This window comes from Erigeron canadensis, chromosome 6 (assembly GCF_010389155.1).
Source record: "Erigeron canadensis isolate Cc75 chromosome 6, C_canadensis_v1, whole genome shotgun sequence".
NCBI lineage: Eukaryota > Viridiplantae > Streptophyta > Magnoliopsida > Asterales > Asteraceae > Erigeron > Erigeron canadensis.
Window position 1 is genome coordinate 11,074,225 of NC_057766.1, and position 72,089 is coordinate 11,146,313.

General features: G+C 34.5%; 5 protein-coding genes across 9 annotated transcripts; 3 read left to right on the top strand and 2 right to left on the bottom strand.

Annotated features, from left to right (window-relative positions):
- The first annotated feature begins 3,060 nt into the window (after nt 1-3,060).
- Nucleotides 3,061-5,236, top strand: LOC122604299. Its single transcript, XM_043777186.1, has 2 exons — nt 3,061-3,250; nt 4,392-5,236. Exons 1-2 carry the CDS (start codon nt 3,061-3,063, stop codon nt 5,234-5,236), a joined length of 1,035 nt encoding a protein of 344 aa, XP_043633121.1.
- Nucleotides 5,237-18,942: 13,706 nt separating this feature from the next.
- LOC122605051 (gamma-secretase subunit APH1-like) lies at nt 18,943-23,495 on the top strand. Its single transcript, XM_043777924.1, has 6 exons — nt 18,943-19,160; nt 20,100-20,255; nt 21,480-21,565; nt 21,689-21,814; nt 22,128-22,255; nt 23,140-23,495. Exons 1-6 carry the CDS (start codon nt 19,048-19,050, stop codon nt 23,284-23,286), a joined length of 756 nt encoding a protein of 251 aa, XP_043633859.1. The 5' UTR covers nt 18,943-19,047; the 3' UTR covers nt 23,287-23,495.
- Nucleotides 23,496-24,576: 1,081 nt separating this feature from the next.
- LOC122605365 (protein SEMI-ROLLED LEAF 2-like) lies at nt 24,577-33,729 on the top strand. 5 transcript variants are annotated; one of them, XM_043778293.1, is made up of 21 exons: nt 24,577-24,657; nt 25,240-25,399; nt 25,600-25,674; nt 25,815-25,930; nt 26,184-26,298; nt 26,488-26,616; nt 26,818-26,865; nt 27,003-27,166; nt 27,247-27,443; nt 27,537-27,829; nt 28,568-28,717; nt 28,823-29,152; nt 29,281-29,430; nt 30,258-30,333; nt 30,536-30,663; nt 30,858-31,055; nt 31,410-31,538; nt 31,726-31,851; nt 32,650-32,856; nt 33,004-33,164; nt 33,289-33,729. In XM_043778293.1, the coding sequence occupies exons 2-21, from the start codon at nt 25,265-25,267 to the stop codon at nt 33,329-33,331; spliced, it is 2,970 nt and encodes a 989-aa protein (XP_043634228.1). In that variant the 5' UTR covers nt 24,577-24,657; nt 25,240-25,264; the 3' UTR covers nt 33,332-33,729. The 5 variants fall into 5 exon arrangements, with proteins under 5 accessions (XP_043634228.1, XP_043634231.1, XP_043634229.1 ...); XM_043778296.1 differs by having other exon boundaries at nt 33,295-33,729; XM_043778294.1 differs by having other exon boundaries at nt 33,004-33,160.
- A 207-nt stretch (nt 33,730-33,936) lies between these two features.
- On the bottom strand, nt 33,937-39,231 carry LOC122605150 (leucine-rich repeat-containing protein 40). Its single transcript, XM_043778034.1, has 10 exons — nt 39,040-39,231; nt 38,669-38,740; nt 37,829-37,921; nt 36,455-36,536; nt 36,301-36,357; nt 35,778-35,842; nt 35,581-35,676; nt 35,037-35,123; nt 34,872-34,949; nt 33,937-34,744 (listed from the first exon to the last, which is right to left on the bottom strand). Exons 1-10 carry the CDS (start codon nt 39,142-39,144, stop codon nt 34,199-34,201), a joined length of 1,281 nt encoding a protein of 426 aa, XP_043633969.1. The 5' UTR covers nt 39,145-39,231; the 3' UTR covers nt 33,937-34,198.
- An 819-nt stretch (nt 39,232-40,050) lies between these two features.
- Nucleotides 40,051-40,659, bottom strand: LOC122604300. The gene has a single exon (XM_043777187.1). The coding sequence runs from the start codon at nt 40,657-40,659 to the stop codon at nt 40,051-40,053; it is 609 nt and encodes a 202-aa protein (XP_043633122.1).
- Between the last annotated feature and the right edge of the window lie 31,430 nt (nt 40,660-72,089).

The window sequence follows — 72,089 nt, forward strand, 5'->3', positions numbered from 1 at the left end:
CCAAATATCAACAAACAAAATAAATGACCCGAAGCCCAAGTGTCAAAATCTATCGGTTTCTCCCACACTCGGAAGATATGCAAATCCATATCCTCCTGAGTTTCTTAGAGGGTGTTTGGGAATGCGTTTTGAAGTGAGTATCTTATTATTACGTTCGTAAAACGCAAATAATTTAAAAAAGTGTTTGTATGAAAAAGTGATTATCTGCTATGAAAACGCAGTTTTGAAGAAGCATGTACCTACCTGTTTGAAAACGCATAATATATTTTGAAAACGCAAAATCTATTTTGTAATCACAATAACAAATACCTCCTTAGTGTTACAACAAAAGTACTGCTATCATCTATCCAATTATACAATGAACCTTATGCTGAAAAATTGGGATGTAGTTAAATAGTTAAATTATTAAATAAAAAATGGTAGAGATTTAGTCAAATGTTGACCGAGTATTATGGGGTCAACGTTTGGGTTGCTAAAAATGAGGAACGCTTCTTGTTCTATCTTTGTTTATTTTAAAACTTGTAAACCCACGTTTGAATTATCCCATTAACAACAACCCCGTTTAAATTGGAGTATTAACACGGCTGAGATTAAAAGACAATTCAATTGAAGGGTCCAGATTAAACTATAATAACACTAACCGGCAGCAATATACATATATAATATTATCAAAATTACATATTTTTAAACACCACTTATAAAATTTTTTTACAAAGCATTTAAATGGATACTCGGAGCTTGATTCAAAAGAGAGATTACCATGGTCTAGTCTCTCCAAAGGATCTCATTTCCAAACTTCCAAAACCGTTCCTTTAATTCATCATAGTGATAGTTCCCTACTTATCTCACCGCCTACAAAAATGTTAACAAGTAAAACGTAAGCTTACCGAAACATAACCTTTCTATGTGCTCGCTGCACTTTATGTGCCCCCGGCACTTTATGTACCCTTGGTACTTTATGTGCTCCCAACACTTTAGGCGACTTAATGTACTAGTACTTCAATTTCATGTGCCCCCGGCACTTATCACTTTTATGTGCTCCCGGCACTTATCATCTTTATGTGTCCCCGGCACTTTTACATATTCTTGTGCCCCGACACTTATAATTATACTTATAAAATAGAACTCACTAAGCACTAAGCTTACGTTTTAGTTGTTAACATTTTTGTAGGCGGTGAGATAAGTAGGAAACTATCCCTATGATGAATTGAAGGAAAGATTTTGGAAGTATGGAAATGAAATCCATTGAAGAGACTAGACCATGGTAATCTCTCTTTTGAATCAAGATCTGGGTACCCATTTAAACGCTTTGTAATAAAATTTATAAGTGGTGTTTAAAAATATGTAATTTTGATAATATTTTGTAATGCTCAGAATAATATTGTAGTTAACTTTTATTAAAAAAAAAAAAAAAGTTATGGTCAAAATCGATAAAGTTTTATTAAGAATAAAAGAAAAGGGTATGGGTGTTACAAAGTACTAGTTTAGTACAAGGTTGTATAAGCCAAGATTTGTCCAAAAATAACTAAAGCTAGTGAACAAATACATGTATAAATGAACCTGGTGTCTTCATGTTCAATTTCACTAAAGCTTCACTTCAGTCAAAAGTCAAAGGCTAAATTAGCAAGATAGAATACCCGTATAATGGGAAACATAAGCAATAACTTTATTCAGTTGCATCAAACTTATAATTTGAGAGAGGGTGATATGCTTTATATTATATTACAAATAAAAAACAAGATCCACTTGGTCACATATCAAGTGATATGCGTTATATCATATATATATATATATATATGTGTGTGTAGGTTAACTTAAAAATGATTTTCCGGTGGCCTCCGTCGCCGGAAAATCATGGTGGTGGTCGGAGATGATCATGGTGGTGTGTAAGTTACAAAAAAACACATGTCTTAATTGATCCAAAAATAAGGAGTGGTCCTAAAATAACTTTCACCTATATATATATATATATAGGTTTTAGGTAAAATAAAACAAGTATTAAAGTAAAACAAATAAAACAATAGGTTTCACTTCACGGAAAATCACCGTACATCATGAAAATCATTGTACACCAATAGCTTTGTGAATCTTCGTGCATCATTTTAACCATAATCTAAGGGTCAAGATCTTGTCTATTCGTTTTACTTTAATACTTGTTTTACAATACCCAACCCCTATATATATATATATATATGAGGATGGTAATATAAGGTTGTCGGGTATCTAATCTTAGGTGTGGAACACTCACATACTAATTTTTAAACCATAAATATTATGGGGGCCCAAACATTTATTCATTAAACAGGAAATGATATAATATTGGTATGTGAGGGGTTTCACACCTAAGCTTAGGTGTCGGACAACCTTATATTCCCTTTTCATATATATATATATATATATATAGGGGATGAGAATATAAGTTTGTCGGGTATCTAAGCTTAGGTGTGGAACACTCACATATTGTTTTTTTCTTAATCCATAAAAATTATGGGGGCCCATGCATTTATTCATTAAACAAGAAATAATAAAATATTAGCATGTGAGGGGTTCCATACCTAAGCTTAGGTGCCGGACAACCTTATATTAGAGCCATTTGCTTTTTAAAAAGGGGGAGATATGGAAAATAATCCCGTTTTAATAAACGATTCTGAAGAATCTAAAGAAAAAATGACTGAAATTTTAAATTTCAGTGAAAATGAAAAAGGCTTTGTATCAGATTACATGATAAATTCTGGTCAACTTACAAAAATTAATAAGCTTAAATTCAAGCTTGATACAAGACATGTTTTTAATCAGTCTGGATATTTACAAAGTCTAGTTTCAAAAGCTTTTACTCGAAAAAATAAAATCTTTTACTGTTTTAATACTGAAGAACTTTCAGTAGATATAAAAGATACATTTGGAGAAGTTTATTTGCCACTTCTAACTAAAGGAGAAATAGCAAAAAGACTTTTAAAAATTAGACCAGAATTAAGAAAATCTCTTAATATGGTTCATATAGGAGCAATAAAAATTCTCATAAAAGCACAATTTAGAGATGGAATTAACTTTGTAATAAAAATGGCACTTGTTGACAATAGAATTGTTAACAGACAAGATGCTCTATTAGGAGTTGTACAAGGAAATTTAGCATATGGTAAATTTATGTTCACCGTCTATCCTAAATTTGCTTTACATAGAGAGTCTAGAGATTTTGATAAATCTTTAAGCTTTATACACCAATGTGAAAGAAATGAGCTTATGGAACCAGGTAATAAAGTATTTACGGTTAATTATTTAATCGCATATGCTATTACAAATAGTACTCATTCTATCGAGTATAAAGAAAAAGAGAATATCACAATGGAAGATATATTCTCAGAAATAGGAACTATTGAAGGCACTAAATTTACTGAACCATCACAGTTACAAGAAAATTGGACAATTAATATTGCGCGAGATAAACAGGTTTTACACTAAAGGCCTAGATATAGTCTTTCTAATTCATTAAGATTAAGTGAACCACGTTCATCTAAAATCTCTATTGATTTAATGAGATCAATGTCTGAAAGAATAGATAAATATGGAGAAATCCTCAAAGAGGTAGTAGGAATTTAAAATGTCCTTACAACCAATTATTGAAGTTTTGTCTATGTTAGACGAAGAAATTAATCAAGAAGAACCTAGGATATTAACTTATCTTGCTAGAATAAACCAGCTTAAAAGCAACTTTATGCTGAATGTAAAAAATAAATCTTTTGCCATAAACAATTAGAAGAAGAATTTTATCTTCTAAAGAAAAAATTATTGATTTAAAGAAAAGAAGAACTATTATTTCTACAATATGAGTTCTCTAGCTAAAATAGAAGAATTAATCAAAGAATTAATTAAAAAAAGTAGATAAGTAATCTACAAACGAAAATTTAGAAGCAATTGCTGCTAAAATCATCAAAGACTTATCAGAAAGAATTGATAAAATAAAAAAAACACAAATTCTAGTTGAAACTCAAAAACTAGAAGAAACACAAAAACTAGATATAATGGAAGAATCTAGTCAAAATAATCTTTCGAAAAGAAGATGTCAAAAATATAAATTTCCTAACTTTAATGTTGGAAATTTTTCATTAGGAAACTCTACGAGTTCTAATGCATTAACATGGCCTTTTCAGTCAACTTCAAATAATAAGGATATCATCAAAGATAACCAACAATAATGAGTTCTAGTACTAGAAAGATAGAACAAATAAATACCATATTTAAATGGGGGGATGATGAGGAAACTCACTCTTACAGAAATCTCCGAAAATAATTAGTTTATTCAAATATAACTAATCCAAATTCCATTTACGTAAAAGGAAAAATCTTTTTAAAAGGTTTTAAACACATTACATTACACTGTTATGTGGATACAGGAGCAAGTCTCTGTTTGGCAAGCAAACACGTTATACCTGAAAGTCTATGGGAAAATACTCCTAAAGATATCAAAGTAACAATTGCAAACCAAGAATCTATCAAAATAGACAAAGTTTGTAGAAATCTCGTTGTCTATTTATCAGGAGAACCATTTCCTATTCCTACAAATTATCAACAGGAATCTGGTATGGATTTACTCTTAGGAAACAATTTCTGTCAACTATATGGTCCATTTACCCAATGGCTTGATAGAATATCTTTTCATCTTAATCAAGAAATGATTTTAATCAAAAAAGTAACAAAAGCTCTTCAAGTAGGAAAACCAGAATTTCTTGAGTCTATGAAGAAGAATACGAAAGTCAAAGAAATACCTGGAACTAATATAGCCCAGGAAATCATAAAAATTGATGAAAAATGTTTTTTATTAGACATACAAAAATATCACATGATTGAAAATCTACTTGAAAAAGTATGTTCTGAAAATCCAATAGATCCAGAAAAATCAAAAAATTGGATGAAGGCTTCTATTAAACTAATATATCCTAAAACTATCATTAGGGTAAAACCTATGAAATATAGTCCTCGGGATAGAGAAGAACTTAGTAAACAAATCAAAGAATTTGTTGATTTGAAACTAATTAAACCAAGTAAATCTCCTCATATGTCTCCTGCATTATTAGTCGAAAATGAAGCAGAAAAAAGAAGAGGTAAAACACGAATGGTTGTTAACTATAAGTCAGTTAATAATGTCACCATTGGAGATAGTCATAATCTTCCTTGTATGCAAGAATTACTAACCCTTTTAAGAGGAAAAGCTATATTTTCTACTTTTGATTGCTGTTAGAAATCCAAAAATAATGATAAATTGTAATTTAAGTTAGTGGACTTACTTGTTGTTAAGTCATAGATTAATAATCACTAAGGTTGAGAGACTAGATGTGATAAGTTGCATATGTATAGGGATAGACAATAAATACCCTCATATCTTAGAGATTATTAAGTCTTGAACAACAATCATTCATTCCTGTAACCATTTTTCACACACACTTAATTCCAATCATTTCACTCTCTCTCTCTCTCTAAAACACACACTAAAACACCAAGAACACACACACATCCAATCCGCCATTGAATCTGTGAATTCGGTGCTAAAATCGTGTTATCACATGTGGTATTAGAGAAAAACATCATTCTGATATCGATCCATTACTGAATTCGATTACAGATTCATCAAAAATTTCAAAATCAAAACCGTTTTTCTTCACGTTATTTTTTTCTTCATTTTTTCGCATATCAAATCTCATAAAATCATAGTTTTTTGTTCACCAATAGATTCGTGATAGTTTAAAACATAATCCTGTCAAGTTTCAAGTTCCAATTCAATCTAAATCTCGAGTTTGAATTTTGGCATTTTGGTGCGATTTTTGGGTTTCGAATATGTTGTGTTTTGTGTTGAATTTTGTTCGTAGATTTGTAGCTGAGGTGAAAACAAACAGTTTACAAGTGATTTCAAGTCCTAACTCCAAGTAATTCGAAAGTTATTGAAGTTTTTCTGAGTCATTAATGGAGTTTTCGATATTAACTGCTATTGAGATGAAGAAGATGATACTAAAACGATCTTCACTAGGACGATCTTCCCAGGATCGTCTTAGTGTCTGAGACTTCATATTTTTGTTCTTGTGTTTTGTGGCTTGTTGGACGATCCTCACAAGATCGTTCTGACAAGTGTTGTGTGTTGAGGAGTGTTTGTTGTGGCTAACTAATCCTTACGGATTGGTTTGGTCAATTCAAAGTGTTTTAACTTTGAAAATATTAAGACAAAAAGCTAGGACAATCTTGACAAGATCGTCTCAGCTCACTGACCCTAGGATGATCTTGAACAAGATCATCTCAGTGTCCCTTTGAAAGTTGGTGTGTTTTGGTTGATCATTTGAAGTTGTTGTGATTGGGAATCACACACTTCTTGGGTAACTGATCTTCTAGATTGGTTTTGCTCAATCTCATTCCTTCCAATACATACTAACACTCTGTCCATTTTTCTTCAAAATACATAGAATTTTTCTTCAAAATCTCAAGAACCTAGGACTATCTTCCTCCAAGACCGTCTCATTTCCAAAGATTCAAAACGATCCTCTACAAGATCGTTTCATTTCCAAAATCTCATTTCTCAGAATTCCAAAACAATTTTCATTAATTCATTTCAATTTCCATTTCTGAAAAATCCAATATCATACCTCAATTTCAATTTCATTTCATACTTAGCCAAATTTCACTAAATCTTCCAAGACGATCATCTTCAAAATCGTCTTAATTGTTCTTACATTCTAGAACGATCTTGCCCAAGACGATCTTCATCAAGATCGTTTCATTTCCTGTTTTATTCAACTCCTAATTCAATTCAAGTTTCCAATCAAATCTCTTTCAAATGGCTTCTCGTGAACCATTGGCATTGGGTTCAGATACAAGACCTCCAGTTCTCTACCGTGGTTCCTATGGACTATGGAAGAAAAGATTTATGGACTATGTGGAATGTCAACCAAATGGTCACCTGCTTAAAGATTCCATCCTTAATAGACTTGCAGTTCATCGCCATCCCACTACCGGTGCAATACTCACTCTTGATCTTTTGAATGTTGAACAAAAAGATCGAACAACTGCAGATAATAGAGCTAGATCATGCTTATACAAAGCACTACCAGATGAAATCTATGGCTCTGTTGATTCTTATGATACAGCCAAGAAGATATGGGATGAGGTGGCAAGACAAATGGAAGGATCTGATGTGACTTCAACAATAAGATTGACAAATGTGTTGATTGAGTTTAACAACTTCAGCAAATTGCCAAATGAATCTCTAGAGGCTGTCTACTGTAGGTTCTGCAATGTCATAAATGAACTTAGGAAGAACAATGTCAAGAAATCAGAGATTGAGTTAAACATCAAATTCATCAAAGCTCTTGGTCCAGAATGGGAAGATTTTGGAACATAGATTAAGCAACATCAAAATCTGACCAAGTTCACCATTCACAATCTTCATGAATCTTTCAAACTCAATGAACACCAAGTTCTAAACAAAGCTTCATCAAGCAAAATGCCAGAAGTTGTATCTGCTGATCCTTTGGCTTTGATTGTTGAAAAGAAAGTTTCTGAAGCTCTTAAGAGGCAAATGGTAGTTGTTTCTTCATCTGACGAGGAGGGAGATGATTTGATGGCTACAAGAGATGGTGTTTCAGATGAACTATATCAAGCTCTTGCCGCGGTAACAAAGCATTTCAAGAAGAAATTTTACAAAGCAAGGCCATCAAACAACAATCTCCGCACTTCTTCTACAAGTGCATTTCCCAAGAAAGATCACTATCATCCTAAGAGTTATGGGCAAGGTGAAACAAGTGGATCAAAGCATAGTGAGAAGAAGGAAGCTAATGAGAAACAAGTTGTTGAGAAGGGTAAAGCATCAGACAAAAAGTGCTACAATTGTGGAATACCAAGTCATTTTGCTATTGATTGCAAGCAACCTCGAAAGCGGAACTATGAGTACTACAAGCAGAAGATATTGTTAGCCAATCAAGTTGAAGCTAGTCATGCATTGCTTGCTGAAGATGACAAATGGCTATTGCTCTCCGATGATGAAGATGAAGATCTCTCTGCTAATGTTTGCTTTATGGCGAGGTTGGCCAAGGACAAGGTTTTTGAAGCAGAATGCACTGATGATGAGTACCCGGATGATGAGGTAAATCATGACTCTACTTTTTCATTGATTAAAGATAAGGAGTTGTGTAGATTAGCTTTGTCAAACTTGACAACTCATATTAAGTCTTTAGCCAACAAAAACAAAAAGTTGAAAAATAGTATTTCATTTTCTAAAAGTGAATTTTCAAAACTTCTTGAAGAACATTCAAAATTACTTTTTGAACATGATGCTATTAAACATGACTTTCAATCATATAAAGACAAAGTGTTGGTTAAAGAATGTGAGTTGAATGTCTCTCCTGATTCTAACTTATTGAACAAATGTCATAATCTTGAAAAGACCATTCATGATCTTGAAAAAGCCAATCAAGATCTTGAAACTCAAAAGACCAATGAATGGCTTCGGGAAAATGCTAGACAAATGGATGTTGATATTCTTAATAAAAAGCTCCAAGAAGCTAAACCAAACAATGTTGAACTCGAAAGAAAGATTTCCAACTTAAATCATACTTGTTTTCTAAAAGGCATTGAGATTGAGAATCTTGAAAAACAAGTTGAGGAATTTAAAAATAATATACTTTTCTATCAAGAAAAGTTATATAAAGTTGAACAAAACTCTCTCTTGGATTTCACTGCCTATTTCAACAAGTCAAAAATTGACAAAACAGATCTTCTTCTCGGGTTGGGATTTGAGAATATCACTCCATTACAAAAAGCCAAAGAGGAAATTGAACCTTTGTATGATGAAAAATTTCTTCGACTTGGTATGGTACAACAATTTATTCGTCCATTGGATGACGAATTTGAGACTGATGAAGTTGAGAGAATACCTAAAGATGAATTTTTGGTTAATTATGATGCTTTAAATGCTTCGTACAAATCTAAAGAGTCTTCAATTTTTAATTTGGAAGAAATAGCATCAAATTTTCAAAACCAAGAATCTATCGGTAATTCACCTAAACCAACTAAAATGTATGTTCCAACCACAGTTTTGGAAAAACAAATATAAGGTTTACAACAAAGGGTGGAATCTCAACAAAAAGTTATTAATCACCTAAAGTCTCAAAGTCCAAATCCAGAGGATAAATTTGTTGTTGTTTATACTAAGAAAGTTTGTGTAAATGTTACTACTCAAACTGATCTAAGTTCTTTAGTAGACCATTCTACCCAAACTACTTGTGATTCATCTACAAATTCCTCCACTCAAACCTTGACCGATTCTCTTGAGTGTACTAGTCAAAATGCTGCTACATTTATAGCTGATGATTATGTGCAATCTGATTTATCTTATGAAGAACTTGCGCATAGTTTAGTATTGATATGGTACTTCTATAGGTTTTTCACATGTGATACTATTGATGAGTTAGTTGTTCACCCTAAACTTAGTGCTAGTATAGGTGTTGATACTTCTACTCAAAATTCTTGTGAGACCAAAGATGTGTCAGTTCAAATTGACCTAATTCCTGAGACTACCCATAATGTGAAGTTGGACACCAAGATTCCTAATTTTTCAAAAGAAGAATTTAAAACTAATCAACCTTCATTGAATCTTTCACTAAAGCTGATTTTGATTAATTCATGGAAGGAGAATATGTTTTTGATTCAGAAACTGAGAAAAAGATTGAATCTACCAAAATCAAAGTTGAAACAAAAGAGGAATCTCAAAATCTTTTGTCCAAAGCTCCAACTTCATATTATTCAAAGAAACGAGTTAAGACCAAACTCGTCAAGACTGAACCAAAGACAGTTAAGATAGAGACAAAGACTCCTACCCCGGTAAAACATGTCAAAAAGGAACAAGCTGAGACCACTCCCAGAACAAAGTACACCAAAGTGAAACTTCCGAAAGACAATCCTAATGTTTCTTCATCTAACACTCAATCTAGTTCTTTACCTAAGGTAGCTAAGTCTAGCTAAGTTTTGCAAACTAGGGATATATCTAATGGTGCAACTAGATATAGGGATAGATATGGATGGTTTTCTCATGATAAACCAAAGAAACAAGAAGTTTCCTCACCTCCAAAAGACTCTAAAAAGATGAAAGTGTTCAAAACTCCTTGTTCTAATCTTCTTAGTGTCAATTCAACAGGTGGAAAGAGCATAATTAGTGATACTAAATGGGTAGCTAAGTCATTAGTACCTAAGTTCACTAATGTTGAGAAAAAGAAGAAAAGGCGAAGGAGAAAGGCTGGTAGTAAGAAGAAGAATGTTTCTGTTAATTCAAATAATTCATTTTTTAAGTCATCCTTGTTAGACAATGTTAATGGTGCCAAGGCAAGGCCTTGTGTGTTTGTATACAATGTTAATTCCTGTTCTCGTGTGATTGGTTTGAATGCTTGTAGACATGTTACTTTTAATTCATGTGTGAATGTTCGTACTTTTTATCCAAATGTGCTTATTGATGATGTGCTTGTTAATGCTTATGTTGATTCTAAAGCATGTTTGAATGCAATTCCTAAGTTATATACCCTGCCTGTGTTAACTAACCACAAAGGACCCGTTTTCAAGTGGGTACCTAAAGTCGGTTAAATTTCTTTGATTGCAGGAAATAACCATCTGTGTTTGGATACTCGATTCCGGGTGTTCAAAACACATGACTGGAAATAAAGAATTGCTCAAGAACTTTATCAAACGATTCATGGGAACGGTTCGATTTGGAAACAACAATTTCGCTCCTATCTTAGGTTATCGAGACATTGAACGCAATGGAATTGTCATCAAGAAAGTTCACTATATTGAAGGGTTAAGTCATAACTTGTTCAGTGTTGGACAATTCTGTGACAACAATCTTCAAGTTCTTTTTCAACAATCTCTTTGCAAAGTTCAAACTCTAGATGGAGTTGACATTCTTTGTGGTGACCGGGATGATAATCTTTTTACCGTCAATCTTGATGATAACCAACCAACTGATAATATTTGTCTCATTTCAAAGGCTACATCAAAGAATTCTTGGTTATGGCATATAAGGCTTTCTCATCTGAATTTCCAAACAATCAAGACTTTGGTTAACAAGCATCTTGTTGAAGGCTTGCCGGACTATAAGTATGAAAGTGAGCATGTTTGTCCTTCTTGTGCTGTTGGGAAGATTAAGCGAGCTTCTCATAAACCGAAGAAATCTCCAAATTCTTTAGCACCTCTTCATTTGCTTCACATGGATCTTTTTGGGCCGATGAAAGTACAAAGCCGAAATGGGAAAAGATACATCTTGGTTATTGTTGATGATTATTCAAGAGATACTTGGGTCAAGTTTCTTGCATCCAAAGATGAAACAACTCAGATTTTGATTGATTTCATCACTTCTACTCAAGTAAATCTTCAACTTCCAGTTCGTTACATTCGTTCGGATAACGGAACTGAATTCATTTTTCTAAATATAAATTGTTTTTAAAAAAACAAAATTAATATGAGGTTCTACTTTTACAAATTTATCATTACATAGTTATACATTAATATCTTCATACAGTTTTTTATTTTTTTTTATGTTTAAGATTATCCATATAAGCTTTATATACAAACAAAATAATAATTTTGGATACAACACATTTAATATATGAAGAAATGTAACTGATGCTTACTGTAATTTGGACGTTGGAATATCGGAAGTGTAGAGGTTTAAAATCATATAATAACTTTTCTCATTTTCATTCCTTTTCTTATTAGCAAAATTATATATTTATAATGATCTAGTAATACACGAGCCTAAATCTACTTGATGTCTTAAAAAAAAAATTAACCATTTATTATTCATAATACAGTAAGGATTAAAGCGCATGTTTGTATATCTTCTAATAACTATAAAATAGCCCTCTAAATTTCTTTTTAAAAAATCACAACCATTAGATAAAAAACAAGACTAAATTGTACCCTTTGGATTGATTGCATGACTTCATATTCCTTTTATAGATTTTACTACATTAAATAAATTTTATATCTATTTAGTTAATTAAAATAAACCATTCCTTAAATAAACTAATTAATTTATTCCAATTTAACACCTAATGACAAACATTCACGGTTCTTTCTCTTTGCTTTTATTGTCAAAACTTATTATTATTATATTTTAAATTTGAAACAAATTGTATTCGTCTTGATTGATTTTTAAATTTTATTTTTTGTTTTTTTTTCTTTGTTGTGTTTTCAAATTTTAATTGATTTAAACTTTCTTTTTTTTTTAAAATGAGTATTCTCTTCTGAGTTGGTTAATTTTTATTTAATTTTTTCATATTAGTTTAAACAATCTATGTATTATTTTTATTTATAGTTTGTTATATGTCAAAAAAATTTTAATTTACAATTCATATTTTATATTTGTCAAAAATAGGAATTTTGGTTTATAAGTATTTAATTTCAAATATATCTTGGGTCTTAAATTAACAAGTGTGTGAATTTAAGTTTACAATTTTTACATACATGAATTTCAAATTCAATTTTTTTTTTATAAACCATGGTCACAAGTTCGATCTTCCCCCCGCATATACTCCCGCAATATATTATGATGGATATATTATGTCATAAAAAAAATTGTTGATATTGGTTGAGAAATACGTAGTGATATGTGATACTATGATGATTAGAATTTTCTTTCTTTATTAGTTTTAAGATTGATATTGTGCTAAAAGCCTTTTTCTTTTATACTTTAGAACGACAAGACGTTATTGAATTTCAAATATATCTCGGGTCTTAAATTGATAAGTGTATAAATATAAGTTTATATTTTTTATCAGCATGAATTTCAAATATAACTATTTTTTTTTACCAACTCCTCCAAAGAAGAGTTGGTGAACACGTTGTCTACAAAAAACATGGTCACAAGTTCGAATCTTCTTACTGCATGAGAAAGTTATAATTATTAAAACTAACATAATACCCACACAATGTATTAAGATAATATGGGTATATTATGTCATAAAAAATCATTAGTATTGGTTAAGAAGTACATAATGTTGCGGGCCAATGGTGGTGGACAGGTAGTGGCGGCGACGATGATTGGTGGTGGCGAAGGTGAAAAGTAGGTAATTGATGTAAAAGGAGAAGTGTAGTTATCTTAGGAGTTAAAGTGGAGATATTATAAATTAATGTCATTGTGATAATTATAGGGTTTTGAAGTAAATATTAAAAGTACTTCAAATGGAAATATTTAAAATAGTGAAAAAAAAGGAGTATTTTGGGGTTATCAATTACCTAGTAGAAAAACCACTAGGTCTTAGATCAAGTGGTCACCTGATGCCCTCTTTGAGGATTCTGGGGGAGAGGATGTTGGCAAGGAGACCAGGGATCGAATCTCAATTCCCCCTGGTTTCGGACATTTACTTCTTCAGACGTGTGCGGGCTATGTTATCGCACCCTTGGTCTCCAGTGGTGCCTTCGAGTTCCAACCGCTAGCATACTATCCGCTTGGATGTCACTGCTAGGTTTCAAACCATTAACCAACTAACACGTCGTTCTAAAAAAAACTACTTAGACGAAATAAAGAGAAAAAAATGCTTTATAATATATTTTGATACATACATTTATATTATTAATGATTTTATCTTTGATTCAAAATATAATAGTCCTTGGAGAAAAAATAATTTGCAAATTAACCATTCTAATCTAATAATAATTAACTCTGACATTATGAGTATAAAAATATACTTGGACAAAGTGTGGTGGTGGATAAGTCTTAAAAATTTTAAATCAGGAATCTCCGGATCTATGCTTATTTTCAACTCCCCTAAGCATTTCGTCGCTTACTACGCCCTTCTTCGTCTCTGGGTGCCTAGGTATCCACCGTAAGCCTTTCCTCGTTTGAACCTCGCCCTTATTGGGGTAAATCAAATTCAAGAGTAAAATTTGTAAACTATAATTAAAACATGAAGCAAATGGTGTGAGCGGTTATAGTTACGCCGACCGTTGACTTAGGATTATCTAACGTAGCAGAATATAAAATTTTTGATATTTTGGCAAATTTTAAAAACGAAATAATTAGGCTACATAAAAATATTTAAAAGTTTAAATCTTTATAAATTTATTTTTTAATGTAGTGTATATAACGTCTATTATGAAGAAAGTTTAACGTCATAATTAAAAAAAAGTTCAATTTCAATATTTGACTTTTAGTTAAGATAACATCAATTTATTTTGATATTAAAATTTTTTAGCTTTCATAATTATTTTAGTTTTCTAAAGATTAATCAATATAATTAAATTAATTACACAGATAATTAAGACAATGTATGTCCGTGATATTCAAGATCAATTCACATGTTTTTTAAAAAAACATAAATCTATGTAACTGAACAAATATAATACATACATTTAGTTTTGTTACAAATTAAAAATAAAAAACTTTATTACTAAATTTATGATTTTGTATAAATTGTTTATAATATCACATAATAAATATTTGTCATATGTATTTTGTTTTATACCGTTAATATGTTAACATATTTTAATAAATAATACTTAATTATTTGTGTATATATAGTGGATGCAATTACTTTTAAAGTAATGATAACATCACTATTTGCAACGTCTTTTTATCTAAATGTGTCAATATTTGATTTAATGAAAACTAACATGTCATTAATTATATATGTTCGCCCACGTATTACGTGGGTTAATAATCTAGTCATCAATAAATTAATTGATTAATTTCTAAATATACTATAAAATATATTTAATATACATTAATTTATCTAAAAGTTTCTACTTTTTTCGAAGTACGAGTACAAAGCATAATAGTTTGAAAAGTCAGGATTTAGAGAAAATATCACAAATGGTCCTTATGGTATGTCATATTCGCATTTTAGTTGCCAGTCATCATTTACCCTAACATCCGTTAATTTTCATCCATTAAGTCACTCATGTGCATTGCCCATGAGGACATTTTAGTCTTATAATTCAACACACAACCTTTTCATAACATACTCTCTTATAGCTAGTAAAATTCATGTACATTTTCTCCAGGATTTATTATATGGATCTAACATGTACATCGACACAACATAAGTTAGTAAAATCCATAAGAATCAAATGTTAAACTTGTTGATTGCACTGACCATTGATCGGAGTTAGAAATTGAAAAACTTAATAAGATTTTCATTTTAATCCTTCAAATTTTAATATGCACATAAGTTTTGACTTCTTTTCTACTTTCACGCCACCTAAGATGCTAAAATCTATGCAGTTAAAATGTTAAACGCACAAATCATTCATAATAGACGAGCATGGAACCTGTGTAATGCCCGTGCAATGCGACGGTAATGGTGAGGAAGACGGTTTAGCGGTGTTAGTAATGGTCTATTGGTGGTGGTGTTGAGTGGTGTAGGTTAATATGTAATTGTGATAGTGATAGTGATAGTGATAATTTTTTAAAAATAAGGATTTAAAGTGTTAATTATTAAAATAAAGATTTAGAATGTAAATTAATTCATTAAGACAAATTTGGTATTTTATAATTTTTTAAAAATAAGGGCTTAAAGTGTTAATTATTAAAATAAAGATTTAGAGTGTAAATTAATTCATTAAGACAAATTTGGTATTTTATAAAAACTATTTATATAGTGGGTGTTTATTAAGTGTAATTTAGTAATTCCGTATCTAACTAATCCTAAAAAAGGGGGGGGGGGGTAAATGTGTAATAAATTTTTATAAAAAAGTACGAGCATGGTACCTGCGCAATACGGCGGTGGTGGTGGGGAAGACGGTCTAGTGGTGTCAATGATGGTACCATTGGTGGTGGTAGTGGCGTTGTCAAGTGGTGTAGGTTGTTGTTATTGTGATAGTAAAAATTTGAAAAAAATTCATAAAAAGGTAACTTTTTTACTTAAAATTCCTAATTAAGGAAACCTATTTAGGTTTCGACTATTAAAATGATTTAGTTTTTTAAAAGTTCGTTGACGGCCAATATAACATGTTATGTCGTTAAAATGTCCATGTGGACTATTGGAAACATCATACAATTTAATTTCCAACCATCCTCTCTCTTCATCCTGCATAACCCTGCCCCCAATTAGGATTTCAAAATACAATGAACTTCATCATCATCAAAATCATGAATAATTTCATAAAGATGAAACACTAAATTCCACTCATAATTAACCACAATCACATTTCATCTCATCATCTACAAGTATATAAAGATTATGGTCAATAAAGATGCCTGCCTTTCAAAATCAGGACCACGAGTCCACTACAACAAATTCAAAGTCGACGTTTAACCAACCCTGGCCCTCTCTACTAAGATGATGAAATCCATGATAAACTACTTATTTAAAAACACTTCCAGATCTGCAAAGGATGGTGGTTGCGGCTGGGAAAAGAATGGTACCGGTACTCGGGGGAAAGAAGTCAAAGAACATGGCACATCTTGGTGGTGGTTCGTTTTCCGGCGACGGTCTCCATCAAGGAAAACAGTTACGGTTTCCGTCAAACAATCTCTATACTCTGTCACTCTCTTTTTGTTCTTTTAAATCCAAATAACAAAGCAAAATCACTCTACCACCGCATCGAACACCGGTGGCCAGAACCAAATACTGTTACCAACACCATCACTTTACCTTCATCTGAATAAAAACAACGAAAGAAGTGTATAGGCAGAGAATAAGAATGATTGGAATTGAAGCTAATGCCGATATCATCTTCATCTCCATGACTCCATTTAATTTAATTTTAAATTTTGTGAATGAATGAATCTTAAGAATGAAAGTTGTGTTTAAACATTAATCTGAAGATTGAAGAGTACCTACTTTTATTATAAACTAGCACGTTACCCGCGCAATGCAGCGGTGGTCGTGACAATGTCGTTGTAGTGGAGGGCCGAGTGTTGGTGGTGGAGACGGCGTTGAGTGGTGTGGATAATTGATGTAAATGGTTAATGAAAATATATTAAAGAATAAAGGATTGGTAGTGTAAATTAATCATTAGATGTTATGGGGTAGTGTATATTGAAATGTTTTATGGGTGCTAATCATTAATGTTATGGGGTAGTGTATATTGAAATATTTTATGGGGTGCTAAGTGAAAATATTACATATTTTCAATACTTCTATAAATAAAAATGGTTATTTCTTTTATATTATAGTATAGATTTATGGTATGGCCTCTTATGTGTCATTTTATTTGGCTATCTTGTACACGCCAATTGTACATAACTACATATCGACATTTTAACGACATAATACGTTACTTTGGCCGTTTACGGAAGTCTAGTGTTAAAAGTTAACGATATTATCTTTATTGAGAACTTTTGAAAAACTAAATCCTTTTAGTAGTCAAAACCTAAATAGGTTCCACTAATCAAGAATTTTGAGTAAAAGGATTACCCTTATATGAATTTTTCCCGTGGAAATTTTTTAAAATATAAGGGCTCAAGAGTTAACTATTAAAATAAAGGTTTAGAGTGTAAATATGACAAATTTGGTATTTTATAAAAAAGTTTTCCATAGTGGGTGTATATTAAGGGTATTTTAATAATTTTGTATGTAATATTTATAAAATAAAGAGTGTGATAATTTTTATAAAAGAATATATAAGTATAGATAGATTTCAACATATTTTTTATATCAAAACCAGATTTATCGAGAGCTTTTAAAATTTAAACTATTTAGGCTTTAGAATTACCGAACCTAAGTTGTATAATGATAAGAGTAAATTACACTTTTCGTTCTTGAAGTTGGCACCTTTTTCACTTTTGATTCCTATAGTGAAAAAATTACAAATTTGACCTTAAACTTGGCCAATTTTTTCAATCGTGGTCCTTTGGCTAGACGGAGTTAAATTTTGGTCGTTAACGTTACACCCGAAGGACTAAAAGTGAAAAACGTACCAACTTTAGGGACGGAAAATGTAATTCATTCTTCCATTCATCTTCTCCAATAAGATTCCTGCCTCCGATCATCTTCTCTGATGGACTCACATACTTATTATTTACACCCAATGACCAACTCCATTTCTAGCTAGCCATTGAGGGACGAAAAAGGTGGTTGCCTCCTCTCTCTCTCTTTATCACTCTTTCTTGCCACTTCAATGATACGTTGTCGATTTCATGTTTGAGCCAATGATTTTTAAACTCTCCATTAATCTATCAATCAACAACCCTTCAAAACTATATATTATGTGCTCTATCATCTGATGCTGGTGCTCAATTATATTCATATCTATATTTATATTTCTATTTAGCTGGCTGGTTTGATGTTGAATGTACATTACTGGCGATGATGATACTTATCTGCAATATCTTATAAGTTTTTTCCCGAGGATAAATCGGATAACAGGTGAATTCGGGCCATATCGTGGTATACTGACTGTAAAGTTTTGGTTGTAAACAAAAATCCACTCAGACATATGAAATTTGATATCGTATCATTTGAGTAAATGATTTTGTTTGTGGTTTAGATTTGGATTGAAAGTCGAGTTTTTATTAGGTATCATCAAAAAATTAATGTCTAGTCGGAAAATTCCATTGGAAAAGATGATCGGAGAAGATGACCGGAAAAAAAAGGAAGAATAAACTTATTAGTGTGTGAGTCCATCGGAGAAGATGACACTAGGCCAAATATTGTTGGAGAAGATGAATGAAAGAATGAATTAAATTTTAAGTCCCTAAAGTTGGCACATTTTTCACTTTTAGTCCCTCAGGTATAACATTAACGGCCAAAATTTAACTCCGTCTGGCCAAAGGACCACGATTGAAAAAATTGACCAAGTTTAACATTAAAACTATAACTTTTTCACTTTAAGGATCAAAAGTGAAACACGTGCCCAACTTCAAGAACGAAAAGTGTAATTTACTCTATTGATAAACCACGACTCGTGGGGGGTCTAAATGTAGTTATGGAGTATATTAAAAGGGGAAAAAGTAAACTACATTAGGAGAAAGAAAATTAAAAATTCTCCGTTTGGATTGAAGCAAAGAAAGAAAGAAAGAATAGAAATAGTAGAAAAGCAGAAGTCCGTAGAATCCGTGTTCGGGGGAAGGGGAGAATGACGATAGAAGCAGGGATTGGTTATGTGTTGTTATCACTCGGCCCTTCGCTTTCTCTCTTTATTACTCTCATTTCCGCCAAACCCTTTTTGATTCTCACCCTTCTTTCTAGGTATTCCCCCTTTTTCTTTATTCATTCATTTTACTATTACTATTACTATTATTATTATTATTATGCATTTTACTAATGTTTGTTTTTTGTATATATATGTATTTATATATGTCATTTCAATTCTACTTAAATATTATTGGTGTTTAAAATGAGCTCTAGTTTAGAAGGAACCAGTAAATTACTGTCGAGTTTGGAGCTGTTTTTATCATGTACCATATTATCCCCCATCACATAAAAACACACACCACAAGTTATCAGCAATGCTAATAAGTTTGTTGTTTATAGACTCAATGACCTAAGAGACGGGAGCCAGGGTCCGATTTTCCACGGGCCCTGAACTTTTATTTTTTAAATAAAAATATGTATAGGGGTTATCTGAACTACTAAATTTTGGCATAAGTGGCAAGAATTTGGATCATTGACTTATTAAAACCTTTTTTTCTCTCAAAACATGTAATATGCACTGAGTTAACGTTCGTGATGTATTAACTCATAGCCAAATTGCCATTCTTGAAGTAGTGAGGAAGTACATAAGTTGAGGGATTCTTTTATTTGAAAAGCGCAATTTCAACCCATTTATGTGAACACGTTTCACTTTTCTCAAAAATAGTTTCCTATATGTCAGGTACCCTGGTGGGACGTATGTTAGTTGAACACTCAAACCATTAGAGGGGTAATTTCAACTCATCTATTCAAAAGTTGGTTAAATTTTGTGATCAATGGGTATAATAAAATGAATTTGGTTAAAAGGTAGGATGTCAAACGACTTATAATTAAGAAATTACCTCTGAAAGTTGTAACATTGTCGTTGCTTTCTTTTTATTAAACGTATGTGTTTTGGATCTTTCATTGTTAAGTAGGCTTCTTATTTTCTTCTTCTTTTATATATTTGGATAGATACTAAAGTAAATTTGTATACATATATCTTTGATTATGTAGTACATTGCTGTGGCTGATTAGTTTGATTGTGCTGTCTGGAGTTTGGAGGGTGTTTCTTCCATTTAAAACAACAGCATGGTGGCCTTATGCAATTCTTATCTTGACTTCTATTATATTCCAAGAAGGTCTTCGCCTCGTGTTATGGAAAGGTTACAAGTATGTTCTCTTACCTTTTTACTCTGTTGATGACGATACATTCTTTAATTTTACTGTATTATATACTCTCCATGTGAAAAAGAGGTTCTTATTTTGAAGTGTTATTTAATAGATCTTTCCTGATAAAGAAGTGCTCCCTTCCAAAAAAAAAAGAGCCATAAAGTTTACTGAAATCAATACATTGGTAGTTATAAGTTATAAAACATCAATAACTCGTGTCAATATTTTAATTTAAACCACTGGGCACTGGGTTCAGATTATGAAATCCTAATGTCGACACTTGAGTTGATTCTAAAGGCAATTTCAAACATGAAATTATAGTAGTATTTTGGAGTTGAAGTGTTTTTGTAGAGATGTAACCAGTAACTTTAGCCTATCATTAATTATAACTTGCTTTGGCAATTAGATAAGATCACTAGTGAGTCCATTTGATAAATTTACCATACAATCAAGAGTTTAAAAAGTCGACTTTATGTTTGCATAGATAATGCTTGTTGCATGATTTTTGGACAACCTATTGATGCTTATGATGTATACATAAAACTGAGCATTGTTGTACAATATATCATAAAATTAAAAAAACTATAATACATAATCATTTATATTGATTGGTACATGTTGAGTGATTAGTCAATCAACTATACTGCATTGTCTTGTGAATCGTATCATGGATATGGTGGTTTTTGAGCTCATTGGATTCTGCTGAATGTGAATATTTCAAAAACCATTTAAATTCAAATCGGTCAATGTGGGTTAAGCCAAAAGTTTAACTAAATGGGAAATATATCAAACGGGTTGAGCAAACTAAATATATTGAAAATCGAAGTAAAGAATAATGACATGTTTGTGGTCAGACACCTGATCTGATCTGTTTTGACCCATTGCTACTTCAACTCCTTTCCTGACCCGGCTCCTTTGGGCCACCCTTAGGAACTTTTGTTTTGTTTTAAGAACGGCAACCACCCTTAAGATCTTCTTTGGAGAAAATTTGTGTAGTGCACGTATAGGCTTTTTTAACAAGTATCAGCTTGCTGATAAATTGCTACTTTAACTCATATCCCGACCCGTCCTCATTTTGTGCCACTGCTAGGATCTTTTTTGAAGAAAATTTGTGTAGTTCATGTATTGATTCATAGCTTTTCTGGAATTTTCTGGAATTTGGAGGAAAAAATCAGCTGCTTGATTAATAAAATAATATTTTGTATCTATTTTTGCATTGATCAGGAAGCTGGAAGATATGTTGGATGCCTTTGCTGACAGAGTTGCTAAACCCCGCCTCTATCTTACTGATAAGATGCTAATCGCCCTTGGTAATCATTGCTTCTTTATGGACTCCATGTATATATAAATTTTTAATCAAATTATACAATCTTACAATAGTACCTTGAGGATCTTTAGAACTAATATGATTAACATCTGTAAATTGGTTGCAGCTTGTGGTCTAGGTCATGGTGTGGCTCATGCTGTCTTTTTCTGTCTCAGCCTCTTAACTCCTTCATTTGGTCCCGCTACATTTTATGTTGACAAGTGCTCTTATGCTCCGTTTTTCCTTATTTCTGGTGAGTGTAAATCTGTTTTTCCTTTATTTTTGATATTTCCTTTGCCATAAGCATCTGTAGGCTGTACAATGTAGACGTGGCAATTTTAACCAATTTATTTATGAATCGGTTGATTGAATATGTTTTATCTCTAATGAGTTAAGTTTAAGGGAAATGGATCGAATTTGTAAAATGGGTCAAAAGACACCTGGCTGTTTTTAATTTCTTATGATGGAATTTGTGCCTAATAATTGCTTCTCTTTTAGAATGCCATATTTTTCACATATATTTGTAATCTTTTTCGGGGTTTGATGGTATTTCTTGTAATCTGCAGCAATTATTTCCCTTGCATTTGTTACAATCCACACTTTCTCAATGGTGATTGCGTTCAATGGATATGCTGAAGGGAATAGAAATGACCAACTAATTGTTCCGGCCATTCATCTGATTGCTGGGACATTGGTAAGACCTTGAGTTTGTATATATCATCAAGATGCTCTTTCTCGTATCTTTTGAATTGCTAGAAAAAGTAAGCCCATCATTTAGAGGCGGAAAAATTTTCCAAAAAGTCTTTTTTGGTAGTGGTCTTTTTTCCATTCTCTTAGATGAGAGCCGATCTACTTTTCCTATGGAATTTGGTATCTTGAACGGTTGGGTAACCAGTCAAAATGGGTGACTTTTTGGTACTTTCAGGCTGGGTTGACCTGAAATACTCTCTTATCTTTTTTGAACTTTTCTATATATATGTGGCGTGTGAATGATTTTGTCTCAACAATAATCTAATTTGTGTAAAAACTAAGAAATGATTTAGGAGGTTTGATGTACTGCAAAAATTTTCAGTGATTTTCATGTTCCACTTATTTCACCTGTCATCTTACAAGTTGTGTTTTTCTGCCTGTTCGAGATAAATTTTCCTAATTTGACCCATAATTAAGTAAATGGGCCAGCATTGCTCCACATTCCGGTTTCACCAATATCAGCAAGAAAATTGCACATTTGCTAAACTTTATTGTTCATGAGCTTTTGAGAACAAGTAGCTTTATATGTCAAGCTTGTAGTAGAATTAGCTGCAAGAAACCATGAAAGCAAGGTGGTGTACACTCTACGAGTATTTGGTGCATCATTACCAGGATTCGAAAACTTTAAAAAGCTTATGCTAAGGTGGTGTATAAATGTATAATATGTTGAGTCTCAAACAGAAGTTATTCTCATATTTTACATTAATTTGGTAGATACATACTTGAGCTTAGAAATCCGCATGCATCTACTTATTAAGTCCAAAACACCAACTATTACAGGAAAAATAATATGTTACTAAGCAAATTTGTATTTCTTTTTGTATGCAGACTCTTGTTAATCTGGCATCGGGTGGTTGTATAGTGGGTATCCCTCTGTTGTATGTGGTGGCACTGTCAACCTTAGCGTATTGTGGGAAGATGGTTTGGAGAAGATTGACTGAAACTCAAATTAGACTCACCCGTCCAAATCAATAATAGATCAGTTGGGGTTGGATTATTTTAAATGTAAACCAGTTTTAGCTTTCATTGTTCGAGAGTTAAGAGTTGGTTAGTTGACCGTAAAGCTACACACAACCTTTGGAAACAACGACGTTTTATTTTCGTATAGGTACCTTGACATTATTTCCACTTTGTAGTGTTCATTAAGAGCTAGCAAGTCTATGACATTTCTTTTGCTTGTCGTATACACCAAGTAGAGCCAAAACAATGATGAAAGACGGTATTATATGACTGGATATGTTTTTTCCTCATTTTCATACCAAATAAACTTCTACTGTGGTTTTCAATTACTACTACTATAAGTCATGCCGCCGATTATCTAAACATACTATCACATTGAACACGTAGAGTCATAGAGTGTCGTTATATATAGTGTCAAAGAAAACTAAAAAAGAACAAAAGTTAAATCACACACCCACCCACCAAGCCACCATGTGATTCATAAGTCATAACATAGCGAGTTATCATTGATAAGTGATATATAACACAAGGTGGTTTGTGTGTGATATGATAAGCCTATCACACTACTCAAGTAAGCACCACCTCGTGTCAACAAGTCTATTAAGACATTTCATGAAATGAGTAATGGGTTCGTATAAAGTTTCACTATTATACAGTGAGAATTCCTTAGTGTCGTATACCGATCGAATGTTTGAAAAAAAATAGTACGAGTATTTGATTACTAGTGTGTATCCCATAATGTAAACTTGCCCCACTAGATTGCATTTATTTAATACTTGTTTCGTCGATTCTAGGGTTTCCCAGTTAACGGAACGTCGTGTTGGTTTACTTCATCGGTTCCTACTATGCTTAACCGGCGAACGTTCGACGAGATTGGTGGGTCCATTCCGAGACGTTAATTTTTTGTGTTTTTTTTTTATTTAATAAATGATCGAACAATCATAAAAAATAAAGCACTTACGAAGTGGTGAGTCTGTGTCAGTTTCAAGTGTTGAGCTGATATAACAAAAGTACAAAACCGAAGAATAACTAATCTTGGCATCGTTAGGCGAGTCTAAATATAATTAACGGGCTAAAATCCGACCCATTTATTGAATAATATATCCACTTGATTAACATGGATTGTGATGTGATATATTAGTAGAGGTATGTATGTATGTATCGAATGATGAGCATGCATATATTCTTATTCTTCTACGTAGTGGGAATAGATTCATGTTGGCCCATTTCAAATTCCCCCCTTTAGCTTTCATTTTCTGATTAAATATGTAACTGATCATCATTCTCCATAAATTATAGATTTCTATATGTTTCTTATTACATATATGTATATGTATTCCAGATTACTTAGCAGATCATCATCTCGTTGTTGAAAACCTTGCATTGGTATGTATCTTTTAAATCATCACCATCACCACTACAATTCCTTTTTTTTCTTTTTGTAAATTTAATTTGTTATTTTTTTATTTCGTTATGAGATTTTTCTTCTTGAAATTATGTCAGCTTTTTTAAAAATAATTATATAATTACTACGATGTAAATATGGCATTTCACTAGAATCAAGTTTCTTTTATGTGTTATATTTATGATGATATAATTCAAAATGTGTATTGTATAACAAGTTAAATAAGTGTGACAAATGCAGATTCACAACTTTCTATTCTTAAGCTGATTCAAAACGTTTTGTAAATCAGCATGAAAAATGGTTGTGCATTAGTGCCTTTCCTCGCATATTCGATTTAGCTTATGGGCTTATTAAATTTTCAAAAAGCCTATAAGCTCGTTAAAGGTCTTAATGAACTTGTCTACTTAAGTTTATGGATTTAAGCATAAACTTAAGTCGATAAGCCATGAAGAACGAACTTATAAAACAATACATGCTAAATGTACTATCCCAACCAACCCCCCATCCCGACCCTAAAGTATCTTAGATCGTGAAGATTTCGTGACTTGTTATTTTATTTGCAGAGAAGAATAACTGAAGCTTGGAAAAATGGGGGTTATCTCGAGACAGGTTCTGCCTGTATGTGACGTCCTCTGTGCTTGTTGTCCTTCATTACGGACTAGATCAAGACATCCAGTAAAACGTTACAAGAAGCTTCTTGCAGATATATTCCCACGCTCTCAGGTAAAAACTTCTAGCCATGTCTGTCATACTTATTTGTATTTCAGGTCTATATGTGGTGATCAATGATTAAAGCTCACGATCTTGATGCTAATCTAGACGTTTCTTAAAAATGTGTAAAGTACATCTTCCTCTATGATTCTTCTATCTTGTTATGGTCTTGTTTAAGGCTTCTAAATTGTAATCAACAACAAAAATGCCAGGGTGGTGAGCCAAATGAGCGGAAGATTGGGAAGCTTTGCGAATACGCTGCTAAAAATCCTTTACGTATACCTAAGGTAAAGTTAGTATCTTTTAACTTTTGATGAATGTATCCTTTGTGTAAGCATACCTAAGGTAAAGTGTTATTGTAGTTGAGTGACACCCATCAGTTTATCTTATATTTACCTAATGTTTATCGAGGTTTCTTTCTTTACAGATCACTGATTACCTGGAGCAAAAGTTTTATAGGAATTTGCGGAATGAAAACATTGGGGCTGTAAAAGTTGTACTGCTTGTATATGGGAAATTGCTATCCTCTTGCAAGAAGCAGATGTAAGTTTGAAACTGTCAATTCTAACTATCATTATCCAGTTTACTGGACATGTTTATGTGTTCTGTTCATTCTCAGTTAAGTTATTCATATTTTACTGTTTCAATGGAGAATCTGAAGTTAACTTTAAGTATTTCAATATGCATTTTGCACTAGTGATGTTCAACAAGAAGCAACCTCTTTTGCAGTAGACATAGCTATTTAAGTGTTACATTTGAGTCAATCTAATTCACGATAAACATTCAAAATCTTCAGGCCACTCTTTGCAAGTAGTTTTTTGGGAATCACTGGGACCCTGCTTGTGCAATCACAAAAGCACGAAATGCAAATTCTTGGTTGTAACGCTCTTGTAAACTTCATAAACAATCAGGTTCATCTTGCTTCTGACTTGTATGCAAGTACAAAACTGTTTCAATTTTTCATGGAATCCCCCAATGAAGACAAGGGTGGCTATTTGTCTTTAGCTCAACTACTAAGTTACTATTTTCTATTAATTTACTGTTTGTAACCACTATTGGAATATTTAAAAAAAACATATATTACGCTGCATAATTGCCAGCTGGACGGTGCTTACTTGTTCAACTTAGAAGGCCTTATTCCAAAGCTTTGTCAACTGGCTGAAGAAGTTGGAAATGATGAAAGAGTACTACGCTTAAGATCAGCGGCACTTGAAGTGTTAGCCTTCATGGTAAATGTCCTCTAAATCTGTTATCTTTGTTTTAAGGATGTTCAAATAGCATGAAATTTCTGATTAATTATTGTTATCTTTGTTTTAAGGATGTTCAAATAGCATGAAATTTCTGATTTATTATTATTAAACTTTTTAGAGTAGCAGACTGCGCAATATAACATGCTTTTTTTTGTTGCTTTTATCAATTTGATGGACTAGGTGCGGTTCATGGGGGAGCAGCCTCATGCTTCTATGGACTTTGAGAACGTATGTTGCATTGGTCCCCTGTTAGTATAAAAGCATGGTGATTTCAGTAATTAAATTGCAGTTTACAGGAACTTTACTGACTTTTTAATGTAATTTATATGTTGACCATACTTAGAATTTGTTTCGATTTTTAATAGATTATATCAGTGACTTTGGAGAATTATACGGACATTCAACCAAAGCAAGAACACAAAAAGTATGACAGGCAGCTTTCTCAAGCACATGTACACGCTCCTTCATTTGCTGACTTAAGACAGACCACAGAAATTGTCAACTGTAAGCCACAAGTTGACCCGCCAGAGTAAGTCCCTTATGTATTCAAACGTTGACGTTTGGTAATGACATTATTTACAGCTCGATTTTTTTTTTCCATATGTCCAGGGATGCACATAAGAATCCTTCTTACTGGGCTCGAGTTTGCTTGCATAATATGGCCATATCGGCTAAGGGGGTAACAAATGTACGACATGTACTGGAACCTATTTTTCAAAAGTTTGACAAAGATAAGCTTTGGCTCCCAGATAAAGGGCTTGCCTTTTCTGTTTTAAAGTATCTACTGACGATTTTGGAGGAAACAGGTTCCGATAAGAACTTTTATTTTTTGCTAATGTTCTTACTTGATGAGAGTGATAACAAATAATTTAGTTTAAAACATTTCTATGTCAACTCAGATGACAGGTCGCATATATTATTCGCTATCTTGATTAAGCACTTGGATAACAAGGATGTTACCAAGCATCCAATTTTGCAGTTGCATATTGTAAATGTTGCTACACAACTTTCTGAGAATATAAAACAGCATGACTCAGTCACCATTTTTGGTGCAATAGCTGATCTCATCAAACAATTACGCAAGTGCCTGCAGAGGTTGTCTGAACCATCGAGCCCTACAGAGGGCTCGGATAGCTGCTATACTGACCTTCAATGTGCTTTAGAAAACTGCATCTCAAATCTCTCATGTAAGGTTTGTAATGCGCCTTGTTGCTCTGTTAAGTTAAAAGTTAGTCCATAAAGACCTGGCAGATTCATCTTCAAACAACAAATATAACACAAGCAGTTTGTTCTGAACTAGTTGGAAGGCTATCAAATCTATAATGGAATTCGTTACATAATAACTTCTAGTAGTTCTAACTTATGTTAAATGTTATTATTTCTGAGTTAAAATCTGAAGTTGCTTGATCTTTGATATATATCCCTAAAGGTGACCACCTATCTGCAGCAATTTAGAGATCTGCATATAGGTGAAGGCCCAGTGAAGATAAGTCAAGTCGGATTACTGGTTAGACATACGAGTCCACTCTTAGTCCACATATTTAGTTGGTACTTGGTCAAGTCCCTGTTAAGGATATTGCTAGACTTCAAAAGGGACAGATATATTGAAACAACACAGAATATGATAAAGTTTACACGTTTTTGCTTAACATATGAATAAGAATGTCTCTATTTCTGATGCAGATATAGTAATTTAGGGAATACCCAACTACTTATCCTGACAAAACAATAATAGATGAAATTTTTTAATATTCCATAAAGGACAGAGGATTAACCAGAATCCTTACCGTAAGCAGTTATGGAAAGACTGGTCTTGGGCCAGTATAATTGTATCTCCCTGCAATAGAGTTATAATACTAACATTTTCCTTGATTTCGATATATTTGTAAAATATATAAAATTTCATGTTTCATTACTTGATTGTATTCAGGTTGGAGACGTGGGGCCAATTCTTGACACCATGGCTGTAGTGCTAGAGAAAATCCCGATTAGTGCTGCTCTAGCCAGAGCAAATATCTTTGCTGTTTATCGGACTGCACAAGTTACCACTTCCATTCCAAACAAAACCTACTTCAGAAAGGTTAGTACAATTATTGTTGCAAGCTGTATCTTTATGTAAATATTTTGACTATACTACATTATACTTTTCTAGCACTCTCTAGTATTTATAGTTATAACTCTTCAGGCGTTCCCTGCTGCTCTCTTTCACCACTTGCTGTTAGCAATGTTGCACCCTGATCATGAAACACGAGTTCTTGCACACCGTGTTTTCTCTATTGTGCTTATCCCATCTTTAAAGCAAACATGGTCAATCCATGATTTAATACCTTCACAAGCTGAGATTCCATCAATGATGCCACAAACGGTAGCAGATGGAAGTAACAAGAGTATACTTGAAACCATAGATGAAGATACAAAGGAGAAAGAAGATCATGTCATGGAAGAGCATTTGCAGCCAACTACAGAATCTTTATCTTGTAGTGGTATCGAGGCTTCCATCCGTGATAGGAAAACAGTACGACAAGATTTCTATATTGAAATACATGATAATGAACTACCTATTTTACTTTAATGAGATAATTTTGTTTTTTCTTTTTATGTATTTTAATAAATTGATTCTACTTTCTGTTTATAATTCTGCAGGTTCCTAGTTCCATGCGACTGAGCGGTCATCAAGTAAGTCTTGTTCTTTCATCCATATGGATTCAGGCAACATCGATGGAAAATGCCCCTGCAAATTTTGAGGCAATGGCAAATACATATACTCTTGCTCTGTCATTTACTTTATCGAAGGTGAGATACTGCTATGCAACATTATTCATAAATTTTGCCACTTTGCTTTTAGTTTAAAAATTCTGAATACGTGGTGTGTCATAATAGTTTCTAAATGTTTTATCTTTCTGAAGTTCTCCTTCAACCTGTTACTTTTATTTAACATTCATTGTTTGCCTAAGCATATGAGAGTATATGCTGAAATATTGGAGTTGGCCAGATGGTTCTAACTTCCAATATCTTGTAAAACAAAGTCGGTGTACTACTCTCAATATTTCAAAAAAAATCAATGGAATTTCAGAAAATGTACAGAAAAGTCTGTGGACCTTCTGCAATTTGCATAATTGATTGGGCTTTCTGAGATTTGTAGAATAATTACTGCGATTTCTAAGTTTAAAACCATTCCAGAAGTTAAGGAAATTTTCTATCTAGCAACAATCTTTACAAACTTTGAACCAAGCGATACTAGAAACAAACAAGAATCATTCCAATTGAATGGCCTCAAGATATCTTCTCAAAATTCAATATGTTCATTCGTTGAAGTTCAACATTGTCCTATCCTATTATTCCAATTCTAAGGTGGAAATGGGTCATGTTTCTTCTGAATATATGCCCAAATATTACATGTTTATTGATCAAAATCACCTTCCGTGATAAATTTGCATGACAATGATATCATTTCTATATTCTGAATGATTAAAAAGACATGGAACAAGACCTAGTCTGTCTAAGCACTATAGTTGAATAAGTGTGTAAAAGACTCAGTATTCATGTAACATGCTCAAACGAAATTGTATAAATTTCTTATGTTGTGTATTTGCTGAATTTGTATTCATGATTTTCTCCAGGCTTCAAATCACACGGCCTTACTCCGGTTTTTTCAGTTGGCATTTTCCCTCAGAAACATTGCTTTGTATCAGCAAGGTATCAGCTTTAGTCTCTGAATAGCAGAACCAAGAAACGACATTTGCAAGGGGACATATATTATTTGTATAGTTTCTCTCCGGTGCCGAAGTAATATTTGTAATATCATTAAGAAGGGTGTTCTTTTATTATGGTAAAATTTCATCCCTATTTGTCATCTGTTTATTTTTTTTATCTAATGTTGCTTTCTTCTACATTGAAGGTGGTCCAAAACCATCCCGGAGAAGGCCTGTGTTTATGTTGGCTTCATACATGATTATCGTTACTGCAAAGGCATTCCATATTCCAGAGCTAATTTCTCTGGTCAGATCTACAATGACAGAAGAAACGGTTAGTTTAAACTTCATACTACGAGCATGTTAATTTTTTGGAATGCACATACATACCACTTACATATAACCTCATCTTTTTGCAGTCTGCTTTTATATAATACTTTTCATGGCAAACCTGATCTTGCTGCCAGTTTGTATAATTATTGTCGGTCAGTCACTCCTTGTTTTTACTAAACCTTGTTCATATGATAGGTGGATCCTTATCTTCTGTTGGATGAAGATATTAGGCTACAGGCTGTATGTACAGAACCTGGTGACAAAAACTGTTACGTATCACAAGCAGATGAAGCTTCTGCAATGAAGTCACTCTCTGCAATAGAAATAAAAGATCAACAGTTAAAAGATACACTTTCGACACACTTTGTACATGATATCGGGAAATCTTCAGAGGTATTCACAACCACCCTCAGTGAATTTACATTCCAGTGCGAAAGGTCATGTAAGAACCTTAAGTGGAAATGCTAAGAATGTTAGAACCGTTCATAAGTGTACAAGTAAACACTTGAATTGCACATATAACAAATAATGCCACCATGTGTTTTTCCGTATGCAGTATGTGTGCATCCCATATGTTGTATCTGGCTGGTTTTCATATTCTCACTGTATATTTTAAGGTTCTTAAGTGATCTTGACTGATCACACACATACCATCAGACTGATAACAGTCTCTATTAATCATACAATATATCCTGACATAGGTATCTCTTAGCATTTGTTCAAATTAATATCCTCAATGTTCTTTAGGAAGATCTATCAAATATGAAGGCACAGCTTTCACAGTGGTTTACGCCTGATGAAGAATATCCATTGGGAACCCCATTGTTTATGGGGATAGTACATCCATGTTCACCGGAGCTTCAGGCTTTTGAAGAGGTTATATTCCTATATCATTTCATTTGCCATTATCCCTAGATAATGCGATATTGCTTTGTTTTCAGGTTTAAGTTAATTATTTTTGCTCTATCACAATTGATGGCATTAAATTATGGTAAACGAAAAGGAGTTATCTTTAAGCTCTTTGTGTTTACACAGTTTAGTTGCAATTTTTTTGTTCTCCTAGGTTATGCCTGATGCTGACTCGGAAAACGAAGATACTTGTGATCAATATGGAAACCAATCAGATGGAAAAACTTCACGTTCTCGCAATTCACTTGATATTTTAAGTGCCAGCCAGTTAATGGAATCGGTATATATGTCCTATTCTGTATACTTGCTTTTTTTTAGTTTATTATTATCTTCTCCGATATTAACAGTGAATAATCATTCAAAATTTCAAAATGCAAAAGAACAAAATATAGAAATCAGAGGTGGCAACATGGGTAAGTCAAGTAACGGGTCACAACTGGTTTGTTTGTGTACATGTCAAATTCAAAAAGGGCGGAGCTTGCTTGGGTTGACCCAAAACCGTTAACTAAGATTTTATTATCTTCTTGTTTGTGTACATGTCAAATTCAAAAAGGGCGGAGATTTTATTATCTTCTTTTTTGTCAAATTCAAAAAAGGCTTACCTTCATTATTGTAAAGAACTGATGAACCAAATCTTATTAAGGGATTTGGAATATTACTGGATAGGATGAAATATGTATTGAAGAATCACATCAACAAAATAAAGGGGTTCTCTGTACCAGCTAATTGGATGGGTTCCGAAATTGTTTCCTATTCTACCTATTATCAGATGCATACCCAAATGATTCTTAGTTGTTAACCAAACATCTCCTATAAGTTTTAATTATCTCCATAATATTCTTTATTTTTTGTTAATATAATCATTTCAGAAGTTTTATGTCATGAAAATACTTTGGCCTGTTATGGACCCATTCCTTTTGAGCGTTTCATGTCCATTTTGCCTCTCAAAGATGATAAAAAGGTATCCAATTCCCATGGACCTATTCTTATGTCAATTTTCCGGAGATTGACACCTCTAATAATAATAATAAAACCAACGAAAGCTTACTTTAGGTAATCTAACTTGGGTCAGTAACAGGTAGTGGAAACAGCACGTCAAGTCGAAAACCTGCCGGATTCCTCTACACTTCTTACTTATGATCAGATGAAAAATCAATGTGAGGCTCTTGTGACTGGTAAACAGAAGAAAATGTCTGTTCTTCAGAGTTTTAAGGAGCAACAAGAGGCCATGACACTAAAATCTTCTGCTGAAATTGAACAGCATACTCAACCTATATCAAACAACGTATGTATCTAAATCATGTAAATTTAATTAGTAGCCAAGAAATCTTTCATCAAACAATATTTTCTGTATAATTAGATGTGTAATTATTAATCATAATACATGTCACCGTTTGCGATTGTTAAAAGATTTTTTTTGTCTATCTCACAGAAGATGGAAATCACAGAAGTGGAAGGTAAACCTTTTAAGAGTGATCCGGCTCAAGGGCATGATCAGGTTGTTACTTGTATGAACGAGTATGGAAAACAAGAATCTTTCAGGTTACCAGCTTTAAGCCCATATGACAAGTTTTTGAAGGGAACAAGATGTTAGTAAGTTGACATGTTGTCTTGTAGATATCGTTACATTTCATTCATTCTTTTAGTAATTTCCCTGTAACCTTCTTCCACTGTCTATTGTTGATGATCAATATCTTTACTTTATAAATATGTCAAGTTACAGGTTTTGTGGGATAAAGGAACTAGTATACAACTTCTAAAATGGTATTGCTCAACTATCGTAGTTGAATGTCATTCGGCAGTGGGTTGTTGGATGAGCATGATTTATCTCTCGCATGATAAGTCTGGCATATGTGAGTGAGGGTTTCCAGAAAATCAATCTCTTCTTGTTGAAAAACATACAATTACAAAATTATTAGGTATCTCGAAACTGTCTTTATCGAGAGGATGCCTTCATGTACTTGATCAATTTTCATGCATTATAAGGCGACAGAAAAATAAATGACGTGTGTCAAAAAAAGTAGTCCGTGATCAATTACTAGAGGAAAACACAAGGTATTAAGGTTTACAACCATGAAGTCAGGTAGGTAATTTGAGCATGTTATTCAGAAGACATATAGAAGATGCAATGTAAATAACTGTTCACGCTTTAACAATATTTTGAAGAGCTCATCAAGATCCAAAGTTGGCTGACGGCAATTCATGCCATCCTTTCTCTTTGCTCAGTTAATGCAAACAATATAAATTTGCCATCGCAAACAATATAAATTTGCCATCACATCCATAACGTAAATATTAAACAAAAATAATGAACGCAAAACTATAACCTGACATAAAACAAAACATGACAGCAAGGATAGACCCATTTGAAAATGCCAAAAACTACAGGCTGCTTTAAAAAAAACACTTTCTTTAAGAATGGGCAAAAAAATTTCATTAACGGGAAACAACACTGGTGTACAACAGACATGACTGCAAAAAAAAAACTATAAATCATGAGATACTTGACTATGATCAGTGAAAAGTGAAAACATGTAAACCAATCTGCAAAATACAAACCGCACTAGTCATCATAACCTGCTTCCATATCATTTCAATGTTCTATAGAGATCAGGTGCACCTAGCTATTAACCATCCACATCCCATGCTGAAGGTCCACCTGACCCCACATCAGCCTCTGGGCTTAGCAAATGCACAGCAAAGGAACCTCCTCTTTTGCTTCTGATTTTCTTTTTCATCTTTCCTGCTGCGCCATCATCTCTCTTTTCATTGCTCTCGGTGAAATCATGATGCACAGTTTCTTCATCATGTTTGATTTTCTTAGACTTTGTTATTGTTTCCTCCTCTTTGTCAAGTTTGTTGTCTTCGTCATGTTTGACTTTCTTTGACTTTGTTATAGCTTCCTCCTCTGAGACAAGTTTGTCTTTTAAGTCACTTGATTTGCGCTTTGATTTTTTGTCAGAATTCAAAACTACTAAAGTGGATTTTTCCTCATTATTAAATTTGGTTGGTTTATCTGTTATATTTTTCTCTATCTTTTGTGGCATTTTCTTCTCAATATACCCAGCAGCATCAACCATATGATTATCATCTGCACCAACCGTTACGTTTTTTGTAGTTTTATCAATTGGCCTTGCATTGAATATCTGTAAGCTTGGTACCAGCTTCTTTATCTACATTAGTACATCGATTATTTTATTCCAGATATAGTCTTCTTCATGCATGAAAACAAAAAGAACAAAATACAAAGACCTCTTGACATTTAGACAAAATGAAATAGATCTTGACATCGATTATTACCTTTTTTGCTACATCCTTCTCAGCAACAGGGTTCGCAACTAGGTTCAGGTTTTTTAGGTTTGTCAATGAAGAAAGTATCTGAAATTCAATAATGAATCTATAAGCTTACAAGGAGGTTACAAAAACAACAGAACAATAAAAACAAGCTTTCATGAAATAACCAACCTTGATATCTGACCACCTCATTATCAAGTTATTTCCCAAATCCAGATTTTGGATTTTCGTATTCTGAATCAACTCATTTGGGAGAGTCTGACATGATGATCAACCAAGATAATCAGTGTAATAAACAACTAAAGAGTGTTCAATCTGAAGATGGCAAATGAGCAAGTTGGATAACGGGTCAAACTGTACAGGTTAAACAAAGTAAATTTTCTTAAGGGTGAAAACGGGCTGGGTGACACCGGCGCTTTTTGTTCCCTCTTTCTTGTATTTCCTAACATATAACTATATTTCTAAATATGATCAAAGAACTAAAATTATGAAGATATCAGATGAAATTTTCAGTATAAAGTTGATTAGTTGGCAAAAGCTTTCAATTTTTAAAGGGACAGCGGCCAATTTCAGCCTATTTGGCCTGTTTCAATTCTATCATAGTAGTTTATGCTTACCCAATATAACCCTTTTGCGATAATGTATTGCCCAACTCAACCCATTTAGTCGATGATCATAACTTCCAACTCTAATCATAGCCACAATCATTACATACCCTGATCTCATTGTGAGCAAGTCTGAGCTCTCTTAACAGTTTACATGACGTGATTGAAGGATCAATACATTGGATTTTGCACTTTGAAAGAGATAGCTAGAGTCAGAGTAAAAAGTTTGTTATTATGGATAAAAATTATAAATACTCAAATTGATCTTGGGAGATCTTAGCGACCCCATAACGTTAAAAATGCTTACCTTTGTGATAGAATTAACCTTGCCCAGACAATCACCAAATTTACGTATTGGGTTCTTTGAAAGGACTGCAACACACAAGTAGCAATCAGATGTATTAAAACTGGGGGTCATATTCTGGTAATCAAAGATGCTATATGAACATGTTAGCTTATCCTTTCTCGGGAAGACTAAGAATGTCAACCATATGTATATGTATTATGTACATATATGAATCTATATGACTATATCATAGTAGTCAGGAAGTATTGGGCACAAGCATGTCACATTGTCACTAAACTCAAAATGAACTATAGTTCAGTGACGTGATATGCACCGTTTTCAAAACGCAAAACAATGTCACAAGAATATGAGAATTTTTGAAAGTAAACATAATCAAATTTAACCAAGATAAAAATTATAGCTTCCTATAAAAAGAGTTTTTTTTTTAGTATAGGATTGATATTTAAAAAAAAAAAAAAGTCTTCTGAGGTGCAATACTCTTGTATATGTTTATTCACTCATAAACCAAGTTCATATCTCATACCCAAAGTATTCAGTTCTTTCATCTGATCAAGCTTGCAAATTGAATAAATCTCATTATCTGCCAAAACAAGAGCATTTAATTAGTCTCTAAGAAACAGAAGTGAGGTCAAACAGAATATTAATAAGTTAAGACAAAATAATCGGAGTGGTGTTACCATTCAAGATTAGTGCACGCAACCTCACAAGATTGCTGACCTCGTCTATTGATTGGAGCAAATTGTTGCCAGCATTAAGTACCTAGTACCCACAAATATAGAGAATTCAAATAATTGCAACAGTGGAACATAGTTATTGTTTGGGAACTCTGGCCACATGGTATATAAAATGCACCTAGTCATAAGAAATTATTTTGCATCGTAAGCATCTACTTGGTATATTAGAGTTATATTATGCACTTTGTGGCTTAAAGATATTACACGTTGTTGTGTAACTCTAGGCCATATTGATGGAGAAAAATATTTCATCCCGGCCATCTATTAGTACGAGTAGATTGAAATAAAACTCAAGTGATTATTCCATTTCTAATACTAATGAAGGAGCAACATAAGATTAAAAAGATAGGGCATGTACAAAGACACAGCCGATAAAATATATGGGTTGTTAAATCTTGATGCATTTATCGGGAAACCTATATGAAGTTGTAAAGTTGGTGGCTTAAAGGAAGAGATAGAGTTAATGAGAAAAGTAATGTAACAAACTCTCACAATAACTTAAATCAATGCTCAAATTTGTTAAGATTCTTAGTTTTTTGTTTTATAGACATAATATATATCAGTTATCGATATATGTTTAAATGAGATGGGTACTCGCGCAATACAGCGGCGGTGGTGGCAATGGGTGGTGATGGTGGCGGTGGTGGTAACGATGTGTTATTAATCTAAAAGTAATTGATGTAAATGTTAGTGTAGTTACTTTATGGTTAAGATATGTATCTTTTGTAAATAATTTTATCAAGAGTATTATAGAGATATTAGGTGGAAATATTTAAATTAATGAATAAAAGTGATAGATAGTTTGGATAAATATGGTTGGAAAATATTTTAGGGATATATTGGGTAGATTTAGTGTGTGAGTTAGAAACGTGTTGAAAATTAAGGGTATTTTGGGTATTTTAGAGGTAGAAAGTTAAAAAGAGGGGAGGGTAGTTTGTTTTATAATAGAAGTATAGATATAGATATAATACTTTATAATTGAAACAAGGACAATGAGCAGCCGCCATTCATATCTGCACAGTCAAAAGTCCTGTTTCTTAACTTAGAATTTGGAAATCAGACTCACTGAGACTCGTGCCAAAGTAGGAGTTCTTGGCGATCAGCTTCATAGATAGCATGGTGCAGATTAAAGAACCATCAATTAGACTAACCAGCAGTGCCATCACGTCAATTACTCATTTTTATACTATCATACACTAAGGTAGAATCTTAATGTTCACAGTCAATATTCAAGGTCATAAACTTTTGTCATGTATTCCATTTTCTGAATGCATCAAAACTAGATTGACAAGAAAACTGACAAAAATTTAAACTCACCGTTAGACATACACACCCTTCAATCCCTTTCAAACTTTGCAGCTTGTTCTGCTTGACTGACAACCACTTCAAATTCACGCACGGTTTCAACCCCTAGTTTATGCATCACAATAAATCCACATCATAACATGTTGATCATCCACATAAAACAAAAAGAACCAAAAAGAAAAAGAACACCCTCTGTACCATAAATATTTTACAAGCTTCTATTTTAATATTGTCCTATAGCAATCATCCACCGGCATATAACGATACTTATAACTTGCTAGTTTTCCCATTTCAGCCTTTGCTGCATTTTATTATTAAATCCCTAAAGTTCTTCAAGTACATTGGTACCTTGAATGCATTAGGAGTGACATTAACAATTTACTAATTAATAAATGTACTGAACGTACATCATGAGGTTCCAGTCTTCCAGAGAATAATACCCTTTGTGGGAAAAAATGCAACCAAGACTTCTAGTGTCGAGTCGTGTTTGAGACACTACTTATTATACTTTGATGCATCACTTTTTACGAATTGCACCAGATTATTTGTTGCATCAAACTTACTCTATAGAAATTAGTGTTCTTAAATTGTGTAAGAGTTTGCATTACAAAAATAATTATAAAACTAAATATCTGCCAAAATCTTAAGAAACTTTATGGCTCCTAATAAGTAGGCTTTCCTTTTAACATCCCAGGGTTGCCAATCTAGTACATAATACATAATAACTATAATGTACTTAATAATTACTTAACTCTTATTCAATCATTCATTAAAAAAAATAAAAAGTAACAACTTTTTTTAACTTAATAAAGAACAAGATAAAAATAATAAGAATAGGAAGAAGAAGAAAACCTCAAGAGAGAATAAATTGTTGAAAGAGAGGTCCAATCTCTCCAAGTTTTTGAATTCAACCAAGCATGAAACCTAACATCAACAACAACATTTATATATATATTATAACTATTAGAAAAAGACATCTTTATAACATGCTTTTTCAAATGTCTCTTCTACACTATCCTACAACTTTATTTCATTCTAGGTCCCAAAGTTGATAATATGTGGTTGTCGATTCCTCCAATTCTTATTTCATTCTAAAAATGATAACATATTTTCTACATCTTTTAGAGGAATCAAAAACAAATTTTGGACCTGTATCACACACAGGATATATATAAAAATATAAATATAAATATAGATGAAATGGATGGAATGGAAGAGAGTACATCGGAGATACTTCTGTGTGTGAAAGTAAGAGATGTAACGCCGTTTGGATCAGTTGTTTTAGTAGTATTTCCTTGCAGAACCTGTTGTTGGGTTAGAGTTGTCATCGTAAATTGGTTTATGGTGGTGTGAAGTAAAACCCTAGTGACAGAGTAAGCTGTTTTAATTTGTTGGTAAAACCTCTGAAAAATACGAGTCAAACGCATTACATCATGGGTTTTAGGTTTTGACTTGGCGTTTGATAATCAGACCTATAAAAAAAAATCATTTGTATCTAAAATTCAACCTTTGACTAACTTTTCATACTCTTTCCGTCCCATTTTAATTGTCCATATTTGACTTGTCAAGTCTTATGTTTTCAACTTTGACCGTAAATAGTTTTGTTTGTACTTTATAACACTTAATGTAAAATATATGAATGAATTGAGTTTTAGATGTACTTTTCATTGATATAAATCACACCAACTAATATATAACACAAACAAAGATATTTACGGTCAAAATTTAAAAAAAAAGACTTGAAAAGTCAAATGTGGACAATTAAAATGGGACGGAGGGAGTAATAATTATTAACTTTTACTAATTTTTTAGTTAGATATAATAAAAAGTAATGATTATGTTTTTTTAAAATAATGATTATGTTTTTATTTATCTTTAACCAAAATTAATATTTTAATGTTTCATTTTTTTTTCCATAACTTATGTATCAACATGATAACATTAAAATATAAAAATGTAAAGTTTATTTTAATCTCTAATAATAACAAGATAAAAGTACAAACACTAAAATAATTAACAAAATGCAAAGGTTTATTTTAAATTTCTAGTAATAAAATAATAAAAGTACAAAAACACTAACTTAATTAATCAAATATATTAATAACACCACTCTCACGACGACAAAGACTGATATATAGATCTAGACGCGACCTATACATGATTTCCCATCCGGCTGCACACGGGTCATGGTGAAATGTCCAATATGGCGTGATAACAGGCATTGGGTACTCGCCTTATAACTCCACCATGACAAAATGTGATTCTCCATTTACAAGGGCAATTGTAAGAACTCTGTGATGTTGAACATTTTCCAGACCACACCAAAACGGAAAAATCGTCGTACTGCCTCTCTTGTCTAAAGAATGGACGATCACACCAAGCTTATTAGCAATTAAAACACCTGTCTCGGGCATTTTCATCCAATGTTCCGGTGGACAGGGGGAACCAAAGAAACACAGGTCTTGATACATTGAATTTATATCGATAATGAAAATCCTCGAGTATAAATCATATCGATTTTGCAACTCTTCTCTCATTTGTTGCCGAATGTACTCATAAAAATTGTCTTCATTAAGTCCAAGACCAACAGCTAATGCTCGATATCCACAGTTTCCATCACCGAAAACATTTTGTATATTCGTAATGTATGGATGAAATACTTGTGGAATATCGTCTATTAAATTTGAACCACACTTCAGTGGCGCTTTATTTAAGTCCAACATGTGTGGACCCTGAAACTCATATAGGAACTCGTTCAAATCTATATTTGGCTCCTTGTTCAAGTCAAATTCAAATGTACTTTGTCTGGCAGGCTCCCTAATCGGCTCAACAAAATCGGGCATGGTTGAACAACTAAATCTCGTTGAACAAAACTCGGTACGCTTTTTTTTGTTGCGATTTCGTTGTGTAACAACCCTCAAATTTCGATTAGGATAATTTACTTGGACTTATCTAGGTCTTTATCCCTAGAGATTTATTAAGAGAATTGACCTTTTAGACATTCAAGGCACAGTGATAGTTGCCCTCTCGTTCAATAAAACACCCTAGATGACTAGCTATCTTAGAAATGCCATAAACAATAACTATAATCATTCAATAAAATCCCAAAGTATAAATTAGTTCTAATCAAACTTGGTGAAATGTCAATGAACCAAAAATCTTATTTCGAGAAGTTAGGATTATACAAATAAGAATGCAAGGTTCATAAGCTGTGATAACAACCGAAAATACTTATAAATGTCCAACAATTTAAACACCAAGCTAATTAAAGTTCAAACGGTAATAAAAATATAATAACCCTCTCTAAATAATAAATTTAAACCATTATGCACATAAAAGTGAGCTTGAATAATAATAAGTAAATATATATGTCTATTGTAAATACAAGTTTATAAATAATGAGTTAAGCTATAAAAATTAAAGGCACAACAAATATATACATACATACATACACGGCCATACACATACATGCACATAACTAGCTTTGAAAGCACCAATATCAACTAACAAGTTAAGGATTACATGCATGTACCTACACTAAATAAACCTACATTACATACAAATATACATACACTTATATTATACCCCAAAAATTCAAAATCCCCTCCCATTTTACCCTACCAAAACCAGCCCCCATCTCCCCAAAACCATTCACCCAATCAAAATACATGTCTTGACTTTACACTCCCCATACACAAACCCTTTACACACTTTTCATTTCTCTCCACTTTCCAAAACTTTCACACACACTCAACCACATTTCTCTCTCAAAATTTCTGCATTTCCCCTTCCTTTCTTCCTCCATTTTCGGCCAAAAACAAGGAAAAAGGGACAAGAAAAATCAATCTAAAGTTATGGTAATAATAAGGGTTTTTAAAGGATTAAACAAGGGTTGATTCAAGATACTTTTAAGGGTTATTTTAAGCTTGGAATAAGGGTTATATAGAGCATAAAGGCCACGAAATTTCTGCCCAAATTCATCTCCAAAACCGAGTGCAAGAAGGGTATAAATCTTCATCTCTTTGTTTAATCTAACTTGTTCTTGTATATACTAAAAGATCTTTATCAAAGACCATGTTTTTCTTTGATTTTCTTCTTGAAAATATACTTGATGAAGGCAAGTTGATAGAATCTTCTTCCTCATGCTCATGCATGTTGAAATCTAGAAGAAAGATTCAAGGATTCAACTAGTTTAAGACCCAAAGGTGTTGTCATAGATTAAATAGATTTTAAAGTGATTTTTCCTTTGAAATATGGTCATATTTTTATATATTTTGATGAATATATTTCTGGATTTTTTCATAAAAATATGTTTTTAAGTTGTTGAATTGAAGATGGATAAAGATTTGTTGTGAAAATGATGAGATGATTACATGCATGCTTAGCTTTGCACTAGTTTAATTTGGTTTTGATATGGGACTTGAGATGGATCTTTTAAGGATGATTGATGAACTTGAAATTGATTGAAATCTGTATACTTGATGTTAAGAGATACAAAATAAAGTAATAATTTTGTTAGTGGGAATCTAGAGGTTAAAGCAAGCAAACAAAACCATTGGTGGGATGCATTAACCAATAAACATTCTGACAGAATTGGTCTTCTGTCTTGTAACGAATAAACTGAACATTTGAGGACATTTTCAAGACAAACTATCAAAATAAAAGTTGTAGACAAATGAGTTAAGATTAACCTCCAACTGGAATTACTCAAAAATACTAAACCAAACGAAAGATATGATTTTTCAAATGAAACTGGTCAAAACTGTAATTTTGTATGAATATTTTATAAACTTTAACAATTTTTATCTCCTAATCCAAAAAGTTCCAAGAGGTCATACTTGGTGGAAAGTAATTTCAATGTGTTGTGAACTTAAAATAAAATCATGGGATTTTTCTAACAATCAGAACATCAAGAACTTTTATAAAACTTCTGATGTCGCAAGCAGTGCCCATTCGGGACAGTTTGTGTTTGGATAATTTTTACGGACACCAAACATCATCTAAAAATTCACCAAAAATTCACAAAAATACTAGATACATGTAAGTCACTGTGTTAAAATCATTAAGGTCCAAATAATTCGTCTTGACCCCAAAATAGTAGCTATCATTTCTTAAAAATAAAGTATAAAACAGAAAATTTGTAAGTAATCTTATAAATGGCATAATGGGCTAGGTAATGAACTAAGAACCATAATGGGCTAACCCGGCCCAAATAATGAACCCATAAGGAACATAAATCAGTAGGCCCACTTGGCCCAATAAGCCTTATAGCCCAATAACCACTATGACCCATTAAGCACCTAACCCAAATAAGGTAAAGCCCAATAACTAATATAAGCCCAAAACATTTAAAAGCCCATGACACTTAAGGCCCAATTGGTAATGGCCCATAACACTTAAACGAACTTCATGAACCAAGTAATCGTAAGACAAATCGACGAATATCCGAGTTGAAGATAAGTATAACCAAAATAAAACAAAGATAATTAAGTAAGATTGACATAAGTATTTATGTTAACCAAGCTATACATTGATATCACAAATGTTAATTCACGTTAAAATCGGTTACACAACAAATGATGAATAAAGAATAACATAACTTAATATGGCATTTCTATATGATAACCTAATATATCAAGTGAAACCACAAATGAAGCCAAGTTGCCGAAAATCTAACAACTTATAACTACGCACGTAATTAAAGTAACCTTTTACACCATCAATCGCTACAACCAAAACAATGCGAATGTTAGCAATATACTTGGATTCCACAATTGATAGCAACATAATGAAAGTGGCATTTCTAAGTGATGACTTGAGATAGGAACTTACGTGTATTAGTCCTATTGTAGGGATAGTCTTGGCTTTGAAATGTGATTGGGAAACGTGACGGATGTATGATGGAGCGATTGATGGGAAGTACCCATTTTGGATAAGTGAATATAATATGCGGCATATCAAGGTGAGTCATAGCCCCCTTTCAAACTATTTTATGTGTTTAATTATCGGGTGAAAAGCATGATATATAAATTAAATTGCTTTTGTATATATATGAAATGGTTCTTGATATTATGATTATGAATTGAAATTATTTCGTATGTTCAAATGTGATGAATGTTTTATGATGAGCTTGAGTTCTGTCAACCCGTTTTGTCGGTACACTACTATCTACTCCGAAAGAGGAGGCCTGTAGTTAGAGAGTTGCGCAACTAGGATTCGTCCACCCACCCATAGTGTAACGGTAGAAGGTTAGTTGCCTTTGTGACGACTTTCACTTCTAGTCCGACCATAGGGTGTTCTAGCTACCTTACTTTAAAGTGGTCGTCCCCATGGCACGACCCTATTTTATATTTAAAGCACTTGATTGACAGCTTGTGCTATTATTCCAATTAATTTTATTATGGGACTTGAAAAAATGGTAGTAGTAGTGGCTCAAGCATTTACTCATCAAAATTATGTAAATTATGCCTTCGTGGCTAAATGAAATTGATATTGAATTATGCCTTGTGGCTAAGTGAAATTGATATTAATATTGTTGATAATTGGAAATTGTTTGAACATACGGATTGGGTATCGTCCCTCATATGTTATCTTGAAAGACGTTGAAATTGGTGATATTGAAACGATTTTGGTAACCGAATGATTTTGGTATGGTATACGATTAATCGATTTATATACTTTTTCTCTCCTGATGATTTGACAAATGAGAACCTGAAATTTTATTATGGATTTTTCCAAGTCTTGATATGACATTGTGGTATTTGGGAAAAATTCGATAATATGATATGAGAATTTTTGTCGGTCATATGGTTTGGGTGTTTCGAAATGTAATAGTAATCGGTTTTCTAAGTATTAAAACGGTGATGTACCAAGATTTATATAAAAAGCTATGCACTCACCAACGACGTTTTCGTAGTTGACACTTTTTCTTCATGCTTTTCAGGAATTAGCATAAGCTTTGAGGATTTATATGCATCATGATTGTTTGCATTACACTTTGGAGTTGAATATCAAACCTTGTGAAGGGCAATGGAATCCGCCTTGATCATTGTAGTATACTATTCATGTGCTTGATATTTGTTTCGTGAACTTAATATTCAAGTATGGTGGACGCATTTGTACTTGGAAATTGGTTCACATGCTTGTACATTTGTAAATTCCTTTTTATCAAATAAAGCTGTGGTGAATGTTATTTATAATCCTTTGTTTTGAATACTCGACTTTCTGTACATCTCATTGTTCCGCCTTAGTTGGGGTGTTACACTTTGGTCGTCCACGAGTTTTATTTTGAACTCGAGGTTCCCGAATGTCAGTTGTATCTGGACTGAAAATATTCATCAACTTTCTTAACCAACTTTTTTTCCCAACTTTGGACTGCTTGTTGTAGTTTTCTTTAAAATTATTACAGTACATCATCACAGCTAACATCGTCTTTTTGCGTAGATGATGGTGAAAGATCTAGCTTCCTCCAAAAAATGTCAATCGAATCCAAAGTAATATATTGACCTATATTTATATATAATTAAGTATTACTTCATTTAAAATTTTGTAATAAATAGTTTAAAACAATAAATTGAATGTAAATGAGAGTACTTACGTGAACTTATATGCATTGAAAGTTCACACGCACATGGTAACCCATAAGCAGTGCGAAGTCGACAACCACAGTCTCCCTTATGATCCTTCCATCGCTTACGATCCTCAAGAACTATTTTGAGAGCTTCATTTGAAACAAAACCACACAATAGTTTGAAACATCGTAGATTATGCTTATGAATGCGAACGACTCTACTATTTTCCAAGCTTTCTTTGATTAATGTTAGTTGCGACTTCACGATTTCGTCAATACAACCTAGAAGTCTATCCAAACTACATTTTGCATTCTTGTCCATATATATCTTTAGCTTTGCATGTTGGCTCTCTACCCTATCAGTTGTGTTATTTCCAAAGTTGAGATGTTGATCAATCCAAACAAACACAAACATTTCCTTGTATTTGTTTAACCAACTTTTATTTATATAACTTAAAACACCCGAAATTCAAAGTAAACTTGTAAGATATATATATATATATAATGTATATGTATATATAAATAAATCATATATATCAAATAGAAATGTAAATATAGTAGACATACGTGGATAGTTGATCAACAATTACTCAAGTTTGTCATAATTGTGTGTGTAGGATTCCAACGTTGTAGATTTTATTAGTAGCTTCCATAACGAAAAAAATTCTTCCCAATCATGTAATGACTTAAAAGATTGCCTACACCTTCCAATTATATTCTGCTCAATATGCCACCCATAAAGTAAATTTAAATTTTATTTTAGTAAGTATAATAAAATAAATAAATAAAACTAATAAAAGTAAATAAAATAATGTGGTACCTGCAAAGTAACTGTGCGGCATCGAGAAAAACTTCATTGCATGCATTCACTAGTGCCATCTCCTTATCTGTAACTATAACCCGTGGGAGCATGCACTCGTCTAGTGTCAGCTTTAGACAATCTAAGACCCATTTATAGTTAGCTGTCTTTTCGCTATGGATAAAAGCAAAAGCTATTGAAAATGTATTGCTGGTTGAAGTTACGCCAACAATCTCAACGAAAGGTATATTATAAGGGTTCGTTTTGTATGTGGCATCGATAATCAACACATGTGGAAATGCACGCCAGATATCAAATGATGTTGGATGAACGAAAAATAAATTATCCAACTCATTTGACTCAGTTGTAGTAAATTCGTATACATAACTGTTAGAATGCAATAGTGTAACACCCCAAAGATTTTAAGGTAAAAGAAATTAACCCCTTTTTATAGTTTTGACATTAAATTAATTTCCTAGTATTTTATATTTGGTTTTAGGGTTAATTTAGTTGGAACTTTAGCGGATAGCAGGTATTTTAATACTAAGGAACTAGATGGGACGTGGCATCTCCAAAGAGTGCCAGCCCTCCTTTTCTTTTGAGTCATCTTCCATTACACTCTTTTTCTTCTTCTTCTCCTTCATTTTCATGCATTCTTCTTAACTCTTCCAAAACCAAGCCCCATCCTCTCTAATTCAAGAATAAAAATCATAATATTCATCACCATCAGTTCTTATCCAACAAGATTGAAAAGCTAGGGTTTGTAGGTTTTGTGTGGTGGTGGCCGAAAACTTCAAAGAAGAAAAAGGAAAAGAGGATTTTCAATTTAAGTCTTGAATTAGCTCATTGAGTCTTGAGGTATTGAATTCCCTTAAATTAGTTTTTATCCTTCTTGGAAAATTAGGGTTCATGGATGAACCAATTTGGGGGTTTTTTTGCTAGAAATTGAATTATGGTTAGTTTTCTCCAATTCCTTAGTTAACCTAGTTGTCATTGAGTTATATGATGCATTTGATTATGAAATTTATAAGGTTATGTGATAATTTGAGTTTTGAGAAAATATGAGTTTTTGCTAGTTAATGAAGTATGGATGAAAATGGTAGGTTGAACTACCTAATGCTAATTTTAAGGTTGGAAGTAACTCAATGACAAATGGGTTGGGTTTTGGATTTAGAAAAGGCTAGTGATTGAGTATGAATAGGTTGAGCTAGTCATAGTTGTGAATGTAAGCTTATGCATTTTACGATATGATCATAAGTTGAAGATTCTTGTGCTTGTTCATTTAGCGTTATTATCTTTGTTGCGGAGGAGGTGAGTATATTTACATACCCTTATGTTTACGTTGGGTCAATTACCATGAGATGTGAATGTTCCAAGCATGGTAATTGATTTGGCAAGAAGCCCATGTGGGGCATTGTTTATGAGGCCTAAGAACCTCCGGGGCCTAAGAATCCCGATAGTTGATGTGATATGAGGCCTAAGAACCTCCGGGCCTAAGAATCCCGATAGATATGATTGTTATGATTGTTTAGCTTATATGGATCCATATATGTATTGTTTGTGTGCAAGGTGAATATGTAAATGTGACATGACGATGCCATAGGTTACATGTGAAAGTCCTTGTACTATGCCCTCCTTCGTATTCGTAAATGTATGCAAGTATATTCGCTAAGCCTTTGCTTATATTTTAGTTGTTTACCCCTTTTATAGGTAGTTCCGGAAGAAGGAACTAGTGTTGTTAATTGAAGAAAGTTGATTTAGAGCTTGAAGTAACCTTGGAAGCTCTTGAAGGTAACTAGGTCATTCTTGGATGAATGACGATATTTTGGTGTAGATGCCTAGTTGTCCCCCTCTTTTGGCTCTTGGTACATTTTGGTTTCATGGTGATGTTTTGGTTGTAATTCTGCAAAAGTTTAGGTGTAAAGCTTTTGAAAATTGTAATTTTGAATGTTGGGCGAAAATGGCGTCAAAATGGGTAAATGACCCATTGATGGTGTTCATGGGTTGTGAAACTAGTTATGATGTAAATTTGTTCAAATTGAGTCTATAATGTTCTTGGTCATCTTTGAAAAGTGTCTTATGAAGTTCATGTTGACTTGTGAAGGTTGCAAGTTTGTTCATGTGTTGATATGGTTTAGGGTTGCTGATCTGGTGGCTCACTGCGGCGCAGTGGGGGTAGTTTTGCCCACTGCGGCGCAGTGGAATTCCACGTAAAGAATTCTGCTTCTTCCCACTGTGGCGCAGTGGGGCAACTTCTCTTCCAGGGCCGAGGCTTTCCATTGCGGCGTAGTGGGAAGTGCTCAACCCACTGCGGCGCAGTGGGGTGTAAAAAAAAAAAATTTTTTTTGCGTTTTCGGTTTATCGAGTCTAGTCCTTTCAAATAGGGACATGAGAACCTGCATTTGAGATTTTCCACCATACTCAACCATGCGAATTTTATTGCGTGCATTGTAAATAGTCCTGGGAGTAGACGCATTACTTAAATTTCGCTTCTTAAGTAGCGATAGAATATTACGTGGTGGCACATGCATCCTTGTTAAATCTGCAACATAATTAAATTCATTCGCGGAAAGTCGCTTTGCATATGGATGACCCTCCATAAACAATATAGGTCGATGGTTGTGTTCATCACATATCACCCTTAAGATCCAACAATCATATTCATCTGAATATCTTCCTTCTAATTCGAATGGACAATTAGTTTTCCTGGTGCTAGTATCTTTACTTGAATCCTTATATTGATATTTGCCGCCACGTTGACATTTGAGTACAACCCTATACACGAAACCACAAGGTCTTGGATTCGACCTTTTTGTTACGATGACAACACCAATTGAGTATGCCAACTTTTGTACCCAATCGACTAATTCTTCACGAGATCCGAACACCTACAAACGAGTTATACGTGTTACTTTTAAATTTTGAGAAGTTTAAAAATAACAAAAATTACATATTAAATAAAATATAATAAACTTAAAAACAGTTATTATTATAACAAATGCATTTAATTATAAAAATTAAATATAAACATATGAAAATAATGATAATAAATGCATATAATAATAATAAATTTACAAACAAAACTAGAACATAAAATAATAAAAATAACAATAAAAGTTTTTTATAAAAGTTATACCTCATTAGTGACAAATTCGGGTGTTCTCATAAAAAAATCATCTTCACTGCTCGAGTAATATTCGGTAGAATCAGACATCTGGAAAAAAAAACAATATAATATAGGGATAAGTATCTTGGAATGTAACAAACTTTGAACGAATGTCTATAGTAGGAAATAACTAAAGTTGTGTGTATTGTATGTAAACAACTCGAGAATAATGTTTATTGTATGTAAGAAAATGTATTCAACCAATTATAATCAGACAAGTGGCACCTCTATATGGTTGCCACGTATATTTTCTTACATACAATAAACATTTTTTAAAGTTGTTTACATACAATACACACAACTTTAGTTATTTTCTACTATAGACATTCGTCCAAAGTTTGTTACATTCCAGGATACTTATCCCTATAATATAAGTTATTGTAAATTTTATAACAATAGTATAATTTTATAAAAAAAGTTTAACCCTTAAAAATAATTAATAAAAGTTTAACCCCTAAAAAAAAACTCCAAAAATGACATATCAAAAATGTGTCCATATTTAGAGTAAAAAATGGATGCTAAAAAATGAATTTACATATAAAAATCAGTTTACTAAAAAATGAGTAAAAAATGACGTATAAAAATTATGTCCATATTTAGAGTAAAATGACATATAAAGAGTAAAAAATGGATGCTAAAAAATGAGTTTGACATATAAAAATCAGTTTACTAAAAAATGAGTAAAAAATGACTTATAAAAAATATGTCCATATTTAGAGTAAAATGACATATAAAAATCAGTTTTAATAAACTTCTTTCTCTTCCAAAATAAAAACATCTTGCTATTTAATCCTCCATCCCCCCAAAAAACAGAACGTCCTCCCTCCCCCCAAAAAACATCCAGCTATTTCTCTTCCAATGGCCGCCACCCTCTCTCTTCTCTAACCACTGCCGCCCCTCTTTTTAATCCTCCATCCGGCGGTTGGTGGTGATTAATTTTAGATTCGTAAAGTGACGGTTGGTCTTGGCTGCGGTTTAGATCTGAAAGCAGTGGCAGTTGGTGGTGGTTGCTGAAGATGGCGGCGGTTTAGATCTGAAACGGGGTGGTTGCTGAAAATGGCTGCGGTTTAGATCTGAAACAGGCAGTGGTTGGTGGTGGTTGATGAAAGTGGCGGTGGTTGGTGGTGGTTGATGAAAGTGGCGGTGCTCGGTGGTGGTTGATGAAAGTGGCTGTGGTCGCTGGTTTTTCAGAATTGAAAGTGGCGGTTGGAGGTGGTCACAGGGGGCGGCCGATTTTTAGTAAGTTTACATATATGAATATATGTAATTATAATATTTATATAAGGATCAAGTTTTATATTGCTGGGAATGGATGCTTGCCGGAATTTTCGCCGAAAAATTTATGTTTCTTTACGTTTTCGCTGGAAAAATTACGTTTGCCGAAATTTCGCCGGGAAATTTATGCTTGCCAGAATTGTTATTACTGTTAATTTGTTCTGTAGAAATGATAGTTTAATTCATTATTTATAGTGTATTTTATTTGTTGGTTAATCTTTGTATTTAATTCCTTTTACTAACTGTATTGTATTGTTTCAAGATTTCAATTAAATTAAATCTCTTTTTAACAAAATTATGTTTTCAACAATTTGACTGAAGGGACTGGTATAAAACTAGGCTGTTAAAATTTTTGAAGTCATCTCTCAAGTCTCAAACTGTATTTTATTGTTTCAAGATTGTAATTATATTTTTTAACAAGTATATAGAAAAAATAAATTAAAAAGATAATAAAATATTTTATGTTTAATAAAATTGAAAAAGTAAAAGCTGAAAAGCCATGACAATAACCTGCCAAAGTAAAAGTTGCCAGAAATTATATTTAAATTGAAAAATGAATTGACCTTAGGGTACAAATAACACCCCCCTTTGACTTTTGAGGGGGTGTTCCGTTTAGTTCACGGAAATTTTTTCAAAAGGAATTAAATTTCTCATGTCAAAGGAATTAAACCTTTGAATTTGATAAACATACATAGCCCCCTGAATTTTACATAATCCCTCCTGCTTTAGCTAAGATAGATATTGCATGCTTTACCTAACCTTTCCCTAAAAAAATATTTAAAGATTCCACCTCTAATTTTATTTGAATCAAACAGCTAATAGAAAGGAATCTGAATTTCATTATGTGAATAAAATTCAGATTATAATTTCATCAAAATCCATGGAATTTTACGAATCAAACATCCTTTTAGGAAGTGATTGGTAAAATGTAATGAAATTAATGAAAAGAAAATAAAAATTATTTTTACTAGTTTTGGTTAAGTCAGAATAAAAACAAGGGTAGAAAGTGAAAACAATTCTTTTTCATTATTTTTTAAGAAAAGAAAAGAAAGGCCGGGAATGAACAAAAATAAATGTTGCTGTAAAAAAATGATGTTTGGTACAATGAAATAGAAAGGGTGAAAAGAGGTTGAGAAAAACTTTTATCATGTTTGGTTGTAATGGAGGATGGGAAAGGGAATCAAGAAATGTATGTGAATCAATTTCATTATCTCAATTCTCTATAAATTGTAGAGAATGAATGAGAATGAATATTTTTTTTCTTAATGATGTTATATGTATTAATTTAATTATTATTTAAAATTTTGTATTTTATATATTTTCAATCTCTACTTGTACCAAATGACAGAATCTATTCTTTTTCCAAATACTAATTATCTTTCCCACTATTTCCACCATTACAATTTCATTCTTTTTCATTCATTCCTACCAATTCCCCCTTATCAAATCCTTATTGTATTATCAACCACACCTTCAATTTAAAATACCTCTTTTGTTTGCTTTTCATCTTTACAATAAATGGATCATCTTTGACTATCACATCACTATATGATGTTGAATTCTATTTATCAACAGATAATGTTAATTTTACTTTTTTTTTTTTATATTTTAATTTAGAGTTAAATGCAAGAATGGTCTCCGTGGTTTGTCACTTTTTGCAATAGCAGTCCTTTTTTTAAATTTTTAGCAACGGTGGTCCCTGAAGACATGTTTCGGTTGCAACGACAGTCCCTCTCTAACGGATTCGTTAATTAGTGACGTTAACTTTTCCATATGAGTAACACGTGAGGGGTATCAATGTCCTTTTACCTACACAAACACAGGGTGTTCAAAAGTATCAGTTTCCGACTGTAGTCTGAAAATCCGATCTGATTTCATATGAAAAGTCGGATATTTGAACTTCGGATATCCTAAATTTCGGATCCGGATAATGATTTTCGAAAATCTCGGGCATTCGAAAATATCCAGGAATATTCGAAAATTTTGGAGTTCGAAATTCACCATGTGAAAGTTCGAATAACTAAAAGTCGGATAGCTGAAACTCGGATATCCGCCCAAAATTTCGGATAAAGGATTTCAATAGTCGAACATATTTAAAGTTTTGGATATTCGAAGTTTCAGATATTTGATCTATACGAATTAAAAATATATATATATATATATCCTAGATATTTTCGTATTAAGACTAAGTTTTAGATATTTTCGTAAAGTTTAGAATATTTTCGGATAGAGAAAATAATCTTTTTCAATATTTTTTGACGTTTTCGGATATTTTTGGATTTAAGAAAAAAAAAAATTAAAATTCTTACACTTTTTCAAAAGTCACCATCTGAATTTAAGTGTATCTAACTTTTCGAAGATAACAAGATCGGATTTTTAGATAATTTGTTCGGATATGCATGGATAGTTTTGAACATCCTTAGGTTTGTGTAGGTGGAAAGACATTGATACTCGTCACATGCTACTTACATGGGAAAATTAACGACATTATTTAATGGTTCCGTCGGAGAGGGACTGCCGTTGCAACTGAAACATGTCTTCAGGGACCATCATTGCTAAAAATTCAAGAGAGGGACTGCCATTGTAAAAACTGACAAACCACAGGGATCATTCTTGCATTTAACTCTTTAATTTAATTACTCATTGTCACTTAATTTTTCTTTTTAATATAGTGTGATATATAGCTCATGTAAATCTAAATTTAAAATCAAAACAAAACACAAAAGTCGTTGTAATTTAGTTTTTATTGATATTATCAAAGTAGTGGTTATTTCTCATTCTCATCCTTTATTTGTATCAAACAGTTAGGATATAAATCATTTGTTGTAATTCATTCCCATACATATCATTTTCATTCTCTATTACAATTCCATTATCTACGATTTACTTGTACCAAATTCCCCTGTTTCTTTTTATTTTCACTAGTAAAGTTTGTGTAGCGTGGACCAGTTGCGGTCCATACAGTGTCCATATGTTTGTCGATGTCTAAAGTAGACTTGTGTCATTACGTGAAGACCCTGCTAAACAAGATCCCGATGGGAGTTTTTAGAGTCGAACTTGAGTATGAACCATCATTAACAAGCTTTTAACAAGCTTAAGAAAGGCTGCTTGAGATGGTTCGGTCAAGTTAAGAGAAGAGGCCAAACATCACTGAGTAAAGAAGAATAGATTCATGTAGACGACCCGAGGAGATGAGGTATACCTAAAATGAGGTGGGAGGATAGACTGGCTTGTTAGAGGACATGACTTTATGATAGGAGTACTTGAATAATTAGAATTACAGTAAAGAAATAACATAAAGTAGGTTTTTCGTTGGGGTTGGATTGACACCTTTTTCTCATTTTTTCCTTCCCAAAGGATGTTTTTTATGGTATGAATTGAATATGAGAAGAAGTAGGCGCAAACTAAAGTGTCATGACACCTGGGAAGAGGGGGGGGGGGGGGGGGAGAAGAGGTACGACTACTTAGGTGAGATGATTGAATATCGAATATCTTAAAGGATATTCAAATGCCTTCAATGTTAATATCTACTTATATGTATGTATCCCCACTTGATACCTTTAATAATTTGTTCCTTTTGTAAACTTGCGATAATATTTCGTCTCATTAAGTAACAATAGTTCACTCATTCAAACTCGCATTAAAAATGACCAAAAGAGATAGGAGGAAAACCTTAAATAATTCACTCATTAATTACACCCTAAATATTTATCTTACTAATTTACACTCTAAGCACTTATCTTCTAAAACATTTCAACTTGCACCACTCGACATTATCACCACCACCAATAGTCGCCGCCATGAACACCCACCACCTACACTAGCAGAGCGTCATTACCACCATTGTCGTATTACGCGAGTACCATGCTATTTTTTAAAATAAAAAATTTCATGTCATTTGTTGAAATTTACACTTTTCAAGTTTATATATCCATATTTTTTTCCCAACAGTCAAAAGTATTATTACAGATAATATTAAACTAGCGAGAAGCTAGATTACATAGAGGATAGAAGTACAAGGAGGTGTAAAAACAAAAACTAGAGAATGAAGAAAAACTAGGGACTAAACATTAAATCCATTCCACTCCGGCCAGTCTATGTCTTGTGAGTGCGCTTAGTTGGAGAGCCAACGGAAACTTGTGCCTTTGAGCTCTTTTGTTGCTAAGCGGAGGGATGATGTCTTGTTGAAGATGCACTCATTTCTCGTCTTCCATATTGTCCAACAGTAGGCCAAAATGATCAGGTAGGCCAAAATGATCAGGTTTATAAGTGCACTTATTTCCTTCGTAAAACAGGGGTAGAGATGTAACTGAAAAAGGTCCCTTATTGCAAGTGGGTTTCGGAGTTGTGAGCTTACACCATTGCATAATAAAAGCTCCATAACATGTCAGCAAAGGGGTAGTTGATGAATAGATGGGTAAGCGTTTCGTCATCAGTGTTGCACAAAGGGCATTTTGGATATTGATGGGCATTTTGGATATTGATGGTATTTGACGCTTGATTAGTTGATCTTTGGTAGCCACTAGATTCATTTCCAAACGCCAGCTAAATACATTGACTTTGAGGGGGCAGTTCGCTTACAGGGAAAGAGCCATTGGGTAGGGTCGAGCATTGATGATTGGATTTGGGTTTTCATTGTTTTAACAGTGAAACATCCAAAAGGGTCTGACTTCTATCTCCATGAATTAGAATTGGTTGATAAACTTAAGGTGTAAATTTGGGACATCATCTCTTGAAGTTGATGGAGTTCAGGTGGGGAGGAGGGTGGTATTGTCCAATGCCACTCCCATTGTGAAAAATGTCCAGCGCCGGTGCATTGGTCTTTAATGAGACATCCTTTATTCTTTTCAAGATTGTAGAGATCAGGAAAGGCGTCACGAAAAGGGATATTACCATGCCAAACATCTATCCAAAACCGAATAAGATCACTGTTTCCAACAACACCTGTGAAGAGACTCTCGAGGGAAATGTTAATTAAACTTAGGTGGGAGTTAATCTTGAAAATATTCTTCCAAGCTCCCGAATAAACTGGTTTGATCGGTAATGGTGAGCAAAGACACGAAGAAAAATGGATGGCGCTCACATCACGAGCCCAAAGACTATTGGGTTCATTACGAAAGCGCCACCACCATTTAGAAAGTAAAGCAATATTTTTTGATTGTAGACTACCCAACCCAAGGCCACCCAATACAATGAGCGCGATGACCCGATCCCAAGCCACTCATGACAATTTTTTGTTCTATGTTGACCCGCCCCAAAAGAAACTTCTACGAACTGATTCAAGTTCAGAGAGAACACAAATTGGAGCCTTGTACAGGGAGAAGTAGTAAGATGTGGGAGACTGTCAAGCATAGAGCGGATGAGGGTGATTCGTCCTCCAATGGACAGAGTGGAGGCTTTCCATTGTGAAAGATGATTTTCAAAGGTGCGGATGACCGGGAGCCAATTTTTAATTAGGTTCATATTTGCTCCAACATTGAGACCGAGGTAAGTGAAGGGTAATTGGCCTTGTTTACAATTCAGAAAATTGGTGGTTGTGTTAATTGTGCCTGGGGATAGATTCAGGCCATAAAAACAGGATTTGTGATAATTGATTTTTAGGCCAGACACAATATGAAAACACCTCAGAATTCTCGCTATGTTTGCCACGAAGGTGGGAGACCATGACCGTTAAATTATGGCAACATCAGCATATAGTAAGTGACTAATGGTTAGCCCATGGTTTGGTAATTTAATACCTGAGAATAAGCCCGGATTTGCGGCCCGCTAGGTTATGTTGGAGAAAGCCTCCATTGCAATTACAAAAAGGAAATGGGACAGTGAGTCACCTTGAGGGATGATCGTGTATACAAATATCCACTAGATTAAGCATGAAGGTTTAAACAAGAAGACCATTGGACAAAAGCAATTAACAAAGGAACTCAAGTTATGGCATTAAAATATATGACTGGGATCGAAATATATACATAAATATATAGCTCGAGATCAAAATATATACATAAATATATATATATGTATATGTGTTATAAATCAAGGGCCCGACTTACAAAAGAGGTACCCGAGATATGATATACACCGGGAAGGATTCGATATGACTGGCTCAAGATGTATATAAGAGACTTGAGACAAGTATAGTGAGCCGCTCGAGTTGTGACATACACGAATTGGAGGCCCCTAATATTCGAGATCTAATACCCGAAATATATCTACATATATTCAATTTTAAACTAAAAGGCAAGGCTAGAGCTATGATTCAGGAAGGGGCTCGACCTACATAAATTAGAAATAGGCCCGAGATATGAAGGCATGAGATATGACATCTTCGAGTTATGTATACACATATATTAAGAACTCGACTTACAATGTACTCGAGATATGTCCTCAAAGATAGGAAAAACTCGAGAGGTGACAACAGGGGCTCGAGATGTGACAACCAGGGGCTCAAGATGCGACAACAGGGGCTCGAGATATGACAAGCTCAAGTGCTCGAGATTGGAGATGCCCCCTCAATTATATATATATATATTAAGATCTAAAAATGGGACGGCTAGTTATATAACCTAATGGACCAAAGTGGGCCAAGTGCAACCCTTAAATCCATGATGTATATGGCTCGAGTTATAACACCTTGCTGGAATAACAAGAAGGCTCCCCTAATGCTTAGATGTATAATTAAACAGCAACATTACATGGACTTGTTACAACATGGAATAACATGGGATGGACTTAGTTGCTCAGTTATGCATATGTACATAAATGTTCACATGGATAACTGATACACGTAAAACTACAGTCTTTACAAGGAAAAGGAAAGTAACAGTATACGAATCCCGGAAAGTATTTGTCTACTTTCTAAATAAACTTCTATAAAAGCTGAATTCAATGATGTCAATGGACACATTCAATTCACATTCAATTCAATCTCATTCAATACTCAAAATCAATCAGGATTCAATCATAGCAGTCAAACTCATATTTATTACCCAATCATTTCACCTTAAACTCGCCAAGAGTTTGTTAGGCTTGCACTGATTTATCAAGAGAGTAATGATTGCGTAATGATTCTTATTTGTCACTGAGCCGATTAATTTAGGTTCAAACATTGGCGCCATCCATGGGACCCGTTTGTTGAATGGATTAACATCAAAATCACCATTTCGTTTCTCTTTTTCTTGGTCTTGCATGGCCAGGGAAGAAACTCCACTCTCAAAAATAACCTCACCTGGGTCTATGGAGGCTGAAGCAAGTGGTGGTGAAAAATCTCAAAAAGATACCACCATTACTCCTCCACCTCTAGTAACTATGCAAAGTACTAGTAGTGAGCATACCCAGGGTGAAAAAAGAATTTCCAAGAAAAATTTATTGGATGTTAGATCGAGACTTCAATATTTGTCTGAAGACGTAGTTAATACAAGACCCTCCCTAAATTCGGGTACCATAGGGTCAATGTTTTCAGTAGGAGGAACATCATCCTCATTAGCAACCTCATTGGTAGGCACAGGTGACCCCGTCACCGACACCCAGGGATTGTTAAAAGAAAAGGGTCATGAGGCTCAAAATATCATTCCAATAATTTTCCCACTTGCTACACCTTTGCCTATCGCATCTTCTGACCAAGTAATCCAAGTTGAGCAACCTGTCCCTAGCTCATCCAGGACCATTACTGTCCAAGAAAGCCACTTGGTTGAATTGCTAAAGCTCATAGGGGAGCCCTTCCAACCACCTCCCCAAACACACAACTCTCCAGCTACAACACAACCCAGCCAAGATTGGTTATCATAACTCACCAGTATACTCAAACCAACTCCACCTCCACCAATCTCTCAGGGGACTGTGGAGTCTTTAATGGTGGCACAACTTAAAAAGCAACAACCTCGTCTAGAACCAACACCACCACCAAACCCAGCAAGGGAACTGTTGAAAATGTTAAAAGTATTATCCGATGAAGAAGCAGGGGGCAAGCACGAACCGTAAGTATTCCAAGATCAGCTGTCAAATCAAGATTCTGTGATTGGATCGCTGAATATCCATTCCCAGATGGCCAAAAAGTTCCTCCAGTTGTAGGGACTTATGACGGCACCAGAGATCCAGAAGACCACTTGGCATTATATGACGAAGCGATACTCACAGAAAAATGGGTAAACCCGGTGGCTTGTCACTTGTTCCCTGGAACATTGCAAGGGCATGCTAGAGACTGGTTTACTGGCTTACCTGAAAGAAGTATAAAAGATTTTCAAGATTTGAAAGAAAAATTTGTTGCTCACTTCTTTGAACAAAAGAAACACCAGCGTAATCACTTAGAAGCCCACTTAATAAAACAAAGGGAGAATGAGCCACTCAGAGAGTTCATCTTAAGATTCACTCAAGAATGCCAAAGGATACCCGGTCTACCAGAGAGTCAACAAATCTCTGGTTTTACTCTTGCTTTGCACCCTGGAGGTCTCCAAGAAAAGTTGACTACAAAAGTCCCCAAGACTTTCAAAGAAACCATTGATCGAGCATATGATTATCTCCGTTCCAGAGAAACCTCCACGTTAGTAAGGGGGATGATTAGAATCCAGATGACAGAAGAGACAACAGACCCATTCAATATGGCAAAAGTGTCCATCTTGTGGACTTAACAAAGTCCCCAAAAGAGATTTTGAAAACTGAGAGGGTGGGCTCAACTTTCAAGCCCCCTCCTCCTCTCAGATTTGCAAAGAAAAACATGAATAAGTATTGTGACTTTCACGAGGACCATGGTCATGATACTAATGATTGCAGAGAACTCCAAGCAGAAATCAAAAGAGCTTTAGAAGAAGGGAAGTTGGAGCACCTTGTCCCTGGAGCCAAACAGGGAAGAAAAACTCCTACAAAAAAGACCTTTTCATGGTAGAAGACACCGATCAAAAAAGAAAACAATGAGGATCCTGGTCCAACAGAAGGACGTGTTTGTATGGTACACCAAAGAAGAGATCCAAGAAAGCGTAAAGCAAATGTATTGGAAGGTTGGGCAGTGGTGCCAATCTCCTTTCCACCCGTGGAAACGGTATCCTCAGACCCTGTCGTCATACAAGCTCGCCTGGCAAACTTTGAGGTTGAAAAAATATATTTAGATAATGGAAGCTCTACAGACATTATTTATGAGCATTGCTTCAATAAACTCTCTCAAAGAGTTAAAGATCTCAAGCGCCCACCCTTGACACCTCTAGTTGGTTTCAATTGTGAATCTAGCTAGCCCATCGGATAAGCAAGTATGGAGGTAATGATGGACGAATACCCACTCCATAGAATTGAAGTTGTAGACTTCACAATTGTTAGAGCACCTTCACCATACAATGCGTTGCTCGGCAGGCCATCCATGCAGAAATTCGGAGCCGTACCATCAACCATCCATGGGATGGTTAAGTTCCCCACCCCAGCTGGGGTAGCCACCATAAAGGGACGCATGATATGGCTAAGGGAGTGCAAGCAGGTCAATAAGGAAAGTCCAAAAGAAGTGAGGCATGACTTGTCATTTGAAGTGGCAAGTGAGGGCCCGGAGCAGATAATAATCATAAATAAAAAATTCCCAGAGCAACCAGTTATCATTGGATCACAACTCCCCAAAGAAACAAAATGCAAGTTGATCAATCTCTTGAAAGAAAGTTTAGATGTTTTTGCATGGGAAACGTCAGATATGATAGGTGTTCCAAGAAAGTTCGCAGAACATGCCCTGAACGCTAATCCAAACATAGTCCCTATAAGGCAGAAGAAAAGAGGCATGGCCCATGACAGAAGCAAATCTGCTTGCGAGCAAGTAGACAAGATGGTCAAAGCGGGCATATGCAGAGAGGTTAAATACCAGACATGGGTAGCAAACCCAGTTATGGTTAAGAAAGGGGACGACTCATGGAGGCTTTGTGTCGATTTTAAGGATATCAACAAAGCTTGTCCTAAAGACAATTACCCTCTTCCAGAAATAGGTTGGAAGGTGGAATCTCTGGATGGGTTCAGGTTAAAATGCATCCTTGATGCTTACAAGGGATATCACTAGATCTCAATGAAGAAATGTGATGAAGATAAGACTGCCTTCCATACAGACCAGGACATCTATTGTTTCCAAAAAATGCCTTTTGGCTTGAAGAATGTTGGGGCTACTTACCAAAGGCTGATAGATAAAACCTTCCAACACCAGATCGGGAGAAATATTGAAGCTTATGTGGATGACATAGTCATCAAAAGCCATGAGGAGAATGCCATGATAGCTGATATCCAAGAAACTTTCAATACATTGAGGGGGATAAATATGAAGCTTAATCCTTCCAAATGTAGCTTTGGAATGGAAGAAGGGAAGTTCTTAGGTCACATAGTGACTGCAAGAGGAATAAAAGCTAACCCAAAAAAGATTGAAGCAGTTGTAGATATGCCTTCCCCGAAAACAAAGAAGCAAGTGCAAAGCTTAAATGGAAAGCTGGCCTCTTTAGCACGATTCCTTTCTAAGGCAGCTGATAGATCCCTTCCATTCTTTAAAACCTTGAAGGGATGCTTAAGGAAACAAGATTTTTCTTGGACAGAGGAAGCTGAAAAGGCATTTCAAGACATGAAGAAATTTTTGGCTAACCTTCCAACGCTTACTGCTCCTGTACCCGGGGAGACACTCACTCTTTACTTGGGAGCCTCCAAAGAATGTGTAAGTGCTGTGTTGTTAGCAGACAGAGGAAATTCTCAGATGCCCATATACTTCGTCAGCCGAGCATTGAAAGGTCCCGAGATAAACTACCCGTCCTTGGAAAAGTTAGCTCTTGCTTTAGTCCATTCAGCTAGACGTCTCAGAAGATACTTCCAAGGTCATCCCATCCAAGTTCTCACAGACAAACCCCTCAGGCAAGTCCTATCAAAGCCTGAAGTATCAGGCAGGCTAGCTAAGTAGGCATTGAGCTTGGAGAGCATGAAATAACATTTCAGCCAAGAAATGCAAAGAAAGGCCAAAATTTTGGCGGATTTTTTAGCAGAAGTTGAGGGGGGGGGGGAGAAGATGTAAGCAAGGTAGGCGAAAGCCCACAATGGACTCTTTTTACAGATGGAGCCTCTAGTGCTGGAGGGTCGGGAGCGGGTCTCATCCTCATTGACCCAGATAAGAAGGAATACACATATGCCCTTCGTTTTGACTTCCTAGCTTCAAATAATGAAGCTGAATATGAAGCCCTTATAGCTGGGTTGAGAATAACAAAGAAAATGGGGGTGGAAAAAATCCATGCCTACGTGGACTCCCAGTTAGTGGCAAAGCAAATAAAAGGAGCATTTGAGGCAAGTCAAAAGACTATGCAACTTTATTTGGAGGAAGCCAGAAAGATTATTTCTGAATTCAAGAAATTCAATATAGAACAGGTTCCCAAAAGCCAAAACAAGAAGGCAGACGCCTTAAGTAAGCTGGCATCTTTAACCTTTGCCCATCTCACAAAGGAAGTGTTAGTGGAGGTGCTGGAAGAAAAATCAATAGTGCCAAAAGAGGAAGTCTCTCAAATTGAAGAAGTTGAATGTTGGATGACTCCATTGTATAACTTCATCAAAGATGGAACCCTCCCTGAAGATAAAGAAAGTGCAAGGAAAACAAGGATGAAAGCACCCATGTATCTGATTATGGAAGGATCTATATTCAGAAAATCCTTCCTTGGTCCCCATCTTCGCTGTGTAGGCCCCTTGCAAGCGAAAGAGCTCATCCAAGAAGTGCATGGTGGAACATGTGGCATCCATGCTGGACCAAGATCAGTTACAACCAAGATCATGAGACTTGGATACTTCTGGCCATCCTTATATCAAGATGCCAAGGAAGAAATTGAAAAGTGCCAATCATGTCAGATACATGCACCAATGTCCAGCAGGCCTAGGCGAGACCTCATTCCCGTTACAACAGCATGGCCATTTTACAAGTGGGGAATTGATATAGTAGGTCCATTTCCCGAAGGCATCGGCAAGATGAAATTTTTGATAGTAGCTGTGGACTACTTTACAAAATGGGTAGAGGCAAAACCATTGGCAACCATCACAGGCCAGCGAGTGATCAATTTTGTGTGGGAACACATAGTCTGCAGATTCGGAGTTCCCCATGTGATGGTTAGTGATAACGGAAAACAATTTGCCAAGAATCCCTTCAAAACATGGTGCCAAGACATGGACATACAACAAAGGTTCACCTCAGTAGCTCATCCACAAGGCAATGGCCAAGTGGAGGTCATGAACAAGGCCATATTGGGGGGAATTAAGGCAAGGTTGGGAAAGTGCAGAAAAGGATGGGTAGATGAAATTGCAGGTGTTTTATGGGCTCATAGAACTACCCCAAGAGGAAGCACCCAGGAAACTCCATTTAGCCTGGTATATGGAACGGAAGCCGTAATCCCACCAGAACTGACTATCTCAACACAAAGAGTCATTAATTTTGATCCTGCTCAGAACGAGGATGCTCTCAGAGAAAACTTGAATTTGATCGAGGAAAGAAGAGAAATGGCCCACATTCGCCAGGCAGAAAACAAGAGGCAAATGGCAAAGTACTATAACAAGAAAGTATGCCTTATGACCTTCAAGGTAGGAGACCATGTCTGGAGAAAAAATGAGGCAAGTAGAAGGGAAGACCTTGGCAAGCTAGGCCCAAAGTGGGAGGGCCCATACAAAGTCAAGGAGACAAATGGGGATGGATCATACATCCTAACAGAGCTTGATGGGTATCCAGTATCCAGAACTTGGAATGCCATTAACCTTAAAAGGTGTTATTTGTAAGAACTCGGGTCTCCAATACCCGGAAATGCTACTAACTTAAGAAAGTCTTATTTGCAATTGTAATGCAAACTACCATGTAATTGGTCTTCTCAATCATATGTCATCATGTTTAAAGTCTATGAATAAAGTAGCATTTTTCTTAAAATTGTTAAAGCATTAAGGCTATATTATTATGTCATGACAAAAAAACCTTCATCTTTCTTATTCATAGGATGAAAAGGTAAGACTTCTCATGGGGAAGTAACGGGAAAGAACAAATGTCCTAATACCTTCATTCCCATCAAATTTAAATTCACAAAAAAATTTCCACTCATAGGGTGGCATACATAATGGAAGGGTTATATTGATTAATACATGCCCTATCAAAATTTACAAAAAATACATCATTTCACTCATCGGGTGAAATAGATAAGCATTTCTCATCGGGAAATGAAACTCGCGAGTAATACATTACATACACAAGGTTAACCAAGCAAACCTACTAATTCAAATTACATAAGCAATAAGTTCACATACCATAGGCTACAAGCCAAACATAAATAACAAGCTAGCTCAAAGTCATAAAAGTTCATACATGAGCACAAGTTATAATACCAAAAATACAAGAAAAAATAAAATGAAACTAGTTCTCTGGCTCCACGACTTCTGAACGAGCCCTGATGAGAGACTCTATATCCTGCAGTGAGGCATCTAGATCCATAGCAATGATATCCAATATGGGAAAAGACTTTGCCTAAAGAGCAGCTTCAGCCTCTCGAGCCTTATCAGGAACATACACATCATAGACGGGAAGAGAAGCGGGGTTAATAGAGGGATGAACTCCCTCAAGATCTAGGGCAGCAGAGTGCCTCCCAACAGCAATGGCAGACCGATACAACCCACTAAGTACACCCATCACATCTGGGTGATCCATAACAAGCCTAAACAAACGAGGAAAGGCTAAAAGGGTATCCCTCCTCAACTGGGTACTCTTCTCAGCATCAGACTCTAATTCTTTCCCTCGAGCTCTCTCCCTTTCAAGCTCCTCTACTTTAGCTTCACTAGCCCCCAACTTGGACTTAAGCTGATACATCTCTTCCTCCAAACACCTTTTGTCATCTTTTTCTTTCTCCACCTCGAGCAAAGAATCAGAAAGCTTCCCATATACCATACCCATCTCAGACTCTAGCCCAACAATTTTCTTTCGGAGCATGGTAAGGTCACTCAAAAAGTTGTCCCTCATGACAGTCCCAACATTAAAGGCAAGTACAGCATGGGTATCATACATCTGCATAAAACAATAAAGGATATCAAAATAATAATAACAAAATAAAATAAAGGAAAATGAATAAAATTAACTAACCATAGCCAGCTGAGTGGTGGAAAGAAAGCTAGTCTCTGCAGCAAAAAGTGGGGCAACCACTGAGTCCGCATAACGCCTCGCCACACATGGATCTCTCAAATCATCATTAAGTTTGAGAGATGGCGGGTACACATAATAATCGTTACCCAAACCCCTATTAAACTCCTGGGTAGGGTGGGGAACAAGAGTGGAACCGACTCGGCTTGGGGGAAAGCTAAATGTACGGGTAGGACCATCATATCCCAAATTATGAGCACTGATACATCTTATATCATTCCATTCATCACCAGTAATACTCGGAAGAGTAGGATATTCAGTGCAATGAAATCCTGCACGTCTCATGGGAGCAAGGCCATTGATAGTCTCCTCCAAGCCACCACCGGAAAAGGACAATCTGAGAGGACCCGCAGAATTAGAGGTAAAAGAAGAAGAAGTAAAGCTTTTAAAAGCTTCAAAAGGAGGCATGGAACATTTAGGTGGAGGGCTGATAAGATCGCCCCCAACCCTCTTTCCAGAAAGACTTCCTAAAGGTCCACCTACAAAAATAGATAGCAATCATTTAAATATAGTAAAATAAAGAATAACATCATCAACAAAATAACTTAAAGTTTTATACCAGTGGGGGGAGAAGTAGAAAGACATTCCTTTTCAAAGAAGTCACCCATAGCCTTGTCACTCTCCTCTTCAGTGGGTAGGAAGGAGAAGGCACGAAGAGCTGTACCATCAATGCCTAGATTTTGGCGCTCAAGGAGAAAGAAATCCTCCTAGATGGAGGAGAAGCGTGAGAAGTACCTTCAACTTGCTCTTCCAAGATTTCATCATTCAAACAGGGTTTACTGGATTGTGGTCGCCTAAATTTCTCAAGATCCACTCCCATGCTCTCCCAAAGACCAATAACTGCAACAACAAAGCATATTAGCAAACAATGAATTTTCATCAAACAATAAAAAGAAAAAGAAAGACAAAAATAAATTCATACGTTTTCCAGTAGACTCATCAACTAAGATAGGGTCATCTCCTTCCCAATCCTGGCTAATCTTGGCAACAACCAAAATAGCCTCACATTTTGCATAACTCTTATATGGGATAGAAACTTCCCTTAACCTCTCAAGATGCTTTTTGTTGACCATATGTTCAGCCGACAATACATTAATTTTCCTAACAAATCGGGAACATTCTTTCTTATTACTGGTATCTCGCATCCAACCAAGAAAAGCAGGCTTGTCCGAAGGAATAAATGTGGCATCAACAAAAAAATAATGGAAGCGCCAAAACTTAATAGTGTCGGGAGAATGATTTATCAGTTTAGCATACTTTGGCCTGGCTTTAACAGTAAACCAATCTCCAGTAGTAAACAATCTAAAACACTTCCTAAATAGGTAAAGTGAGCGAGGAAGTTCAAGAGCAGCCAGAATCATCTCAAAAGTCAATATTTTGCCAGTACCAACTGGTTGCATCTGAGCAACACCTATCTGATAATAAGCTAGAACCTTGAGATAAAACTCTGTCAATGGAAGCCTAACATTAGAAGAGGTGAAATAAGCCCGGTAAAGGGCAACCTTGCCAGGAGGAGGGCGATGGGCTCTTTGATCCTTGGTGGGTAAAACAGGATTGTATTTGGACAAGCATGGATGAGAAGAAATCAGTTTCTTCAAATAAAAAGCACTAAGGCGGGAGGGTGCCTCATTTACCCTAGGTTGAGAAACTCTCTCATCATCTAAATCATCCCCGTCAACTACCTCATGATCATTTGTTCCTTGGCTATCCATTTCATGGTTACTACTACCCTCGGACATAATAAAGTGTCTAAGTATTTGAAAATCAAAGCTAGAAGGGGCCTGGCAAAAAGGGACAATCCTAAATAAGGTCTCAATGGCATAATAAAATGCATACATATATATAAAATATATATATATATATATTCATAAATAAATCATGAATATGTCTACATATTAATATATGTACATGGACTAAACAAATTACAAGTTTCCATCACAAAAACTAGACACAACTCCAATACAAGGCATATGCATAAATTCTCATATATATGTATTGATGCATATATATAAAAAATGCAGGATAAACTATAAGGCTACTGGAGTATTATGATCCTAGCAAAATGAGATTACACTTTATGAGTATGCAAGCATATTCTGGTACATAAATAAATGACCCATCTATGCAAAGTACACCTCTATATTTGCTGCAACAACTTATAAGATTTGAACATATGAATAAAAAATGGCAGCTCCCCTGTCCCATTTCCTTTTCAAAAGGCAAAAATATACTAGGCATATGTATATATATACATATATGTCTCAACAATCATTGTACTGGGCGTATGAATGACCCAGCAAAATCAAATTATGCTATATGAATATGCAAGCATACTAGAGAACTACATAAAGGGCCCATCTATTTAGCATTAACCTAGTTTTCTAAATGACCCATCAATTTGTATTCATATAAAATATGTATACATAAAGAAGCAAAGGCAGAATGTATTAGTAAACGAGTAGAATTCATACCTCAAGAAAGAAATCCAAATTGAAGATACGCCTATGCTCTAATGCTACTATCGAAGAACGAAGGCAAGAAGGGCTTCTCCTTATTGAGAATCAACAATGAAAGGAAGAACCCTGTCAAAAAGAAAAAGAGGTAAATATAAGTTTACATACAAAAGATTTTTTCTTTCAAAATCTTGGTATATGTAAACTGGGGGGATTTGATCGTGTATACAAATATCCACTAGATTAAGCATGAAGGTTAAAACAAGAAGACCATTGGACAAAAGCAATTAACAAAGGAACTCGAGTTATGGCATATAAATATATGACTGGGATCGAAATATATACATAAATATATAGCTCGAGATCGAAATATATACATAAATATATATATATGTATATGTGTTATAAATCAAGGGCCCGACTTACAAAAGAGGTACCCGAGATATGACATACACCGGGAAGGATTGGATATGACTGGCTCGAGATGTATATAAGAGACTCGAGACAAGTATAGTGAGCCGCTCGAGTTGTGACATACACGAATTGGAGGCCCCTAATATTCGAGATCTAATACCCGAAATATATATACATATATTCAATTTTAAACTAAAAGGCAAGGCTAGAGCTATGATTCAGGAAGGGGCTCGACCTACATAAATTAGAAATAGGCCCGAGATATGAAGGCATGAGATATGACATCTTCGAGTTATGTATATACATATATTAAGAACTCGACTTACAATGTACTCGAGATATGTCCTCAAAGATAGGAAGAACTCGAGAGGTGACAACAGGGGCTTGAGATATGACAAGCTCAAGTGCTCGAGATTGGAGATGCCCCCTCAATTATATATATATATATATTAAGATCTAAAAATGGGACGGCTAGTTATATAACCTAATGGGCCAAAGTGGGCCAAGTGCAACCCTTAAATCCATGATGCATATGGCTCGAGTTATAACACCTTGCTGGAATAACAAGAAGGCTCCCCTAATGCTTGGATGTATAATTAAACAGCAACATTACATGGCCTTGTTACAACATGGAATAACATGGGATGGACTTAGTTGCTCATTTATGCATATGTACATAAATGTTCACATGGATAACTAATACACGTCAAACTACAGTGTTTACAAGGAAAAGGAAAGTAACAGTATACGAATCCCGGAAAGTATTTGTCTACCTTCTAAATATACTTCTATAAAAGCTGAATTCAATGATGTCAATGGACACATTCAATTCACATTCAATTCAATCTCATTCAATACTCACAATCAATCAGGATTCAATCATAGCAGTCAAACTCATATTTATTACCCAATCATTCCACCTTAAACTCGCCAAGAGTTTTTTAGGCTTGCACTGATTTATCAGGAGAGTAATGATTGCGTAATGATCCTTATTTGTCACTAAGCCGATTAATTTAGGTTCAAATAAGGGACACCCCCTCACAATTGAATTCGGGAGTAGGGCATCCATTGATAAGCACAGTTGACCTCGTTGATTTGAGAATACCAAAAATCCACAAAAGCCACCGATTTGGGAATCCCATTTGTTGCATGATGGAAATAAGAAAGTCACAATTGACTGTGTCAAAAGCCTTCTCGAAGTCGATCTTGAAGCAAAAAAGCTTCATGTTTGATTTTTTTCAACCAATTGATGATCTCGTTGAGCATCAAGGAACCATCAAGTATGTTTCGTTTTGTGAGAAAAGCAATCTGGGCTGGGGATAGGATCTTGACAATTATTTTCTGAGACGGGTTGCAAGGATTTTGGATATGGTTTTCCTGATGCATCCAATCAAAGTTATGGGGTGAAAATCATTCAAGGACCTGATCGAGGCTAATTTGGGGATTAGAGCGTTGAATGATGCGCTACATGCATCACTTATTGAGCCCGGTGAGTGAAAGTCAATAAGGATGTTGAGAAAATCAAACTAGAGGGCATCCTAAAAGTGTTGAATAAATCCGAAATTGAAGTCATCAGGGACTGGTGCCTTTTCACTGTGACAATCATTCAAGGCCTGATAGATTTCCGAGAAGGTAAAAGGAGGTGTTATAGAAAGTGAATCTTCCTATGAAAGAGTCTCCCCTGACATGTTATCTTGGGCCTATTTTTGACGGGCTCTTTGAATTTGTTTTGGAAGAAAGAGAGGGCTGCTTCACGAATTAATGGTGGGTCTACGTGCCAATTTCCATTAATTATCAGTCCATTTATTCAGTTTTTTGCAGTTCAACAATTTATGAGATTGTTGAAATAGCTTGAATTCTCATCGCCATGCTTTACCCATTTGTCCTGGGACTTTTGGTAAAGCTTAGAGGTTTTGTTTTTTTTCCAGTACCTGTAGCTTTTCTTTCATTTCAATCCAAAGATCAAGCTCATCCAGTGTGAAGTCACGGTGATCAATAATAGCATCTAGGGTGGCTAATTTATCATGTAAATTTGACGTTTGTTGATTTTCAAGTGAGGAGGTATTTCGAATCCACAATTTCATATTGTTTCAGGGCTTTGAGTTTGGCGTTTAATATTTGATATGGGAGCCCTAAGTACAGGCCAGTTTCGAGGGTGTTGTGGACAATTTCTTTAATCCCAGGTTTTGAGAGCCAAGAATTAACAAAGCGGAAAGGGGAAGGACCGAAATCAATGTTTGATGTGGTAAGGATAAGTGGGCGATTGTCTGAGAGGCAGCGAGGGAGGGTTGTGACAGTAGTTGTGGGCCAAGAGTTCATGAAGCTAGGAGATACAAGAATTATGTAAATCTTGCTCTTCGTGGTGCCGTTATCCTTGATATATGTGAAGAGACTGCCATGCATGGTGTACTCTTGATGCCCATTATGATAGATGAAGGAGTTAAAAGATAAGGTACATAAGTCGTTGAAACTAGAATTTTGCCCTTCTTCTGTGCTTCTCACTGCATTAAACGCTCTAAGTAGAATCCAAATCACATGTAGGACGTTTATTTTGGCCGAAATATCATCCCAAAGTGATTGTTTGGCTGCAAGCTCTTGAGGAGCATATATATTGATTATATGGCAGATTGTGGTGACTCCATTGATTAAACCAAAAGTGAGGAGATAATTTGGGGCTTTAATGGTGTTTGTGAGGGAGAATAAGGTCGGATCCCAAATGCTCATAATTCCAGCGGACCGACCTTCACTTCCAGATGTGGGAATGAAATCGTAACAAAAGCGTAGGTTACCCCAGAAATCGTTGGGATAGAGACTTGGTGCGGCTGGTCTATGCGTTTCTTGAATGCATATAAAATTGATTCGATGATCTTGTTTTAACTGTTTAACCCATCTCGATTTGCTTTTGTCGGAGGTGCCATGGATGTTAAGAGATAGGAAATTCATTGATCCAAGTTTGTTTCACGGTTAACGGAAATTTCTTCCTCAATCAAATCTTCATGTCCGGCTAAGTTTACGCCGATAAAATGTAACATCCCAAACTTTCCATGTTTGACTATTTGACCTTCCGTTAGTTAACGTTAGGTTCGTTAGGTTATGTGTCCTATACGTGATTAAATGATTTAATGCTTATATGTTTAATGTGCAATAATGTGAATGTGATGTTTAATGAAAGTAATCAAAGAGACGTTAAGTAATTAGGTGTTTGTTAGTGTGTTAAGACTCCCGGTAGAAAGATAAGCTAAGAAAGTTAAGTTTAGAACTTGAGGGGTCCTAAGTGTAAGATTTGTAATGGGTGGCCAGGGATTAGAGGGCAATTAGGAAGCCCTAATTTCCACAAATCTACTGTAACGTGTGTGTGAGAAAAGCCCTAGCCAATCCCCTTCCCTCTCCAAGCAAAGATCCATTCATTTCGTGTCGTTTTTGATCAAGTATTGTTTAAATCTTGAGTCCCCATCATCAAGTACAGGTAATATAGGTACAATCCTCTTTGAAATCTGATTGTTTGAATCATAGATGAGTATTCAATCCAAGCCATGGGGTGTAGGTTGGGTTATTTGGTTAAACGTTTACCGATTTCATGTTATTCGGGTGATATAATGATTGATTCATGTTGTAAAGGATTGATTGATGGATTAAAGTTGTTAAAAGTGTTGTCAAAAAGGTTAATTTTATGTTCCCAGGTCGAATTGATGGTTGGTGTTCGTATGGGATTCGATTAAAGGGTTAAAAAGTTGGTTTTTGATCGAACTGGGCTTTTGTGCGGTGCACAGACTTTTTGTGCGGTACACAAAAGCCAGTTTTGAAAAATAGATTTCTGAAGGGTGCCCGATATGCGGCGCACAAGGATTTTGTGCGGTGCACAGATGATATGCTTAAATTTTCTGTGACGAAATTTGTTAGACTTTCTATGCGGTGCACAAATATCTTTTCATGGTTTTGTGCGGCGCACAGGATTCCTGTGCGGTGCACAAATGGGTCCAGTTGGTACTTAAGTTTTGTTTAGCTTACAGATCGATCTTATACTCATCTCAGGTTGTCCGGAGCACTTAACAAGCACCATAAGATACTCTTAACTTGTTGGTAAGCTGTATCAAGGTAAGATATACTACTTTGACACGCTGAGGGTTCAACAAAAGATGGTTTTCATATAATAACTTTCCATTTGATATCTTGATCGTTTATGGGTAATCGGGATACACGGGAGGTGATATGGGCTATGTAAATGACCTTTGAGGCCTGCTATGCATTCCCTGTGATATGAAATGAGTTAATGTGATATGAAATGAAATGATATGATATGTTTTGAGATGTATTGTATTGTGTATGTTTGTATGGCTTGTTCATCTAGTTCACTAGACTCCTTAAGTTGCCATGTCACGTGCACGTTTAAGGGCACAAACGTAAAAGATGTATATGTGCTAATCGTTTAGGCAGTGTAAACACCTAAACCATATGAGATGTG

Bases quoted from the DNA above. Each gene is read 5' to 3' on its own strand.
- LOC122604299 (XM_043777186.1), top strand. From the start codon at position 3,061: ATGGCACTTGTTGACAATAGAATTGTTAACAGACAAGATGCTCTATTA. The intron at 3,251-4,391 runs GTAATAAAGTAT...ATGTGGATACAG, and splicing joins AAATGAGCTTATGGAACCAG to GAGCAAGTCTCTGTTTGGCA.
- LOC122605051 (XM_043777924.1), top strand. From the start codon at position 19,048: ATGACGATAGAAGCAGGGATTGGTTATGTGTTGTTATCACTCGGCCCT. The intron at 21,566-21,688 runs GTAATCATTGCT...AATTGGTTGCAG, and splicing joins TAAGATGCTAATCGCCCTTG to CTTGTGGTCTAGGTCATGGT. The intron at 21,815-22,127 runs GTGAGTGTAAAT...TGTAATCTGCAG, and splicing joins TCCGTTTTTCCTTATTTCTG to CAATTATTTCCCTTGCATTT.
- LOC122605365 (XM_043778293.1), top strand. From the start codon at position 25,265: ATGGGGGTTATCTCGAGACAGGTTCTGCCTGTATGTGACGTCCTCTGT. The intron at 25,931-26,183 runs GTAAGTTTGAAA...CAAAATCTTCAG, and splicing joins TCCTCTTGCAAGAAGCAGAT to GCCACTCTTTGCAAGTAGTT. The intron at 26,299-26,487 runs GTTCATCTTGCT...CATAATTGCCAG, and splicing joins TAAACTTCATAAACAATCAG to CTGGACGGTGCTTACTTGTT.
- LOC122605150 (XM_043778034.1), bottom strand. From the start codon at position 39,144: ATGACAACTCTAACCCAACAACAGGTTCTGCAAGGAAATACTACTAAA. The intron at 36,358-36,454 runs GTAACACCACTC...TTGTTTTGGCAG, and splicing joins GCGTGCACTAATCTTGAATG to ATAATGAGATTTATTCAATT. The intron at 34,745-34,871 runs GTAATAATCGAT...GTACTAATGTAG, and splicing joins AGAAGGATGTAGCAAAAAAG to ATAAAGAAGCTGGTACCAAG.
- LOC122604300 (XM_043777187.1), bottom strand. From the start codon at position 40,659: ATGCCCGATTTTGTTGAGCCGATTAGGGAGCCTGCCAGACAAAGTACA.